Source organism: Suncus etruscus, chromosome 14, assembly GCF_024139225.1.
Source record: "Suncus etruscus isolate mSunEtr1 chromosome 14, mSunEtr1.pri.cur, whole genome shotgun sequence".
In the NCBI taxonomy this organism is placed as follows: Eukaryota; Metazoa; Chordata; class Mammalia; order Eulipotyphla; family Soricidae; genus Suncus; species Suncus etruscus.
In genome coordinates, this window is record NC_064861.1 from 61,665,947 (window position 1) to 61,729,366 (window position 63,420).

Here is a 63,420-nt window from a genome sequence, read left to right on the forward strand (position 1 = left end):
AGCCCTGAATACAGTGTGGTCCCTCACCCAAAATAATAATCAGAAATCCTTCAGTATTAGATGATTCTCAGCTACTACCCAAAATTTCCCAAAATGTTCCCCCAATTTCCTCTTTCCTTTCACCTAGCCCTTTGATATGTAAAAGTCTACCTGGATCTCACTCTACCCTCCCCACTTGATAGATTTGTACTGGGAGAATAAAGAAAGGTCAGTCTAGCTTGGCATGCAGAGAACACAAGGTAAGAAGCCACTGACTTCATGACTCTGCTGACTGGTTTGGTTTATTAATTCTTTGCGACCACCCTCCTTCAGACCTCTTCACCCAGGGTTGGAAATATGGTGCATGGGGTGATTTCACAACATAGGATTTATTTTAGACTGAAGTATTCAGTGCCAATTTCAGGGGCCTGAGTACTCATACTTAGTTTAGTAACTTAAAGTAATAGTTGACTTTGACCATCTGAAGCTTCTAAAAATCATTCTAAACATAGAATGTTTCATTCCTGCTTTGCACTGGGCCTTGCAGATTCTGTAGCAACTGCTGGGCCAGGTATTTCTGCCCCTGGCTTCTCCTGTTTCCATGTCAGTTTGGTCTTCTTGACCTCCTGACCATTTCTCTCTCTCTCTCTAGGCCCTTAGCTGCCAAGAGCACGGTGCCACTAATTGCTGCCTAGTCATGGCTGAGCCTGGAGAGCAGCTGCCTGAGGAGGTGCTGGCACTCATCTTTTGCTACCTGCCACTGCCTGACAGAGCTGCTGCTGCCAGGGTCTGCAGGGCGTGGGCTGCTGCTGCCACTTGCAGTGCCGTGTGGCATAACATAAGCATCAGGTGAGCCCCTTCTGCCCACCGTACTTTCTTCCTCTCTGTGATGTTAGGGATTATGGAAAGTTAGTGCTGTGCGTTGTGTGTATGTGTGTATTGTTGTTGCAGGGTGACACCAGGGTTAGTCCAGGCTGGGCTGGCAGTTGGTTACATTCTCCAAGAATAGAATCCATGATTTTACATATGCCAGCTATGTGCAACCCCACCCTGAACCACATCCTAGGCCTAGACTTTCCCCATATTAAAAATCCCTGACACGGGGCCGGGCGGTGGCGCTAAAGGTAAGGTGCCTGCCTTGCCTGCGCTAGCCTTGGACGGACCTCGGTTCGATCCCCGGTGTCCCATATGGTCCCCCAAGCCAGGAGCAACTTCTGAGGGCATAGCCAGGAGTAACCCCTGAGCGTTACTGGGTGTGGCCCAAAAACAAAAACAAAAACAAAAAAATCCCTGACACAACATGGTCCCCTAAATAATTCTAAGAATGACCCAGAGAGAGCACTGAACCAAGAGTAGCTCCTGAGCACCATAGGGTGTGGCCCCAAAACCAAAAATTAAAACCATTGCTAATGTATATTGACTAGTTTCATGTGCCAGCCATTGTTCTAAGTTCCTTACATACAGTAACATATTTAATGTTTAAACAAACCTGTGTGGATCTGAAGTGATAGTGGGTTAGGGACTTGTCTTGTATACAGTCAGTCCAGGTTAGATCCTGGTCATCCCATATGGTCCCTGAGTCCTGCAAAGAGTGATAGCTGACTATAAAGCTAGGAATAAGCCTGGAGCACTGTTGGGTGTGGCTCAAAAGCCAAAAAAAGGAAGAAGAAAAAGATCTGTGTGGTTCTGGAAAGCTTGTTCAACCAGCTGGAGCACATACTTTACATGGAGGAATCTCTGGTTCCACCCTCTGTGCAAGATGGTCCCCCTGTACCACTAGGAATGATGCTCAAGACAAAAGTCACCCCAAACACTGTGATCCAAAAAGAAAGAAGAGGGATGAAAAATAGTACAGCAGGTATGGCGCTCGCATATCCCTAAACCCACCAGGAGTGATCCCTGAGTTAAGAGCCCAGGGTAAGCCATGAGAACTGCTGGGGCTGACCGCCAAAACAAGAAAGAAATTATTTTGGGAAATGAAGCTGGTGAAGGAACATTGTATGACTGAAGCTCAACTATCAACAATGTTTTAACTCTGCATCTCATGGTGATTTAATTTAACAATTAAATTAAGAAAGATAGGGGCCGGAGAGATAGCATGGAGGTAAGGTGTTTGCCTTTCATGCAGAAGGACGGTGGTTCAAATCCCAGCGTCCCATATGGTCCCCTGTGCCTGCCAGGGGCGATTTCTGAGCATAGAGCCAGGAGTAACTCCTGAGCACTGCCGGGTGTGACCCAAAAACAAAAATGAAAACATGAATTAATTAATTAAGAAAGATAAAAAGAAAGGAAGAGCAAACCCACATGGTGGATAGGTAGTACCTACTATCATCTCCTCTCCTACCTGCAGAGAGGAAATTGAGGCAGAGGGCATCATTTATTGCAAGTGACTTTGCTAAAGAGAGGCTGAAGGTGATCTTCGCAGAGTTTGCTGGGATGAAGCTCCTCTAATATCAGCCATGGTTTCAAATTGCTTAGACCCAACTAACTGACTTGATCATTTTCTTTCAGTTTTAGGGTCACACCAAGCAGTTTACCCCTGGCTCTACCTACGCTCAGGGATCACTCCTGACGGGGCTCAAGGGATCATATGAGGTGCCAGGAAATGAACCTGGGTGGGCTGCATGCAGGGCAAGCATCCTATCTTCTGTGTTCTCTTTCAGCCTGATTTGATGTCTTCCAAAGAGTTGGGTTCCACTCTTTGGCAGAGGCGTGTGTGTGTGTGTGTGTGTGTGTGTGTGTGTGTGTGTGTGTGTGTGTGTGTGTGTGTGTGTAGTGGGTGGACATGGGAAGGAAACCCAGGCCTGAGTGCGGATAGAAACTCCATTCTGGTCACACGCATGAGACCCATCTCCCTGCCTTGGCGCCTCTACTCTACCCTCAAGTTGCGACTCGGAACGAAAAAGCCTGCTGTCACCGTATCTGTCCTCCGGCCTGGACCACGTCCGCAACCTAGGGCTGCAATTCGAGCCATCGAGGGAACCGAGCCGCCGGGAAGCTACGGAGTTGCTGAGGACGCTGGCGGGCAGGAGTCCAGGGCTGCGAGGCCTGCGCCTGGAGTGCCGCGGAGAGAAGCCGCTCTTCGACGCAGGCCGCGATGTCCTGGACGCGGTCCGTGCCCTCTGCCGGGACGCGCGTGCCCTGCGCCACCTCAACCTGCGGCGCCTGCCCTTCACCCTGGACGACGCGCTGGTGCTGCAGGTGTCGCGCGGCTGCCCCGAGCTCCGCAGCCTTTACCTGGACAACGATACGTTGGTGGGCAGCGTCGGGCCCTACTCGGTACTCGAGCTCCTGGAAGCCTGCCCGCACCTGCACTCCCTCGGTTTGCACCTGGCCAGCCTGTCGCGCCCGGCTCTGGAGACGCTGGCAGCGCCGGATCGGGCGCCTTTGGAGCTCCTGGCTCTTCGGGGTGCGTGCCCCGAGGATGCCCGCGCCCCGCCGCTGCCTGACGAAGCCTGGGCCGCGTTGCGCCGCCGTCACCCGGGCCTGGCCGTAGAGCTGGAACTGGAGCCCATCCTTTCGGGCGAGAGCGTGACGCGCGTCCTGCAGCCGGCTGTGCCCGTGGCCGTGCTGCGCTTCAGCCTGTCGGGGGACACGGTGGGGCCGCTTCGCTTCGCCTCGCGCCACTACGCCACAACTCTGCGCCTTCTCGAGGTGCGCGCCGCCGCCTCCCCGCAGCTGGACGCGGCGCTGGAGGAGCTGGCGGCGCGTTGCGCGGGACTGCAAGAAGTCCACTGCTTCTGCCTGGTGCGCCCGTCGGTGCTGCGGGCCTTCCTCGCCCACTGCCCGCGCCTACGCAGTTACACGCTCAAACTAACGCGGGCGCCGCATCCCTGGCGGCCCACGCTCGTGGCCTGAAGGGTCGAAGCGCCTCCTGCCCGGTGGTCCGTCCCATCGCCGTTGCTGGGTGCAGGCTCGGAGGAGAAGCCAGATGCGGGGCCCAGGAGCTCCAACTGATTTCAGAAGCCTGTTAACTTCTGTGCCTCTAAGGGGGAAGGCGGCCCGTGGGATGTCACGGGGACCAGCCTGAACCCACAACACAGCGAATTCTGTGCCAGAGCCGCTGGGCTCGAACATGAGGGTGGAAACGGGGAGGGAGGCCATAAGGGGCCTCGGAGGTGAATCTGAATAAACCGATTGACAATACTTCTGCCCCTCCTGGGAAACACGATGGGACCGGCTCTGAAGCTCTGATGGCAAATGACGGGCACATGCGGAGATCAGAGAGGCCTTCTGGGGTAGGAGAAAGGCGGAGACCCCAAGAGCACCTATCCACGGGGGAGGGGGACACTAAGCATGTTTAGAAGGATAGCGCCTCTGGATTCCGTCTTCCCAGGCTCCTGTCCACACCCCTCCCGCCCCGTCGCTGCCCTGTGCCCATAATCATCTCTTTTTCGGACTCTCCTAGCTCATCCAGGCCGCCACAGGGTGATTTCTCCCTGGGGCGAGTAAAGGAGGAAGCGGGAAGCCTACGACGGGTGTAATTCGAACCCGGTTCTTCCCTCCTGCGGTGCCCCATCGCGTGCAGGGACTGCCCGCTGCTTCTGGGTGACGGCAGCCGCGCGGCCGGAATCCCGCCCCGGGGTACGCACGCGGCCGCCGCCTGACCCAGAGCTCGGGGCGGAGCAGGGCGGGGTGGGCGGCAAAATCAGCACTTTTGGCCGCTTTGACTAGCCCGAGGCCACCCCGCAGCCTCGCAGAGCCAGGCCGAAGCTGCGCCATGCAAGAGCCGCCGCTGCCCGCGGAGCCAGGCCCCAGCCCCGTGCCTGCCTTCCTCGGCAAGCTGTGGGCACTGGTGGGAGACCCAGGCACCGACCACCTGATCCGCTGGAGCCCGGTGAGGGCCGGGGCCCCTCCACTCCCCGTGAAAGTGGACACCCACCCAGACCCTGCCTCGGGTGCGCCGGGGCTGTGGGTTCCTCTGCTCAGCCTCCCAGATGACCCTGCCAGGATTGTGTGAGATGGGGGTGGGACGGCCCACCCCATCAAGACTGGGTGGAGGGCAGGAAGGAGCCCTCTGGAGACCTAGGGGAGGGATCTTTGAAATCACTTTGTTCCCAACCAGCGAATCAAACTGGTGGGGAAAATAGAGGCCCCGAGCGTTGCATCTCACTGTGCAAGTCCGAACCCAGAGCCCTTGTCGCGCCTGACAAGGGCAGGACCTTAGATCTGGCATCTGCAACTTAGGGGAGCCAAGTAGGAACTCTGGGCCGAGTTGGAGTCAGTATTCGCTTAGGGTTAGGATTCCAGCCACTTCTGGTCTGGCGTCAAGCTGTGTCCGGCCGGTGCCGGTCTGGTGCAGGAAAGCGTGTTCTCTCCTGGCCCGGGGGTGGCCTGGCTCACGAGTTGGCGGGCCGCGATTGTGTTCTCTGCAGAATGGGACCAGTTTTCTGGTGGGCGACCAGAGCCGCTTTGCCAAGGAAGTGCTGCCCCACTACTTCAAGCACAGCAACATGGCGAGCTTTGTGCGGCAGCTCAACATGTGTGAGTGCCCAGGGCGGCGCCCAGGGAGGCCAGATGGTGCCACGTACCGCCCCCCCCCACACCGGGCCTGGGCTCCATAGGTCCCCCACACCCCATCGCCCTCTCCCTAGATGGCTTCCGCAAGGTGGTTAGCCTAGAACAGGGCGGCCTGCTCCAGCCCGAGCGCGACCACGTCGAGTTCCAGCATCCCAGTTTCTTGCGTGGCCGAGAGCAGCTCCTGGAACGCGTGCGGCGCAAGGTGAAGCGGCCTGCGGAAGCTGCACAGGGGCGCGGGGATGGCTGGCAAGGCTTGGCACGCTCACCCCACGGTGGTCCCCCTGCAGGTGCCTGCGTTGCGCACTGAGGATCGCTGGCGCCCAGGGGAACTGGGCCGGCTGCTGGAAGAGGTGCAGGCCCTGCGGGGTGTGCAGGAGAGCACCGAGGCACAGCTGCGGGAGCTCAGGCAGTGAGTGGCCGGCGGGGAGAGAGTCTGGGCAGCCCCTTTCTTCTCCTGCAAGGTGCCTCTCTTCTCAGTGGATCACCAGTTGGGGGCAAGGTGCGGTGGGGCTAAAACTGAGCGCAGTCCCGGCGTCCTCACCTCTCGCCTCCCCCAGGCAGAGCGAGGTCCTGTGGAAGGAGGTGCTGGCTCTGCGCCAGAGCCACGGGAGGCAGCGGAAAGCCACAGCTAAGGTAGATTTATGCCTACTGCCCCCCACTCCACGGAAAGTGGCTTTTTCAAGGGTCCAAGCTCAGAGTCTGATGAACGTCTGCTTCCTCTTCAGCTGATCCAGTGCTTCATTGGGCCCCTTCAGACGGGGTCCTCCAGCGGTGCAGGAGCAAAGAGGAAGCTGTGAGCACTCAGCACCCCACTGCCCAGCACTTGAGCAGTCCCCTCCGTGACTGTTTCCAGCACACCTCAACTCTGCCACCAAGAACCCATAATCCCAGATCCTGCGCCTAGATCTGATTAATAAAAGTTCTTCCCCCAGCACCTCACATCACTGAGCCCCAACAATCCAGCAGAAGAGCCAGGCACAGACCATGCTGCCCTCCTCTTCTCCCCACCCCCAGGACCTGTCTTTGGGGGGAGCCCCAGCCACCTCACATGTGACTGAAGCGCTGGCCACAGGCCTCAGCTCTGCTGACTGAGCAGCTGGAGCCCTGAGGGCCTGGGACTGAGCCTCTCCTGCCCCCACTTAGGTCCCTGATGCTGGAGGAGGGAGGATCCTGCCCAATACCCACCAAGTTCAATGCCTGCCCCCTATCAGGTGGTGCCCTGCAGGAGCCCCTCTCTCTCTATTCGGTAGGTTTGGCTTTTTCTTTCCCTAGAATAGTGTCGTCCCCCCCCCCAAAAAAAAAACACATCAGAGCCTGCTCCTCCTCAGACCTGCCCCTGAAGAGGACATATGGCACTGGCTGTTTTCTACCCTCTGTCCAGCCCTTCTCAGAGACACCATTGGGCCTCACAGCCAGTGGCCCCATCATGTCTGACATCCCCGGGGCCACACTGTCCCTGGAAAGGACCTGGCTTCCTGCTTCCAGTGATACGAGGAGGTAAAGGCAGAACTAGCCTGGGCAAGGGGAAGGTTAGAGCACTATGTGGGAGTCAGGGTGGGTTGGATGAGCCAGGGTCTGGCTGAAGCTTTTCTTGGTGCAGGAAGTCAGGCCTGACACTACTCAAAGAAGAACCAGCCAGCCCCAGGGGGCCTGATGAGGCTGGGCTAGCCAGGCTGGCTATGGCCACAGCAGACTTCAGCAGTGACTTCAGCAGGCCGGGCCTACCACGGCTGCCTGTAGCTGTGGTGCAGGCAATTCTGGAGGGGGGCTGCAGCCCTGAGGGGCCCAGCAGCACCCGACGGCCTGAGCCAAGGGGCCCCAGAGAGGTAGCTGGCAGGTGAGCAGCAAGCCCCTTCTTTTGGGGGTGAAGGAATGGGATTCAGAGCCTCACACATGGAATCTGAAAGCAGCTCCCTTAGAGAGGAGCACACCCCATAGAGAGGGGCACCCCAGCCCTAACTCAACAGCCCAAAATAGGAATAGAGGAATGTGGGCCCCTCTGTGGCCAGTCCCCCGGCACAGGCATTTTCCAGTTATGGTTAGATTGACACCTGTTGCACCCCAGCTCCTTGGGGACCTAATAAGGAGTAGAGGAAGACACTGGCCATTGGGCATCAGTTTTCTGTCACAGGGGTTCTCTGGACACGGAGATTCTGCTGCCTCCAATGCTGCTGCCAGCCTCCCATGAAAATGTGGTGCCTGCAGGCCCCCTTGAAGTGAGTATCTCTGCAGCACAACAGGGAGCCTGAGCCCAGTGGGGTCCAGCTGTGGGTGTGGCCTAGAAATGTGCCTGACCCAGAGACTCTCCACCAGGCGCTGGGCACCACCAGTCTGCTCGGGGGAGAATGGGGCCTGCAAAACTTGGAGCTGTCCCTGGTAAGAGAGGGGAGGGGCTGATCCAGGATCTTAGATCTGTGGTTGTTCTCTCTCAGCCTTCCTTCCCTTGGGGGGGGGGGTTTCTCCCAAACAGATACAGCCCTTGGTTCCAGAGGAGGGTGAGACTGAGTTTGCTGTCAAGGGGTTAAACTCTCCAAGCCAAGGTAAAGGTAAATAGTCTCAGGGTCTGAGCTAGGGGCTGGGTGTGGTTGTTTGGGGCTTGAAGGGGACTCCCCTAGGGGCGGGGTTCAGATGAGGAGCGGTGGGTTTCTGCTGCCCCACTCCTGCTGGGCTTTGGGAAGCCCAGTCTTCGGCCCGACTGGAGCTTCAGCCATGTGCCACCCTCCAGAAAACCAGGCCTCCTACTTGGGTTCCGGTGCCAACCCCTCCGGCTGAAAGACCAGCAGGAGCTCTATGGGGCAGTCCAGCTGCCACTGTCGTGTGTCTAGACCTCCTGGCACCCCCTGGCGGAAGCTGAGCAAAGTATCACCTATTTGGCATCTCCTACCTTATATAAACAGCATTTCCCACTCTGCTTTTCTGGTCTCTTTTCTTTTGGGGTAAGATGTGGGGAGGGGCGTTTGGGTCACAGCCAGTAGTGCTTAGGGGCTAGCCCTGCTTCTGTGCTCTCTGGCGATGCTGGGGTGCTTGGGATCTAATCGGAATTTACTCTTAAAAGGAAAGTGCCTTAACCACTAGAATTTCTTCCTTCTTTCTTGGAGGGTATGTAGTTTTGGGCAACACCGGCTCTGAACTCAGGAACTATTCCTGGCAGTCTCAGAGGACAACATAGATGCCCAGAAAATTGAACTGGGCCTGCTGCATGGAAAAGCAGCTGAAAGTTTTCCTCACTGTACTATCGCTCCAGCCCCATCCACTGGAATTTCTGGTCTCTTCTCTGCTCACCAGAGAGCATAGAAGCCATGAGGAGCTGGGGTTTGGGGGGTCATAAAAGTGTTGAACCCTAGAGTTTTAGCGGGAAAGCTTGCCCCAGGATGGAGGTGCCTGGGGAATCTATTCCTACAAGGTCACAACTAGCTCCACCAGGCATAGTCCGGCTCCCTAACTGACAGCCTGGGACAGAGTAGACAGTGTTAATGCTCCTGGGAAATGCCAGGGCCAAACGGGGCGTGGGGTATCGGGACCGCTGGCTGCGGGGTGGGTGGGGTGGAGGGTAGAGCGGGGGCCTCGGCTCAGCGTCCCGAATGGAATGACCCCGACCCCATCCCTGCACCCCCTCCGGGCTCCGGGTTCCCGGCAGCCCCGCCGCCCGCCCTTGCCGCCGCAGCTGCTGCCCGCACCCCCACCTCGCCCAACCCTTTCTGCTTTGTCATCGCCTGCCCGCTGGAGCTGGAGAGCGCAGCGGGGCAGCCTGGAGCGCACCGAACCCGGAGCCCCACCCCACCGCTGGGGGTGGGGGACGGAAACTTGAGTCCAGGCGCCCCGAACCCCGCCCCTCCGCAGTGCTTGGGTGGAGGGGAGAGACGCCCCGGAGAGGAGGTAAGAGCCGCCCGGAGGTCGCATCCGCACACCCCTCGTTCCCGGACTTTTTAAGAGCCCTCTTAAGGGGGAGGGGAGGCTAGGCTGAACCCCTTTTACCGTCCATCCGTTCATTCCCCCCCCCCCCGCTCCCGCCTCTTTCCGATTCGCACCTAGACCCTCCTGGCTCTGTCGGATGTGTCCTTGGCCCTTGAAGGGGCAGATATCACCTTGATATCCACTTTTTTGTTGTTTGCTTTTTGGCCACACCCAGGGGTGCCCAGCTGGGGCTTACTCCTGGTCCTGATTCCCGGCGGGGTTGGAGGTGCAAGGACCACATTAGGGTTCGGGGAATTGAATCGGCTACGTGCCAGGCAAAGGTCCTACCCGCTGTACAATGGCTCTGCCCACCTCCCACAGTCAGAAACCACTTCTAAGCCTGCAATCTGGAGGGTTCCAAGCACCTCTTACAGGAAGAAGGGCAGGGCCCGAAGTCATGGAAAGAAGCTAAAGTGGAGATTATGTGGGGAGGAAGAAGAGAGGGACAAAGTGGAAATTATGTGGGGAGGAAGAAGAGAGGGACCTAACCCCTTCTCTCTGCTCCTAGAAAATGTTGGGTTCTATTCCTTTCACCCTGCACCTCTGACCCCAGCTTGAGGGCAGAGGGTCCGTTACAGTTCGGTAATGTCAGACGGCTGAAGAGGGTTTGTGTTGTGCACTGGGGTAAAAGGAGAAGCCAGTCTGCCTTGTGGAACCCCTAAGCATTGCATAGATATGAAGATCGCTGAATCTGGAGGTGGTACAGAGGGAATGGGCATTCTAGGATTGGGGGACAACAGCTGTGAAAGCTCAGAAGCATCAAGGGTGTGGCAAAATCTGAGTGGTGTAGACAAGTGGGGGGAGCCTGGCTACTGGGGGACTTGGATATTGGAGCAGCCTGGGTAAGAGGGGTCAGACAGCTGGTGGTAGCAGACATTTATGGCAGGAGAAATAGTTGTTGAAGCTGGAGTAAGCTCCCTTACAAACCTTTTCTTTGAGCCCCACAGAGACAGTTACTCTTTCCTGAGGGGTGCAGAGCCGATGGGGGAGCAGGACATGGAGTGAGGTACCCAGACTACAATGGAGTGAGACAGACCTCTGCAGAGATGAGGGAGTGGCCCTTGGTACAGATAGGACATGAAGAGGGAAGAAGAGCAGGGGTCAGACCCTTCTTTATTGGGGTGGGGGGAGGCTGACCCCTCCATATGGCCAAAAGGTGTGAATTGGCAGAGCACAGGTGGCATAGGTGGCAGTGAGACAGACCTAGAGCTTATCAGAAGGTTGAGGGGTCCCAAAGGGAGGGTAGGAGCAGGAGGGTGCTGGGAGTCGAGGCCATGAACTGGCCTGACCTCTCTGCTCCCAATGTAGGGTACTTGCTGCCCAGTCAAGCCACTCCAAGGGGCCCTAGTCCTTCCATGGTAATAAACAAAAAGCAAAGACTGGAGTTTGCCTAAAACTTGCTGTTCTGGAGTTTCTCAAAATAAGAAGCTGAGAAAGTTTGGCATGTGCAGGCATGAGTCAGGCTACAGGTGTCTCCCAAGATGGCAAAGTCATTCCCAGGGAACAAGGCACAGATTGATGTCAGGAACCTGGAGAATCCCTCTGTCCCTGTTCAGGAACCAGTAATGGATCCAGATTCCCCACAAACAGTGAAACAATGGGGTGGCAAGATTATTTTCTGACATAGAAGAGGCTTGAGGGTCAACAGGGGTGAGGATGGAATTAAAAAGTGAGCATGCATACAGAGTCTAGCAGTTGTTGTTTTGCACGCAGCCAGACCCAGGTTCAATCCCTCGCATCCCTAAGCCTGCCAAGAGTGTTTCCTGAGTGCAGAGCCAGGAAGTAACCCCCTGAACACCATCTGGTATAGCCCCCAAACTTTTTTTTTTTAAAGAGCTGATCATGGGGTTTGAAAGCAATAGTACAGTGGATAGGATCCCTGCCTTGCACTGTAGACTTTGCAGACCACCTTTATTTGATCTAAGCCCACCAAGTGTCCTTGAGCACAGAGTCAGGAGTAATCCCTGAGCACAGCTAGATTTGATCCAAAAACAAACCAAAGAAAGATAAGAACAGAAACTTTCTTCAGACTAGAAAGGTCTCCTGACTTTCTTCTGACTGCCAGCTGGGGGGTAGCGGGGTGTTTCGGTGTTGCAAGTCAGCCCTCCATCCCTCCATCAGTCAACCTCTTCAGGGGCTGACTTGCAACATTTCGGGACCGATTAGGTCTTCCTATCTCTTAAAGTGGGAGAGATTGGGAACAGAAACGGGTAAAATTGGTCTGCTCCGTGGCATGAAGCAGCGTGATAGGGATCTGGAAGGCAGCTGGGTTGGGGAGGTGGAGTCTGATAGTAGAGGCGGGTGCTTGGGGCGCAGAGACAGGAGAGAAGAGCCATGGACAATATTTAGGGAAGAAGCCCGAGGAGACCCTCTAGAAGTGGCTGCGAGGTGCCACGAAGCTGTCCACTTGACTCCCTGGGAGAGATCAAAGGCAGTGGCGGGGTGGGGGGCTCTTCTCTTCTTCCAGCCTGCACCATGGGCAACGCACAGGAGCGACCTTCAGAGACCATAGACCGCGAGCGGAAGCGCCTGGTGGAGACGCTGCAGGCTGACTCAGGGCTCCTGCTCGACGCTCTGCTGGCCCGGGGCGTGCTCACAGGGGCCGAGTACGAGGCGCTGGACGCGCTGCCCGATGCGGAGCGCCGGGTGCGCCGCTTGCTACTCCTGGTGCAGAGCAAGGGCGAGGCCGCCTGCCAGGAGCTGCTGCGCTGTGCCCAGCGCACCGTGCGCGCTCCAGACCCCACTTGGGACTGGCAACACGTAGGCCCTGGTGAGCACGCGGGGCGGGGCGGGGCGGGGCGTGGGGGGGTTTGATAGCTGCGGGGGGCATCTCCCCGGAGGTGGGTGTGTTTAGGGGAAACTGCAGAAGGTAAACGAGGCCTCCCTTCTCCACCGCAGGCTACCGGGACCGTTACTATGACTCGCCCTGCCCAGGCCACTCAACTCCCGCATGCCCCGGGTTGCCCAGAGCTTCTGACAGTGACGAGGCTCGGGGACCTGAGGGCTCCGAGACAGGACAATCTGGAACCGGCTGGGAGCCCGAGGCGGAAGCCGAGGCCCCTGAAGGGACTCAGCCAGAACCGGAATTAGAACCCGAGCCAGAACAGGAGCCAGAACCTGAACCCGAACTGGAAACAGAACCAGAACCCGAGCCAGAACAGGAGCCAGAACCTGAACCCGAGCCCGAGCCCGAACCAGAACCGGAGCCGGAACCAGAACCGGAGCCAGAACCCGAACCCGAGCCCGACTTTGACGCTGGAGATGAATCAGAAGGTGTGAGACTGGGGGTGGGCGGAGAGATGGCATGGAGGTAAGGCGTTTGCCTTGCATGCAGAAGGATGGTGGTTTGAATCCCGGCATCCCATAGGGTCCCCCATGCCTGCCAGGGGCTATTTCTGAGCCAGGAGTAACTCCTGAGCGCTGCTGGGTGTGACCCAAATCCCCCCCCCCAAAAAAAAGGTGTGAGACTGCCTAAAACCCAAGCCAGCAAGAGGGAAGCCATGTTTTTTTGGGGGGGGCATCTATCTGATCATTCCCTCTCCCATTCTCTAGATTCCTGATTGCCTGGATCCCCACCTGGCACGGAGGGATGCTACAAAGGCCACCTCTGTCCAGTGCTGCCAGAAGGAAACTCACTCAAGGCCCAGTTGTCTTCCATTCTGGCTCGCCCAAGATCTCCTGTGGCTGGGGAAGTTCTGTTTCCTGACCCAATCCTCAGCCCCAATTTGTCCTCAACAGCCCAAGCCACACTCCTGGAGATCTGAGCTCCCTGTGGAACACAAACCTGCTCTTGCACTCTCTTCCGTGGCCCTTCCCACCTATTAGCCATTTAGGGGCCGGGCACCAGAGAGGAAATAGATCTCTCCCCATTTCAGGAGGACTGGAGCACATCTCCTTGAGAAGTGAGATTAGAAGGGAGGGCTCAGTGGTGAGGCACATGCCTTGCCTGTGTGAGATGCCCTGAGTTCGATCCCCTATACCAAAGGAGGGTGGGGAAAAGAGGAAGAGGAATGGATTTGGGGGGAGCAAAGCACACATTTCACTGTAACCTAGTTTAATTGGCTTCTCTTGGGACGGAAGCTTGGGGGTTCTGAGCAGTACATACACATCCTCTCAACCAATAAGGGCCTTCAGCCATGTTTCTGTTTCTGGCTTTGGGAGGGAGGGTGGGACTCAGGCTCAGGGTGGGAATGGGATTCAGTCAGCGGCACCACTGAGTCTGAGGTGACACAAATACATGACGCATCACCCATCTCTGTCCCACCTACTCCCCTGTGGGGGTTTGTCTATCTGGGAAAAACAAACCTGAGGCCTGGAACAAGGGGCCTGCCCCTTAGGCCGGACTGTGGCTACTGCTGCCCACTGGCCAGAGGGTGTGGGCCAAGGCAGGGACAGCAGAGTCCACTGGAGGAGGGTGAGGTGAGTTCTTGGGCGGGACTCGTGGGCACGTTTGTGAGCACGAGTGAGAGGAACAGAGGAGAGGGAGAGATGAGGAAAGGGGGAGCAGAGGGAGGGGAGATGAATGAGTGGGGCTGGGAACAGCCCAGCTTGGAGAGGAGTTGTGCATCCTCCAAGACTGCCCCAGAGGGACTGGGGCAGAAGCTGGGACAGATGCACTAGCAGTGGGAGGAGCGATTGCTGGGTCTCTGCCACCAGGAGCCTTGCTCATGCATCCTGTGACAACCAGTACCACCATCTCAGGAATTACCTCAGGAGAGAGAGCCCCCCGCCCCCCCCACCAGAGGTAGATAGTGTGGAAGCTGGAGAAGCACCGAGGGGCTGGGTGGGGGAGGAGAGGACACAGAATGAAGAGATGCCCAAGGCCATGTCATGCAGGGACAAGTTTCTACTCCCACCTCCCCACCTCCCGCTCCATGCAGTTTCCCCAGCTGCCTCCTTGCTTCTCCTCTGCTCCCCAGAGTACTGGCGGCAGGCAGACAGGGGGGCCAATGCTGCTGCGGGGAACATAGAGCAGCTAAGGTTGTTGCTCCTCCTTCCTCATTGTTTCTGTCCTTCCAGTTCCCCAAGAGACACTGAGGTGATGGGAGCATACAGCTGTCATGTTCTGGACCGGTGCTCATGCCCTTGGTCCAGGTCTCCACTGGCTTCAGTCAGGCAGCAGACGGCCCAGCTCTTCCTCGTCCAGCCGGTTAGTGGCCATGATGTATTCCAGCTGCTGCCGGTAGCGTGCCAAGTCATGCATGAAGTGGGGCACTCGGGTCTTTTCCAGCACCCCATGGGGTCGCAGAAGGTCTATGTCCTCATAGGACACCTGCAAGGAGAAACCCAGGCCTTCCACAGCTGCATCCAGGTGGCTTGTCCTCTCCTGCAGCCTCCTTTGTCTAAGACTACAACCCAGCCCACTCCTGTCAACTTCAATCTTGGGTTCTAGCTGCTTCTTTCTCCCTTCCCTGGGATATTTCTCAGACCCCTTGACCACCCCTCCCCACATATGCCAAGCCCCACAGTCCCCACCAATCAGCCTGTCAACCTCCTGTCAGGCTGGCTCTGAGTTGATGTGAATTTGTCCTGAAAGCTCTCGAAGACTCTGGACCACCATCAGCTGTGTAGGACTAACTACCAAGCCCTTTCCTGGTCCTTTCCTGGGCTCATTCCCCCTGCCCGCTGTTCCTGACTCCCATAAAGGGGCCAGTGATAGCAGAGCAGCAGGACATTTGCCTTGCATGTGGCCGACCCAGGACAGGCCCAGGTTCCATCCCCGGCTCCCATATGGTCCTCCGAGCCTGCCAGGAGCAATTACTGAGTACAGAGCTATGAGTAACCCCTGAGCACTACCGCTGGGTATGGCTCAAAAACAAAAGAAACAAAAAACGCTGACACCCATAGAGTTGCCTTCTTTGGGATTTGGTTTGGAGCTAGATCATGCAGTGCCAGAGATTAATTAAGCCTGGGGTGCTATGAATCATCTCCTGGGCCCAGGGAACTGTCTAATGTTTGCTTCACATGAACTTGGACTTCCCCAGTGTGGCACAAAGACTGCCCAGATGGCCATGTCTCCAGCTCTGTCCGTCCTAGGTTTTCCTGACTGCCCTTTAATGAGAAAAGTACCCCACTCTGGAGAATCACCTACATTCACACATACACACACAAACACCAAAAAATAAAATAAAATAAAAATGACCCTCTATTATGTGGGTTCAGGCTCCTGTTTCTTTCTGGCTTTATCTCTGGGCTGCACCTGATAGTGGTGGTTTACTCCTAGTTCTGTGCTCAGGGGTTATAGCTGGTGTGCTGGGAGACCATATGCGGTGCCGAGAATTCAACTGGAGTTTTTTCCCTCTGCTAAGTTACTTTATAGTTTTCCTAAACTGTGCCCTATCAGACACCTACATCTGACTGCCAGACTGTCATTTCCTCTCCTCTGCTCCACTCCCAGAGGGATTGTGAAGTTCAGGGACCAAAGGGTTACGTGTGTATATGTATTGGGCGGGGGTAGACCATGGCCCCTCACCTTGCCCAGGGAGGTCAGCATTGGAAAGTCGATGGTCTGGCGGTACCTCAGTATGCGCACGATGCCGTCCAGGTACACCTGATCCTTACTGAAGCAGCCTGTGGGCAGAGAGCACGGTGAATCAGACCAATTTCACGAGGTGTCCACCCTACCCTGCCCACCCCCCTGTGCTTGGGACCAGGCTGGACGCCCACCCGGCTGCGAGGTGTCGGTCTGGCCACGCTTGGCGCGCACGCAATACTCCCAGCGCACATTGGCGTCCTGCACGTAGCGAGCCAGGTCCTGGAAGAGTTGGCGGAAAGACATGGCAGCGGCACGGTGGATGGTGTAGTAGAGCAGCGCAGCGCGCCACAGGAAGGGGTGCTTGCGGAACAACACGCTGTGCAGGCTGGCTAGACCCTCCTCTGTGGGGTTAGCAGGTCGCAGCCCGTATTGCAGCCGGCCCTCAGCGTTGCGCCATGGCTGCCGCGCATTGTTCACGCCCCGCAGGTAGTGTGTTCCTGCAGGGGAGGCAATAAGCAGCAGCGCTGGGCAAGGGATCCAGGGCATTCCTGTTCTCCTTGAGTCCAGCCACCTATCTGGAGATTGACTGTTTCTTTGGCCCTGGACAAAAGCAAACTCTCCAGGGCCTGGCGGCATAGAGACACTTAGCTGAATAAGCACCCATGGACCTATAAAGGCTCACGTGCAAGAATTTCCCACCCAGGGCCAGAGCGACAGCACAGCAGTAGGGCGTTTGTCTTATAATTGCCAACTGGAACGGACACTGGTTCGATTCCTGGCATCCCATCTTATTCCCTGAGCCTGCCAGGAGCAATTTCTGAGCAGAACCAGGAGTAATAATCCCTGAGCGCCACGGGGTGTGACCCAAAAACCCAAAAAGAAAAAATAAATGAATTTCCCACCGACTCTGGGAACTGCCATCCACAAAACAAAACAAATAAACAACAGAAACAGGGGCCAGAGAGATAGCGTAGCGGTAGAGCGTTTGCCTTGCAAGCCGCCGACCTAGGGCCAATGGTGGTTCGAATCCCAGCATCGATTTCTGAGCACAGAGCCAGAAGTATCCCCTGAGCACTGCTAAGTGTAACCAAAACCAAACCCCCCCCCAAAAAAAACAAAAAACAAAAAAACAAAACAAAACAAAACAAAAAACAGAAACAACTCATACAGAACCTGGACTTGTCCAGAACTATATGCCCAGCCCACATCCAGTATGCTCATATTTGGTCAAATAAGTTTTACTTATTATCCTTTTGCCCTATGAGTTTTTTGTTGTTTTTTTTTTTTTTTTTGGTTTTGTTTTGGGGCCACACCCACTGTTGCTCAGGGGTTACTCTGGCTCTAGGCTCAGAAATCGCTCTGGGCAGGCTCGGGGAACCATATAGGATGCTGGGAATTGAACTGGGGTTGACTGTGTACAAGGCAAACGCCGCTACTGATGTGCTATCACTCCGGCCCCGCCACATGATTCTTGAGGAAAAAACAGAAAGGCAGGGTCATTAGTGCAAAATGCCCTTGACTTTTCCTTGCAAAAGTCAGCTCAATGCATACCCAGCCAATTCCAGTCTCAGTATCTGGCCTTCCAGACACCCCAAGGACTCATAGGTTGGTGGCTTTAGCTGGACCCCAGAAGCCTTGTTTCCACTATTAGGGGAAATTAGAGAAAGTGAGGGAGGAATAGCACATTCAGAAGGAGCAAGAGGTAGAAGGAGCAAAAGGCGAATGTGAGCCCTAAAAGGGCAGGAAGGGGGAACAGAGATGAGAATCCCACCTCACTGTTTCCATCCCTGGCTCTTCTGACCTATCAGCCCACCGCCCACCCACATGCTCCACATGCTGACCTATCTCATGCCGGAGCATGCCCTCCAGCCAGTACTGACGGGCTCCACTCAAGTTGATGGCCAGTGTGGGGCGGCTGTTCTCCACCATCATCACTGCCTGTGACAACAGGTCTTCACTCAGCTGCACCACAACCTGCAGGCAGAAGTACCCTGAGCTCTGGCCACAGCGCAGCCAGGCTAAGGTCCTGGCCAGGCCACCCCTGCTCTCAGTCAGGGCTGTGGCTAGCCTGGCACAGGCCTGATTCAACTCTCTGCATCCTCAAGTGGGTCACAAAGGGGAGAGGCAAGGCAAGCAGGGCAAGCTCACCTCTCCAGCGCAGCCTTCCTTCTGCATATATTTGCGGGCGATGGACCAGATCTGGCACTTGGTCAGCAGCTGGCCCCCGGTGACCGCCTCAAATTGTTCATAGGTGCCAAACTTCTCCAGGACAGCCTCAATGATGCCAACTGCCTGCACACAGGGCCGCAGTAGCTGGTGAGGATAGGCCTCTTGGGTGGTGAGAGCCAGGGCAAGGTGGGCAGGCTGGACTGACCTGATGGATGAACTGTCCAGAGGCCGCACAGTATTTCTCTAGCACAGCCGTGGGCAAGGGTTCCTGGTACTCAAACTGAGGGTTGTAGGTGTAATGGGACTGGAAGAACTTGACCCGCTCAATGTCCATGTTGGTTGGCCGTAAGGCCACCAACATGCAGGGGCTCTTGCTGGTACCACTCTTGCTGGCATCCTTTCGAGTCTTAGCAATGTGAGGCAAGGAGGATGCAGGCCTCAGGGTGCCTCCACCTAGATCCAGTCCCCGTCTAGATGGTGTCTGGCCGAGAAGGCCACGGCCCCCACGGCCGGTACTGTTTACAGTGTAGGTACTCTCGCTGCGATGCATGTGAGTGCGGTGGGCCAAGCGCAGCTCCCGGCAGGGCTGCAGCTCAGACTTGCGATGCAGGCCTGAGGGAACTGATAGGGCCAGAGGCAAGGCAAGGGATCGAGGCCAGGGATACAACGGAGTCCCATTTTGATCTGAGGGCTTCAGCCTAGGGCCCACAGATGTGGGACTGGTTGGCTGGCTAGGCGGTGGTTGCTCATACACCTGAGTCCCTGAGTCCAGCACCATTCTGTCCTGGGAATCACATCCGCTGGGTCAGGCCAACTCCTCACAGTGCTGACTTCTGGGGACATAGAAGGGTATATGCAGGGCACTGTGAGTGAGGTTGGAGGAACACTACCCTGGACACTGCCCCTGTGGTTGCTTCCTGGGTAAAGGGACTGCCACTAGGGAATGCAGACAACTGCTCCCACCCCACTCCATTTCCTCCAGCAAACTCACCCACGTAGGCAGGAAAAAAACAGGAAAAAGCCTTATCCACAACTTAGATGATAATTATGGGATTCCCTTAGCTCATGAGCTCCAGGGAGTCTGAGATGCTGAGACCCTCCTCAGGATGCCACACCTAAATTGGGAGCTGGTATGAGGTGCCTCAACTGCCTGCATGATAAGGAAACCTTACTACCTTCTTCTACCTGCCTTCAGATTTTCTGGTTAGTTTTGGGGCTACATACAGCCATGCTCAGGGATTACCTTAATTCTGCACTCAGTGATCATTCCTAAGAGGCTTGGGTGAACATAATATGGGGTTCCGGAGAGTGAACCCAGGTTAGCCGTGTGCAAGACAAGTGCCTTACTTGTTGTTCTATTGCTCCAGCCCCTTCTACCTGCCTCTCTCTATGGCATTTTGTCAGTTCCCCTCACTCCTGCCAGCTTATCTGGCCTCAGAAGTTTGTAGTAAAAAGTGAAAAACTAGAGCTGAAACAATAGTACAGTGAGGAAGGTGCTTGCCATGCATCTGGCAGACCCAGGTTTGATCCCTGGCACCTTATATGGTCCATTGAGCCCAGCCAGGAGTGATCATGAATGCAGAGCAAAGAATAAGCCCTTAGCACCCCTGAGAATGGTCTCAAAATAAATAAAATGAAGCTAGAAAGGTCGCTTATCCCTTTAAGGGCATTTGCTTGAATCCAAATCAAAACCAGCTTTCCAGGAGCAGAGGGAAACTTTAGCACATCCAAGCCAGTCCCTGGCCTGTTCCCTGGGGCATCTTACCAGGCATCATTCACTGCTGGTTTCAGCATTCTAGTGTCTGCCTCTGTACCAGGGCTCTGTCCAACCCAGTCTCTCCGCAGAGACTGACCCAGCTGGCTCCAGCTACCCAACTCCAGAAGTCCAGCATTTCTCCTCTCCTACCTCTCCTGCATCCTCAGCCTCTTCCTCTCTATTGGATTCTTTCCATCAGCAGAAACACAGGCTGCGTCTGTCTTGAAAACAAAACAAAACCTTCACTGAACTTCACATTCCTCCAGTTGCCTTACGTCTCCCTCCCTCTGCTTCTCATTACAAAACTTTAAGCTGGCTGTAGTCAGGCTCCACTAATTTGTTATTGTTTTGTCATGCTGGGAATCAAACCCAAGGACTCACACATGCAAAGTAAGTGCTCTTCTTCTGGGCACTTCTTCCCAGTCTCTCGTCCTCTCTTTTTGGGTTTTGGGCCATATCTGCACTGCTCAAATGTCCAAGGGTGTGTGTGTGTCAGGGATCAAAACAGGTCAGCAATGTGAAAGCAAGCACATCACCCATTACCCACTGTACTATCGCTCCAGCCCCTTCCATTTTCTTTTAAGTTGCACATTTGGAAAACGTGGAGCATCCTCCTTGGCACCTAAATTAACTAAGGTCTTCAGTGCTGTTCATATTGATCAGTAGCACACAGCAATCATCACTTTATCCTGGAGAATGTTCTTCATTTGGCTTCCTACAGTTCCTGGAACTTAACTCTACCTCACTGGCTGTCTGTCCCAAGTCTTCCTTGCTGTTTATCGCAACCTCCTCAAACTCAACACTGAAATACTTCACTCTGGAAACCTCTTTTCTCCAGTCACACTTACTTCCTGACTCTCATGGCTTTAAAATACATGATCCCAGATTGAGGGAATAGAAAGATATATTATCTTAACTAATGGTTAAGGTGCTTGCCTACCACATGGCTGCCCTGGGTGCAATCTCTGGCACCCCAAATGATAACCCAGAGTCCACCAGGAGTGGTCCTTTTCACAAAGTCAAAAGTAATCCCTGAGTACTGCTAAGTATGGCACCAAAAACAAAAATAAAATACATCGGGTCAGAGAGATAGCACAGCAGTAGGGCATTTGCCTTGCAAGCAGCTGACCCAGGACCAATGGTGGTTCGAATCCTGACATCCCATATGGTCCTCCTTGCCTGACAGGAGCAATTTCTGAGCAAAGAGCCAGGAGTAACCCCTGAGCACCGCTGGGTGTGGCCCCAAAAAATCATTCCAAACTTAATCCATAAACTTCAGGCCAGTGTTGCCATTTCTCAATTAGCATAATTACTTGAATTACCTTGGACTAAATAATGTCCTGTGTTCAAAATCCCCTGCCTATGTAACTGCTGGAGTTACTTGCATCCCTTAGGTCTCTGCATAAATATGGTAATAGAAAAGTTGTCCTAAGGGCCAGCGGTAGGGCTTTTGCCTTGCAAGCAGCTGACTCAGGACCAGCGGTGGTTCAAATCCCAGCATCCCATATGTGCTTGCCAGGAGCATTTTCTGAGCAGAGAGCCAGGAGTAACCCCTGAGCACTGCCGGGTGTGGCTAACCAAAAGAAAGAAAGAGAGGAGAGGAGAGAGAGAGAGAGAGAGAGGAGAGAGAGAGAGAGAGAGAGGAGATGAGAGAGGGAGATGAGGAGAGAGAGGATGAGAGAGAGAGAGAGAAGAGAGGGGGCGGGCGGTGGCGCTGGAGGTAAGGTGCCTGCCTTGCTGCGCTAGCCTAGGACGGACCGCGGTTCGATCCCCCGGCGTCCCATATGGTCCCCAAGAAGCCAGGAGCAACTTCTGAGCACATAGCCATGAGTAACCTCTGAGCGTCACAGGGTGTGGCCCAAAAACCAAAAGAAAGAAGAAAGAAAGAAAGAAGAAGAAAGAAGAAAGAAAGAAAGAAAGAAAGAAAGAAAGAAAGAGAAAGAAAGAAAGAAAGAAAGAAAAGAAAAGAAAAAGAAAGGAAAGAAAAGAAAAGAAAGAAAAGCTTCCTAGGGCAGAAGAATAGTACAGTAGGTAATGGTACTTTCCTTGCATGTTGCCCAGGCATTCCATATGGCCCCCAATCACCTTTCAGAAAGATCTTGAAAGACAGAGCAAGAGTAAAATCTGCATACCACCAGGTAGGTAGGTAGGTAGGTAGGTAGGTAGGTAGGTAGGTAGGTAGGTAGGTAGGTAGGAAGGAGAAAAGAAAGAAAGAAAGAAAGAAAGAAAGAAAGAAAGAAGAAGAAAAGAAGAAAGATAAAGGAAGAAAGAAAGAAGAAAAAGAGAAAGGAGGAAGGAAGAAGAAAGGAAGAAAGAAAGAAGAAAGAGAGAAAGAAAGAAAAAGAAAGAAAGAGTAAGAAAGAAGGAAGGAAGGAAAGAAGAAAAGAAAGAGGGCCCGGAGAGATAGCACAGCGGTGTTTGCCTTGCAAGCAGCCGATCCAGGACCAAAGGTGGTTGGTTCGAATCCCGGTGTCCCATATGGTCCCCCCGTGCCTGCCAGGAGCTATTTCTGAGCAGACAGCCAGGAGTAACCTCTGAGCATCGCCGGGTGTGGCCCCAAAAAAAAACAAAAAAAGAAAGAAAGAAAGAAAGAAAGAAAGAAAGAAAGAAAGAAAGAAAGAAAAGAAAGAAAGAAAGAAAGAAAGAAAGAAAGAAAAGAAAGAAAGAAAGAAAGAAAGGAGGCTGGAGAGATAGCATGGAGGTAAGGTGTTTGCCTTGCATGCAGAAGGTCGGTGGTTCGAATCCCGGCATCCCATATGGTTCCCTGAGCCTGCTAGGAGCGATTTCTGAGCATAGAGCCAGGAGTAACCCCTGAGCAGTGCTGGGTGTGACCCAAAAACCAAAAACAAAAAAAAAAAAAAAAAAAAAGAGGAAAGGAGAAAAAAGAAAAAAAGGGGAAAAAAGCAAAGCTGTCCCTACTCACTCCATAAAATAGAAAATCTCCTCTCCTTTGTCTTACCACAATCCCCCCGCGCTATTGTTCTCTGTTCACTTATCACCACCTGAAGTACAGTATATTTGATGATTATGTTTTCTTCTTTTAAGCACTCAGAGCTTTGACCCCAGAAGGTACCTGACCTAGAGCAGTTACTCAGCAAACAAGCAAATCCCAACCCTTCTCTTTCTCAGTTCCAGCACCATCCCTTCCCCGCAGTTTTCCCATAGAATCCCCACCCCCATCCCCACCATGCCCCTCTATATCCGGCCTGCTGAACAGCTGCTTGGAAAGATTTCAGGACTCAGGCTTCATTCCCTTCAATTAACGGAACCTTCTTCTAGACTCCCACCGATTTTTGGGTCCCCACCAATCCCAGTCTTTCAATTGGTCGGCTGCTTTGGAATGTCCAGGATATGCCAGTCTCTTTCAGGTTTCAGCTCCAACCAAGAACACCCTCCCAATATTTCCCTGGAGCAAATTTCTAAGCATTCTTAAGAGTTCATGTAGGCCTCACCTCCTCGGGGAAAGCCTTCCAGCCGTCTTTAGAGACTCCCAGAGTTTAGGCGACTTCTTTACCGCCTTGGATGTCCCTGGAGAGCCTGGGTTCGAGAACCCATAACTCCCTGAGGGGCTGGGAACAGGTTCAAATTCACCCCATACTTCAAACAGCCAGCAGCAGCTGCGTTGGCTGCAGAATGAATGAAAGAGGCTGGGGTGGGAGGAGCCCAGAGAGAGGGGCGGAGCCTAGCGACAAATGAGAGGGTGTGGCCCGCGCCAATCAGACACTTCAGACGAGGATAACGTGGAAGACGAGCCAATGGGAACGGAGAGCTGGAGGAGGGGCGTGATTGGGGACCAATCAGCATCGAGGAGTGAGGTGTGGGCGTGGCCAATGGAGGGCGGGGCCGCAGGACAATGGAGGTGGGGTTCCCAGGTTCAAGAGAAGAGATCTCCCATCACAATCTTTTCTTTCTGGGTCTCTCGGGGATTTGGGGGTTCTCTCCGCGTTCCGCGACCCCACCTTTTTTATTTTTCGCCTCCGCTCTGCTCTTCTCGCTCCACAACGCAGCTCTCTCTCTGGCAGCCCCGGGGCGCACGCTCTCGGGCGCGCGCACGCTCACCCGGGGCCGCGCTCTGAAGCATCCAGCCTGGCGGGAGCGCGCGCCGAAATCTAGAGCCTCGTGGGTGGGGCCCAGCAAGGGAGGCTGCGACGGACGCCGCCACTGGGGCCCGCCTCTGGGAGGGGCCTAGCCTGACTCCGCCTCTGGGAGGGGCCTAGCCTGACTCCGCCTCCTCCGCCCAGGCCAGGCGAATTTCTAGATTTGAAGCGGGGCGGAGCGGTGGCACAAGCGGTAAGGCTTCTGCCTTGCACACGCTAGCCTAGGACAGACCGCGGTTCGATCCCCGGCGGCATCCCATATGGTCCCCCAAGCCAAGAGCGATTTCTGAGCGCATAGCCAGGAGTAACCCCTGAGCATCACCAGGTGTGGCCCAAAAACCAGAAAAAAAGATTTAAAAACTATGGAGGCACCAACCCACCATCTCGGTGCAGCTTAGAAGATGTAGTTCGGGTACTACAGCAAAGCAGTCCAGCGTGAAGATGTTGGGATAAATGAGGGGCAATCCGTTGGGATAAGTGAGGGGCAATCCATATGTCACGACCAGTGCCAGCATATCTTAGACATACGTGTTGGACACCTTTTATTTCCGGGGGGGGGGGGGAAATTGGGTCACACTCAGCGATGTTCAGGGCCTATTCCTAGTTTTGTATGTAAGGAATCAAACCTGGTGGTACTTGGAGGACCATATGGGATGCCAAGGATGGAGCCCAGGTTGGCCGGGAAAGGCCAATGCTCTCCTTATTCACTGTGCTATTGCTCAGGCCTTGCCATTCCCCCAACACTCACACATACATACACATATTAAATATGGGGGGCAAAAATTTATTATGTAGGCAGCAGGGAGTCAGGTACAGGGCCCTGCTGCGAGGCAAGAGGACATCCCTGGGGTAGGTGCTGGCACCAGGCTAAAGAGTACACGGCGACTGGCACGGGGCGAGGGTTGTGGGCCTGCCTGCAGGGAGCTGAGTGCAGCCAGGCGCTGATCTCGAGACACATCTCCGCGCAGGTCCAAGAGGGCAGAGACGTGGTCCTCACTATGGGTCCATAAAGAAGGGGAGAGTCATACCTTCCACCCCCTGCCCAGACCCTTCTTTCTTTCCATCTTCCGTGTGCTCACCTTACATCTGGAAATTGTTGCCGCAGGCCTGCTACCTCGAGGCCAAGCAGTGTGAGATCTCGGAGGTTCAGTAGCTCTCGCAAGGCCAGCAGCACAGGCACGCATTGAACGCTGCCCTCCAAACCCTGTGCATGTCCGGGTAGTTGTCACGTCGTCCATCCCACCCACCCATCCTGAGACTCCCACCCATCTCCACTTATCCTACGAGCTCTCACCAAACCCTGGAAAAGGTCCCGAAGCTGAGCAGCGTCGTGCTGCAGGCGCTCAGCTGCCTGGGTCCTCTCTTCTGCACCCTTGCACACCAGTCGGCCCTGCATGAGCGATCGGAGGTACTGCAGCACCACAGTCCTCTCCACCTCTGCCAGCAGCAGCTGCAAGAAAGGCGAGCAATGGGCTGGAGCGGTGGCACAAGCGGTAGGGTATCTGCCTTGCATGCGCTAACCTAGGATGGTTTCATCCTAGGATGGACCTAGGATGGTTCGATCCCCTGGCATTTCATACGATCCCCTAAACCAGGGGCAATTTATGAGCACATAGCCAGGAGTAACACCTGAGCGTCACCGGGTATGGCCCAAAAAACAAAACAAACAAACAAAAAAAGGCAAGAGGGTCCAGAAGCTTGCCCCAGAGTAGGAGAGATAGCACAGCGGTAGGGCATTTGCCTTGCACGTGACCAAAGCGGGACAGCCCGGGTTCGATTCCTCACATCCCATATGGTCCCTCAAGCCTGCCAGGAGCGATTCTGAGTGCAGAGCCAGAATAACCCTTGAGTACCGCCGGGTGTGCCCCCCCACATAAAGAAGCCTTGCCTCTTTAGGTGCTATCTGCTTCCCTCCCTTGACCGCCAACTGCACCTGGACAGCAGGGTTCCGCACTCGCCAGAAGTCCCTGCAGAAGCGCTTGGTTCGTTCACAAACTTCCTCTAGAAGTTCCGAGCTGGACAACCATCGGCGGGAAGGCAGAGCAGCGAACAGGGGCTGGGGAAGGGAGTTAGAGACGGACCTGAAGGGACAAGCCAGGCTCATGCACCTCCCAGAAAGCCTGCTTTAGACTAATTCCTCCCCTCATGATTCCCCCGAGCCTCACCTTAAGTTCTGCCAGCAACGCTTCCAACACGAGGCGGCAGATTCTTCTGTGCAGCTCGTCCAGCGCTGCCTCTGCCGGAATCAAGACGCCTGAAGCCAAGCCATCCAGTTGCAGGACGGAGACGGAGGAGCTGGACCAAACACAAGGATGGCTTCAGGACCAAGGCCAAGGCCCGCACAGACCTCGGTTGGTTGGCCTCTATGGCGCCACCTAGCGGTGCAAGAGGCTGGTAGGAATGGGCTGCAGAGGCTCCCTCCAGGTAGACTGGATGGAGCAGGTCTGGGTGGGGAATGGAGCCCAGGCCTGAGTGATAAGATAAGCAGTTCAGCCCCACCATCCTCTACTTTGAAGTGTGACCTTGACAAAAAGGATGCCGTTAGGTTTCTGTTTCCTCATTAATAAGGGGAGAGAGTTAATCCTGATCAGGTGGGAATAAAAACCATCCCTTTTGCCTGACTTCTCTGTTCTTCAAAACTAAAACCCTGGAGGGCCAGAGACATAGCATGGAGGTAAGGCGTTTGCCTTACATGCAGAAGGGCATTGGTTCAAATCCTGGCATCCCATATGTTCCCCGAGCCTGCCAGGAGCAATTTCTGAGCATAGAGCCAGGAGTAACCCCTGAGCGCTGCTGGGTGTGACCCAAAAAACAAAAACAAACAAATATAAAAACAAAAAAAATCTAAAATCCTGAGTCTGGAGCAGTGGCACAATCTGCAATCGGTAGAGGGTTTGCCTTGCATGCACTAAACTAGGACGGACCACGGTTCGATACTCCAGCGTCCCATATGGTACCCAAGCTAGGAGCAATTTCTGAGTGTATAGCCAGGAGTAACCTGAGTGTCACCCAGTGTGGCAAAAAACAAACAAACAAACAAACAAACAAACCCCCTCCCCAAATAAAACCCACTAAATCCCTGGGGCCAGAGTGATAGCACAGTTGTAGGACGTGTGCCTTGCATGTGGAAAATCAGGGACGGACCCAGGTTCAATCCCCAGCATTCCATATGGTGGCATTCCATATCCTGTGCCTGCCAGGAGCAACTTCTGAATTTGCCATTCTCAGAACCACATAGTGCCCTGAGCACCTCTGGGAGTAACCCAGAGCTCTACTAAGTATGAATTCAAAACAAGAAACAAAAAGAAATAGACCCATAGGGCAGAGATGTAGTACAGCGGGTAGGGTATTTGCCTTACACACAACCAACCATAGTTTTATTCCAACATTCCATGTTTTCCTGAGCATCACCAGGAATGATTCCTGACATAGAGCCAGGAATAATCACTGAGCACTGCAGGGTGTGGCCAAAAAATAAGAATAAAACAAAAAAAATAGATGTATAGGGCCAGGGAGACTGGACTGAATCCTTTTCCTGGGGAAGGTTTGATGGCTTAGTTTTGGTTTGGTTTGGGGGCAATACCCTATGGTGCTCAGGGCTTACTTCTGGCTCTATGCTCAGCAATCACTCTTGGCGGAGCTTAGGAGACCAAGTGGGGTATGGGGACCAAACCTGGGTCAGTGGCATTCAAGGCAAGTGCTTTACCTGCTATACTCTCTCTCCACACCTGGAAGGCTGGGTTTTATTGTTAGTACCATATAACCCAGCACCCCAAGTCCCCTAGGCACTCCTGGATGTGGCCTTCAAACAAAAAATAAAACAAAATCCATTGACCTTTTTGGGTTTTTGTTTGTTTGTTTGTTTGGTTGGTTTTTGGATCACACCCGGTGGCACTCAGGGATTACTCCTGGCTCTACACTCAGAAATTGCCCCTGGCAGGCTCAGGGGACCATATGGGATGCCAGGATTTGAACCACCATCTTTTTGCATGCAAGGCAAACACCCTACTGCTGTGCTATACCTCCTGCCCGAACTTCAGAGAGATTAGGTAGCTCAAGGTCACAAGTGTTTTTGTCCCATGTGAGGCAGGAAAAATCCCAGGATGGTGACTACAAATTTCCTACTGGCTCAATGAGGATAGTGATGTGATGCGTCTCTTGGCCTCTCAGTACCTGAGTGCTGAATGGTGGTTGAGGGCAGCCAGTAGGTAGGCCACATAATGAGGCGCCACTGTGTCCCCCCTGAGGTGGTCTCTGGAGTATCGGATCAATGCATCACTGAAGCTGAAGAGGACAGAGGTGGTTCTGGTATTTGCTGTTGTCTTCCATACTCCACTCCCTGCTATTCCTGCCCCACCTCCAGACCACCCATGGCACTCTCTGAAGGGGAGAGAAAGGGAATCAGGGCCTTGACCGACCTCCTGAGGAATGTGGCCAACTCTGACAGTGCCATGGCATGCACACGCCGCTGCAATGAATCACTGACCAGGCTAGTCACGCGAATGTTCTCTTCTAGGATCTGTAGGCAGGAATGGGCAGCCAGCAGCAGAGTCCCAGCCTTGCCCTCCTCCCCTTTCCCAAAGTTCTGCCTCAGGCCTCCTATTTCTCACCCACCTGCAGCACGATGGCCGGCATTGGGGAGTGGTAGAAGCCTGATGGATCTGTGTCGGGCACCTGTTCACGGCCCCACTCAGCTACCTCCCCATCCAGTGCTTTTTGTAGCCACTGGGACACGCTGGCCTGAGAAAGAGGCATGAGGCAGAGACACAACAGGGAGACTCTGTAAAGAGCCTCACAGCTGCTAGACAGAGCTACTGGAACCTAAACCTTAGCTACTCACCTGAACTTTGGTCACAAATGTCATCTCCAGCTGTTCAATGTTTTCCAGGCTCAAGAGGGGCTCTAGCTGAGACATATCGGCCTCAGGTCCCAACTCCAGGCTCCCCATCATTTCTGGTCTGGAGATAGGTAACTCATTGCAACTCTGAGCCCTCATTCCGAACCCTGCACTTCCCCTGGTCCCAAGGACACTGACCCCAGGTAGATACGCAGGGCCCAGTGCAGCAAGGCGAAGGCATCAGGGGCTCCCAGTTCAGGCCCTTCCAGGAGCTTCTGTAGGCTGCGCCTCAGGCCTCCATGCAGGGTACGGGCCCATAGTTGCACTACCTTGTAGTGTGGGGGACAGCAGGGTGCTATCAATGCCTCTGCTGTTGCCAACTCAGCGGGCAGGGCCACCTGAAGGCGTTCCAGCCACCCTGCCAGGGCCCCTGGCTCAGGCAGCATCGATGGTCCAAAGTGGGCCAGCTCTAGGCCCTCCTGGAGGGCCCGCAAACAGCGCAACCTCCAGTTCCGAGGGCCCTGACCCAAGGAGGTGCTGCGTCCGGCCTCTATCTCTGCTATACGCACAGCAGCCACCAGCAGGGCTGGGTCCTTCCGGGCCAGCTGTCCTGCTGCCCTGGCTACTGCCTCCACAGCCTGGCTTAGTGCCTCTGCCAAGGGGCCCAGACCTTTGAACATTGGCAACTCCAGGCCCTCCAAAAGAGTCCAAGTCTCCTCCTGAAGCTGCTCTAGCTCCCGAAGGTTCACATAAGCTTCTAGGAGGCGCTGAGCATCAATCAGGGTCTGTGTGTGGGCTACAGTAGCCGGCACTAGGGAGGGAGAAAGAAGATAGATAGACCTGAGTCTCAGTCTTTCCATCTGTGCAATGAGAACACCAGTGGGTGCTAAGGACCTGGACCTGCGGAGCTGGGATGACCTGTGAAATATTTCCTAAACCATAGAGGTGATAGAGCATTGGTGAACCTGAAGCACCTGGTAAACCAGGTGTGAACCTCAAAGCTAAAGGGAATCAGGGGTCCTGGGGGCTGGCAGGGTGAAATAAGGAAGGAAAGATAAATCATTTATCCTGTGAAGCACATTTTACTATAGTAACCACTAGGGAGGCCAGAGTCACTTTACAGGATGCCCCAGACATTCTGTGCTCTAAATGCCCAGTATGAACTGGTTTGTACCCCCACTCCATTGGAAACATGTTACTGTCTGGGCATGTCCCTGGTGAGTCCCTCCATGCAATATTTTTAGAGTGGGCCCCTTGATCAGTGACTTGAGTTTGGTGACATTGCAGAATAAGGGGGAAGGGGCTGAAGTCCAGCCCACCTGCACTCACCAGTCCGCAGCCGAGGCAGCAGCTGACACAGAGTTTGTAGCTGTTTGTGCTGAGTAACACGCTCCCTCAGGGGCTCTAGGCTCTGGGCAGCATCCACTGTGCCTTGGAGTAACTCATGTGCCTGGCCCAGAGCCTCTCGGGCTCCCTGCACGGTCTCAAGTGCCTTGTCCAATTGCCACAGCCCTGTCTTTACGCCCTCCAGGTATGACTGTACCACTGACTGTGGGGAAGAACAAGCCAGTGAGGCAAGGCCATAGCACGCTTATCCCAACATGCCTGCCCTTGCCCAGGCCCACCTTGATCCGTGCTTGCAGGGAACAGGTACGCTGCATCTCGCGGCTGCGGTATTGGCCTAGCCTGGCCAGCTGTTCTGGCCTGTAGAAAATGCCTGAGGCCCACTTGAGCGCAGCACCTCGGGCCAGCTGTTCTGCCCTCTCCTGTTCTGGCCACTCGGGCACTGGGCAGGAAGAGCCTGTGCAGTCACATCAGTGGGGACAGGGCCTCCAGGAAGCACCTGCAGGACCTGATCTCCTTCCTGCTCCCCAGACATCCCCAGGGACATTCACTTCTCTGAGCTGTGGAGAGCCCCAGCTGGAGTGGGCAGGGGACACCCAACCTCACCATTCCCGTTGTTTCTTGCCTCTCACCCATTTCCCGACCCAGGAGGTCTCCTACCAGGAGAAAGAATTGGCTGCGTGATGTCCTTGGCTGCGGCGTCCATGGCAAGTTCTCTAGACACACAGGAGCTGACGGGACCAACTGGGCTGATGCTTCTCAGAGCACAGCCTCTGGCCAGGACCCTCTGAGGAGGAAGAAAGTGTTGCTAGGTGATCTCAGAAGACAGAGAAACACATCTGAGAATTCCTGTTTGTGGGGTGCCTTGGCTTTGTCCCTGTAGATACTAAGTGAGGCAGGCTGTCATTGAGACAGTTTGCTACAACTCACCAGGCTCCACCAGGCGCCTGCTTCTCCCTCCTCCACACACAGCCTTGGCCTTGAGGTTGGCGCTCTCCACCAGCCTTCACACCAGAGCTGGGCACTCCCATTCCTCTGTGAGCAGCAGCAGAATTCCTGGCCCCAAGGAAGCTTCTGTCCCAACTGGGCCCAGAGCCCCCTCCTCCCACCCAGGCCCCTCCCTCCCCAAGGCCACTGGCAGAAAGGAAGGAAGCCGAGTCTAAGCACATTATTCCCAACAGGAAAGGAGGCCTGTGACTGGGGTGGGATGAAACAGAGAAGAAGGCAATGTGTCCTGAGGGGGAGGGTGTGCCACCTGTGATCCCAGAGTTTGGCCTGCCATCCTGGGGCCTCTAAGTGGCAGGAAGAAGATGGCCTGAGCTGGGTGGAGAGTGAGGTTACAAACAGAGACGCAAATAGCACTCTGGTATGAAATCTTCCCACAGGCCTCTCAGAGGAGGGGAGGCTGCTTTCTTCCTTAGCTGCTGTGTGAACCAGCCTAGTGGTGACAAAAAGAAGCCTTCAAGGGCAAGGAAAGCTGTGTTTGTTTTGACCATTCAAGAAGGCAGGTTCTGGAACAAGGCTCACCATACTGTAGTATATTGTTTTGTGTGCAGCAGTCCCTATTCATGGTTCTCTGAGGACCATTGGATTAGGCCACAAGGGATTAGGCCTCCGGCATTGCTAGATAAGCCCCCAAACCAACAACTCAAACAACTGAAAAACCTAGATGCAGTTAGTGGTTGCTGTTTAGGAGGAAGGGAAGGAATAAGAATTAGGGTGGATTGAGGCTTGAGAGCTAGTACAGAGTGTAGTAGGGTGTTTTCCTGGCATGTAGCTGATCCGAGTTCAATCCCTAGCATAGTCCCGAGTTCACCAGAAATGATCCCTGAGCTCATAGTCAAGAACAATCCCTGAGCACAGCCAGGTGTGTCCCTCAATAAAAAAAAATAAGGTGAATGAGAGGGCTAGAGAGTACAGTGGATAGAGCACACAGTTCACCTGAGTTCAATCTAATATATGGTCCCTGAGATCACTAGGAGTGATCCCTGAGTACTGTTGAGTGTGGTCCCCCCAAACAAATAAGAAAAAAAAAAAAAAAAGAATACAGCGGGCAGAAAGTAGATAGAGGAAGGCCCTTAGGATCAGGAATGGGAAACACATTGAGTCTTTTTTTTTTCTTTTTTCTTTTTTAATTTATTTTCTTTAGGTACTGTGATTTCCAACACTTAGTAACACCGTTTTGGGTATTCACTGTTTCAAGTCTGAATCCACCATGCAGTGCCAGTGTCTATTTTTTTTTTTTTTTTTGGTTTTTGGGCCACACCCGTTTGACGCTCAGGGGTTACTCCTGGCTATGTGCTCAGAAATCGCCCCTGGCTTGGGGGGACCATATGGGACGCCGGGGGATCGAACCGCGGTCTGTTCCTTGGCTAGCGCTTGCAAGGCAGACACCTTACCTCCAGCGCCACCTACCCGGCCCGCCAGTGTCTTTCTATCAGTGACTCAAGATTCTCTCTTTAGGCAGAGAGACCATTTATTATGAGTCTTCTCCTGAGTTGGAGCAGGGAGATCACCGGGTAAGTGCCTGCCGGTCCCCTATCAGCTCTACAGCCCGGACTGCCACCAACTTTCTCTATGTCACTCCCTCCTCTACTACAGAAACCCTCTCTTGCTCCTGTCCTCTGCGACGAATAGATAGCTATTGGCTGACGGTCCCTGGCGGCTATGCGGCTAGGCCCGAGGAGCGCAATTGTGAACCGTTCCCTAGCCTAACCTAAGCGGAAGCGGAAGCGCAAGGCTGGCGCCGGCGGCCGGGTGGCCGGGAGCGGAAGCGGAAGTGGCGGCGGCGCCGGCCTGGCCTGGCCTGGCGAAGGGGAGGTGGTGGCGGGCGGGCGCGATGGCAGAGGCCGGGCCACAGGCGCCGCCGCCCCCGGGGACCCCGAGCAGGCACGAGAAGAGCTTGGGGCTGCTCACCACCAAGTTCGTGTCGCTCCTGCAGGAGGCCAAGGACGGCGTGCTTGACCTCAAGCTGGTGCGGCCCAGGCCGAAGGGGTGGAAGGGAGGCCGGGCTGGTTGGTGGACCAGGCCCGGGCCCGGAGAGGGAACCAACTCCCGGGGTGGCGCCGCTGCAACCTCGCCGGGATGGGCGATCGCCATCCGTGTGCTTCCGTGCAGGACGGGAGCCGAGCGCCCTTTCATTCATTCCGCCTTGGAGTCTTGCAGGCCCTGCTCCTCGTGGTCCTCTCTTCGGGTTGGGGGATCGGGGTATTCCTCGGTGCATCAGGCCATTGTAGCTCCACTGGTTGTTGCTCTGGAGCCCAGGCACCCCCCACCCCCTTCCCCGATTAAATCTCTGGGTGCACGGGGATGTGGGGGAGTTGTGACACTGGAGAGAGGAGCTGAAGCATCCCTCTGCCTGCTCCTTTCTGTCTGCCAGGCAGCTGACACGCTAGCCGTGCGCCAGAAGCGGAGGATTTATGACATTACCAACGTGCTGGAGGGGATCGGGCTGATCGAGAAAAAATCCAAAAACAGCATCCAGTGGAAGTAAGTGTGTGTGTGTGTGTGAGTCGGGGGGGGGGGGGGCCGGGATGATTCCTGGAAGTGTGAGGACCGGCTGCATCTAGGGTGCAGGACGTGTGTGTGTGTGTGTGTGTGTGTGTGTGTGTGTGTGTGTGTGCACATCTGGAGCTTAATGCCCCTTTCAATCCTTGTCCCCGCTCAGGGGTGTAGGGCCTGGCTGCAATACCCGGGAAATCGCCGACAAGCTGATTGAGTTGAAGGAAGAGATCAAGGAGCTGCAGCAGCGGGAACGCGAGCTGGATCAGCACAAGGTGTGGGTGCAGCAGAGCATCCGGAATGTGACAGAGGACGTGCAGAACAGCTGATATCCTCCCGGTGGTCCCCTCCTGGGCAGTGGGTGCCCATGCCTCTCTTGTCACTGGGTTTGTGCTCTGGTGTTTGGGATCCTCTCCTTTCTAGAATGAGGCTGCTCCAGGCAGCTAGCTCCCAGCCTTGCCTTCCCTCCCCGGAACTTCTTCCCTGCCAGTCTAGTCTAATGGCTGGTCTCTGAGTCCCCCAGTTCCAGGACATTTCTCTGAAAGTAGCTCAGGTCTTTGCTAAGCAGCTGAGTCTCCTCTGTGGTGCGCCATCTGTCATAGGCAGGCTTTCCGCCATTCTCCTTAACCCCTACACCTTGGCCTATGTCACCCACGAGGACATCTGCAGATGCTTTGCTGGTAAGCAGAGCCTGGGGAGGGGGTAAATGGTGGGAGTGGTTCCCAGGACTGGGTTTAGGCACAAAGCAGTGGACTTAGTACTCCATTGCATAAGAGGGTTCCTGGGCCTATTCAAAGAGGAAGCAGGCAGGGTAAGTCCTGGATTTCAGATCACAGGGACCTTGTGAAGGCCAGCTCCTGTCTGCACCATCCTATGGACTTCTGGGGGGTATTGGAGGTAGAGGTGGTTTGTAGGGTTCCTTTTACTATCTCTCAGACTGACATTGGTTTAGTTGTATGATGCATTGAGGAACTCCTTTTCCATCCCTGGGAATAGCACCAACCTTCCAGAATGTCTGCACCTGAGGCAGGGCAAGCCTGTAACCAGCAGTTGTTTGCTCCCATATTTAAACCTGATTTTCTGGTTCTTGGGAAAAGGAACTTCTCTGTCCCAGCCATTGTTGGGAAGGAGGGTAGATATGACCTAATGACAAGCCCCTTAGAGCCCACTGTCTCCATTCTTGCTTTAAGGGATAGACAGTCCCATTCCCAGCTCAGATTGAACCCCTGGGCCCTGACTTTTTCTTGTCATTCTAGGAGACACCCTCCTGGCCATCCGGGCCCCAATGGGCACCAGCCTGGAGGTGCCCATCCCAGAGGTGGGTGCTTAGCCCAGGCCATCGGGGCTGATTGAGGGCGGGTGCTGGCTGTGGGGCCTGATAAGTCCCGGGTGGGGCAGGTATTGGGGAGCCCTGGGTTTGGGGTTATCTGGGAGAACGGACAGCCTGGGGTGGGAGAGGATACTGGGGCCCTGACTCGGCATCAGGCAGAAGTCAGGCCCACTTCCAGTCCCACCTGTACTTCTTACTCAGGGCCTAAATGGGCAGAAGAAGTACCAGATCCACCTGAAGAGCATGAGTGGCCCCATTGAGGTGTTACTGGTGAACAAGGAGGCGTGGAGCTCACCGCCTGTGGCCGTGCCTGTGCCACCCCCCGAAGATCTGCTCCAGAGCCCGCCTGCTGTGTCCACTCCTCCGCCTTTGCCTAAGCCTGTCCTGGCCCACCCCCAGGACACCTCGCCCCCAAGCAGCCCCCAGGCAATCACTTCTACGCCTGTCCTTGGGAGTACTGCAGCTCAGGGGGTGACTGGTGCAGCAGCTGAGGTTGCAGGTGAGGCCCAGCAGGCAGCTGGAGGGACACTGTTATTTCATGTGGAGGCCAGACTACCTTGTCATTTCCCCAACCCTTCTAACCTGCCCTCACTATGCTAGTGAGTGAGCCCTTTGTGTCACATGCAGCAGTGCTCAGGGACTCCCCCACCTCCATTTCAGTGCTTGGATTAGCAGTGGTTTAGTGCTGAGCATTAAACCTGGCCCTACTGCATGGGAGGCCAGCTCTCATGCCTTTGAACCATCTCTGCCCAAGTGCTCCTTTTGGTAGTTGGACACTACTGCTATGTGCCAGGGTGTCCATGAGGGCAGTCCCCCCTGATCCACCTGTAGCTCATTTACCTGGCAGCCCCTTATCAGATATTGTGCATGTGTCCACTACCCTAACTGGGTCTCCTTTGAGGATGCCTGGGAGGGCCTGCTCTCCTTGGATATGGGGACCAGGGCTCTAGTTCCCATTCCTATCCCTGAGTGCAGGGTTTGTGATTTTGATTGCAGTGAGTGGTGACCCTGGAACTGAAAACAAGGACAGTGGCGAGCTCAGCTCCGTCCCACTGGGTCCGACAGCGCTAGACACACGGCCACTGCAGTCATCTGCCCTGCTGGATAGTAGTGGCAGTAGCAGTAGCAGCAGTAGCAGCTCCTCTGCACCCCACCCTTCTACCTCCTTTGAGCCCATCAAGGCGGATCCTACAGGCGGTGAGTGTTACCCTTGCAGGCAGAGAATACCTGGCCTCAGAGAATTGGGGTTGGGCCCCAACACTCCTTTGTGCTCCCTGGAGCTGACCAGCTGTGGCACCAATCATGCCTGGCCTTGACACTAGAGCTCTGTCAACAGATGGAGGTACTTGCCCTCCTGCTAGGAGCTCTTCACCTCTTTGGGGGTTTAGAACTAACTCTATGGCCTTTTTTCAAGCCCTACCTGTGCTCCTTGGACTTGGGTCTCAGGAAAGCCTGAGAAAGGGCTGTGGAATAGCCATCAGGTTCCAAATGCCCTCTGGAAAGCTGATGTTGCTGATTGGGGGCACCTCTCCAGCCCCCCCCCACACACTTGAGTTTTCCTTCCAGGACTCCTTTGGACCTACCTGCACTGCTTACTTACTGACACTTCCCCTGTATCCCCTCTCTCATCTTCCCTTTCTCCTTTCTCTCCACTCTTCCCTTCATCTTGGGCTCCTCATCACTCTCGGGTTGTGGCGGTCAGTCCCTTGCTCCTCCTCTCTGCTGCTCTGTACCAGCTCAAAATGGAGTCCTCCATTGACGTCCTGTGCCTCTAATGTTAAGGACACCAGCTCTTTAAGGACACTTGTCTCCTTTGACTCCTAGCAGGCCCCTCAGACATTGGCACTTGCACGTTTGACCCATTCTGTGCTACATTCTAGGAGGACTCAGTGACTGCTCTCTTGTGGAGTCTCTTGCCTGCACTTGATTGTTCTGAGTTCATGTGATTCCTCTGCGCACCCTCTGCTCTTCCTTCCTATAGTTCTCACCCACTTCCTCCTTCCCGAAGCTTGTTTACCCCGTCTGCACCTTGCCTGAGTCACTCACGTCAGGAGCTGAGGATCGAATCCAGGCTTTCAGCATGCAAAGCCCAAACTCATTACATGGACTGTCTGGTCTACAAAAGTACTTTCTTTTTTTTTTTTTTTTTTTTTTTAATTTTTTTTTTAATTTTTTTTTTTTTTTTGGTTTTTGGGTCACACCCGGCAGTGCTCAGGGGTTATTTCTGGCTCCAGGCTCAGAAATTGCTCCTGGCAGGCACAGGGGACCATATGGGGCGCCGGGATTCGAACTGATGACCTCCTGCATGAAAGGCAAACGCCTTACCTCCATGCTATCTCTCCGGCCCTACAAAAGTACTTTCAACAGGGGCCGGAGAGATAGCACAGCAGTAGGCGTTTGCCTTAGATGCAGAAGGGTGGTGGTTCGAATCCTGGCATCCCATATGGTCCCCTGAGCCTGCCAGGAGTGATTTCTGAGTGCAGAGCCAGGAGTAACCCCTGAGCGCTGCCGGGTGTGACCCAAAAACCAAGGGGAAAAAATAAAAAGTATTTTCAACAGATACAGGGGGAGTAGTGCAGAGGGTTGCTGCAGTATATGCCTTCTATGGAAAGGTGCTGAGTTTGATTCCCCAATATTTCACAGTCCCTTGAGCACCACCAGGTGAGGCCCTGGTGACTCAGCACTGCAGTGCCCGAGCATTGACCTTAAAGCCTGTATTGCCCTTAAAGCCTGTATTGCTTAGGACTTCTTCCTTTGCACACAAGAAAAGGACTTTTAATGCTCCACGAACCCCAGATAAGGCAAGAACTCGTAATTTAAACAGTGGAATAAATTCTTGGTGACTCAGCAAAGCCCCCCCCCCCCCCCCCGCAGCTTCAGTTTCCTTTACTCTGCACTGTCTGCTTGGACAATCACGAATCCCACCTGTATTGTGGACTCAATTCTTGGGGGTTGGTGGTGACAGTGCATTTTCCATCAGATAGGAACACTTGCTGAGCTTAGGAAGGGGGCAACTCTGCAGTGCCTCCCATCCCTGCAGTTGGCCTTGGTATTTCGGCTCAGCACAGAGAGCCACAGACAGACAGTGCCTCTTGGCCTGCTGGTTGCTGCTTCTGGGGAACTGGAGTGTGGGAACAGGATCTGAGGTAGGGAGCGAAGGCCTAAAGTTGGCTAGAGTGGGGCCTGGAGAGATAGCTCAGGAGAGATCCAGGACCAAAGGTGGTTGGTTCGAATCCCGGTGTCCCATATGGTCCCCTGTGCCTGCCAGGAGCTATTTCTGAGCAGACAGCCAGGACAGCCCGGAGTAACCCTGAGCAACGCCGGGTGTGGCCCAAAAACCAAAAAAAAAAAAAAAAAAAAAAAAAGTTGGCTAGAGTGGACCTTTGTGTTTTGAGCCTCGAGTTTCTCCTCCTCTCCTTATAAGACCTGTGGTGCTTCAGGTTCCCTGCAGTGCTAAGGACAGACCCTAGAGTATATGCCCTGCTGCTTAAACCACATCTGTGGTGCAACTTGGTTTTCTTCTCTTTCAGTTCTAGAGCTCCCCAAAGAGCTGTCAGAAATCTTCGATCCCACCCGAGGTAGGGCTGTTTTCCTCCCTGTGGCTGGGCTGGGGGCACACCTCCTTGGGTTATTCCTCACCCCACAGGACCTGCTGCTTGTGCTTGGCACTTTAGTAGGAAGGAAAGTCCCTGATGGGTGGGTCTCATTCTCTCTCCTGGGTGTTGGAAGGTCCAGAGGTGGGGGGAACCAGCCTGTAACCAAGCTCTTTTTTCTTCCTCAGAGTGCATGAGCTCGGAGCTGCTGGAGGAGCTGATGTCCTCAGAAGGTGGGTGACCCAAGATGGTGGGAGTGGGTATGGGTGTGCAGAGGGTTGGGTGGGTGTCGTGTGGGCCTCAGACCAACTTTCTCTGCAGTGTTTGCCCCTCTCCTCCGCCTTTCTCCACCCCCGGGAGACCACGATTACATCTACAACCTGGACGAGAGTGAAGGACTTTGTGACCTCTTTGATGTGCCTGTTCTCAACCTCTGACTGGCAGGGACATGCCCTGTGTGGCTGGGACTGACTGATGAAGCTGCCCTCATCGCACCCCACACAGCTCCAGAGCCACGGGCTCCCTCTGGTGCTGCAGTTGGGGCTCCTCACCTATGCCAGCAGGTGGGGACCCAGGCCGCAGCCCCTCCCATCTTGGAGCTAGTGTTCACCCCTTCTGTCCGGGCCCTTGTCCATTATGTGCCCTTGTGAGGCCTCCCAGAACCCGACTCAGCTGCCACCCAATGGCACAGACCCCAGAACCTGCAGTCATCCACCTCCACTTGTCCACTTCCTTCCCTACACCCACTGCCCTTCCTGCTCTCGCAACCCTTTGGCTCTCAGCATCCCTTTGGCTGGCCTTTAGCCCTAGAACCTGTTGGGGTGTTGAGGTGCTGACAGGAGAACATAGGTCTCTACATAAGAATCTGGGCAGGTGGGTGTCGAGCATTGGCCAAGCCTCCCACTCTCCCATAGCCCCTTTTTGTTTATTCTTTTTTCCCTCATTAGAGACATTTACAGAGATTTAGAAAGATTTGCAGTTAATGAATGAATTCCTATATAAAGATTATTTTTATACTTTTTGCAGCAAAAGGAAATTGTAATATTTGTACAGTGCCCAAATAAATAAAGACCATGTCTAAGGCTATCTCTGATCTGGTTCTTCTGGGGCCCCGTGCTGGGTTGGCGGCGGAACTGGGTGGGTCACACTGTGTGGAATGGGGATTAGAGGCTGCAGGCACCGGGCCGCCTGCTCCGCCTCCACCTGCTGCACCTTGGCACGGGGTGGGGCCTCGGCGGGGCGAGGCGGGGCCAGCGCTTTCCCAGCTCCCACCCCGGACTGGCTCCAACCCGGAACTGGCCTGGCCTCCTTCGGGAAGGCCGGCACAGCACGCCGGCGGGCGGGCTGGTGGGAGTGGGAGCCTGGGAGCGGAGCGGTGAGTGCTGTCCCCGGGGAAGCTGGTGGCCCAGTGGTGGATCCGGGCTGGCCCAGGTGGGCCCTCTGCGAGGCTCCCCAAGACTCCCGGCGCCCACGTCCACGTCCCGGCCCGACCATGGCGCCCCCGCGGAACGTGGTGAAGATCGCCGTCCAGATGAGGGACGCCATCCCGCAACTCATCAAGCTGGACCAGGTCATTGGGCCTGGCCGGACCACCCTCCACCCCGCCGCCCACCTCGGGGACGCCCCGCTTTCGCTCACGACAGCCCACAGCACCCCTCCCCCAACTCCTTCCCACCCACCCTGGTTCCAAGAGTGACCCCTCCACTTGCAGGCTAAGCCCTTGGCCACAGTGCTGAAGGAGCTGTGTGACGCGTGAGTGCCCAGAGGTGCAGAGTGGCGTCTGGAGGGAGTGGTGTGCCCCCCTACGAGGCGCCACTCTGAGCTTGCATGCCCCGCAGGTGGAGCCTTGATCATCCAGAGTGCTATGCCCTGCAGTTTGCGGATGGGCACGGGAGATACATCACTGAAAACGTGAGTCTCTAAACTTGGTCCTCACCTTCCCTGCTGGGCCCCCAGCAGCCCACAAACCCCCCTGCCGGGCTCTCCAAATTCCTCCTACATTCTGGAACTTGGTCTTTGCTTTAACTCCCCACTGGCCCTGCTTTAACTCCCCACTGACCCCGCGTTGACAACTGGGGATTCCTTAAGCTTCAGAGGTCCTTCCTGACTTCCTTTTTTCCCTCTTTCAGAATCGCTGGGAGATCAAGAATGGCAGCATCTTGTGCCTCAGCACTGCCCCAGTAATGCGCCTCCTGACCCTCCCCCTTCTTCCCTGCACCTCTGTTCCAGCATAGCCTTCCCCCACCCCCAGTGGAGCCCGGTTCCTACACTTCCCACCCCACCCCCGCTCCTTTCCTGTACTGACCTCCTCACCCTGTCCCCACCCTGGCCTTTTCAGGACCTGGAGGCTGAGCAGCTGCTGGGTGCCCTGCAAGGCGGGAGCCCTGAGAGGCGCCTGCATGCCCTGCAACACCTCGCCTCGCTGGCCTCAGACATGACCTTTGCCCAGGAGGTTATCAGCCGTGATGGGCTTCAGAGACTCGGCAGCATCATCGAGGATGGGGTGGAGTGAGCAGGGGGCTGTGGTGGGGTGGTGGGGATTGGGGGGCCACTGATTTGCCTGCTCAGTCCCATCTGTGCCCCCAGCCGTGGGCAGGTGTTGGCCCTGGCACTGCAGGCCTTCTTGGAGCTCATGGAGCATGGGATGGTGTCCTGGGAGATACTCAGCACCCGCATTGTGAAGAAGGTGGGTGGAATTTCCCAGACAGCTGTGTGTATGTGTGTGTGGGACCTTTGGGATCAAGCCTTCAACAGTGGGGTGCTGACCTCCCCTGTGCCTCTTCTAGGTGGTGAACTATGTGAACTTGAACCTGATGAATGCATCTGTGCAGCCACTGGCTCTCAGGATGCTGGAGAGTGTGACCTTGAGCAGCCCTGCCCTGGGCCAACTGGTCAAGAGTGAAGTGCCACTGGAGAGGCTGCTGGTGCACCTCCAGGTGTAAGGAAGGCTTTGGGGTAGGGCCCAGAGGAGGGACACAGAGCCAGATTTTGAGGGAACCAGCTAAATCCTCCTCTTCCCCCAGGATGAACCAGCAACTGCAAACAAAAGCCATGGCTTTGCTGACAGCCTTGCTGCAGGGGGCCAGCCCTGCTGAGCGGAAGGTAGGCACTGCCCCAGGCTAAGGGTAGGGATAATCTTTTTTTTTTTTTTGGATTTTGGGCCGCTCCCCTTTAACACTCAGGAGTTGCTCCTGGCTATGCGCTCAGAAATTGCGCTCAGAAATTGCGCCTGGCTTGGGGGAACCAAATGGGACTCTGGGGGACTTGGGGGGATCAAACCATTGTCTGTCCTAGGCTAGTGCTTGCAAGGCAGGCGCCTTACCTCTAGCGCCACCACTCCAGCCCCAGGGTGGGGATAATCTTATTGGGGTTAAGTCATCTCAGTCCTGTCCCCACACCACCCCCCAGCACATGCTTGACTTCCTGTGGGAGAGAAACCTTCGACAGTTCATTTATAAGGTAGGTAGGCAGGTGGGGCTGGGTGCCTGCTCCCCTCTGTCCACTCCCAGTGACCCCACATTCACTCTGGGATTGACCGGCTTCTAGAACATCATCCACAGTGCCACTCCGCTGGGCGATGAAATGGCTCACCACCTGTACGTGCTGCAGGCCCTCACACTGGGCCTGCTGGAGCCACGTATGCGGACACCATTGGATCCCTATAACCAGGTGGGAAGGCAGTCCCCCAGGGACTACTCCTGACTTGTGGGGAGTGGTTGATTTGATTTTGACCTTGAATCTATTAGCCCATTTACACATTTACACAATGTCCTCAGGAGCAACGGGAGCAGCTGCAGGCTCTGCGCCAGGCTGCCTTTGAAAGTGATGGGGAATCCCTGGTTAGTGGGCTGAGTGTCGACCGTCGCCGATCCCTCTGTGCTCGGGAGTTCCGCAAACTGGGCTTCACCGTGAGTGCTATCCCCCAGCTTTTTACCCCCACGTCCAGTCCTGGGCTACTCTTCTGAGCCACCTGTCTCTTGCCCTCAGAATAGCAACCCCGCGCAGGACCTAGAACGTGTGCCGCCCGGACTGCTGGCCCTGGACAACATGCTGTACTTCTCCAAGCAAGCACCCAGTGCCTATAGCCGGGTCAGTGTTGGAGCATTTGAGTGGGGAGCAGTGATGTCTGCCTCAGTGTCCCTGTGAGCTTAGTTGTGACTCTCTGTGCCCCCCCCCCTTCTTGGCCCCACTTCCCAGTTTGTGTTAGAGAACAGTAGCCGGGAGGACAAGCACGAGTGTCCGTTTGCCCGGAGCAGCATCCAGCTGACCGTGCTTCTGTGCGAGCTGCTCCATGTTGGGGAGCCCTGTGAGTGAGGTTCAGCTCGGCATTTCTAGAGACTGGGGTGTGGGAAGAAGTTTACAGAGGGTCAGGGGCTGCGCACACATTTCCTTGAGCCCCTCCTGCATCCCCACTCCAGGTTCCGAAACGGCTCAGGACTTCTCGCCCATGTTCTTTGGCCAAGATCACAGTTTCCATGAGCTTTTCTGTGTGAGCATCCAGCTGCTGAATAAGACCTGGAAGGAGATGAGGGCCACACAGGAGGACTTCAGCAAGGTGGGTGGCAAGTGGGAGATGGGTGCGGCGCTCTCCATGGCCAGGGCCCTGATCTGAGAGCTGTTGGTCGTCACAGGTCATGCAAGTAGTACGGGAACAACTGGCCCGCACACTAGCCCTGAAGCCCAGCTCCCTGGAGCTTTTCCGAACTAAGGTGAACGCGCTGACCTACAGCGAGGTGCTGCGGCTGCGGCAGACAGAGCGGCTCCATCAGGAAGGCACACTGGCCCCGCCTATCCTGTGAGTCAAAGGGGATTGCCCAGCCTAGCCTGCACCAGCTCAGGACCTCCCCTCTCTTCAGCCCTCCAATGCACCCTCCAAACACCCCTAGGGAGCTGCGGGAGAAGCTGAAACCAGAGCTCCTGGGCCTGATCCGACAGCAGCGTCTGCTCCGCCTTTGCGAGGGGACCCTCTTCCGCAAGATCAGCAGCCGACGGCGTCAGGGTTGTTCAGTGGGCATGAGCAAGGGGGTTGCCAGGAGGAGCCAGTTCCCTGCTCATTTCCCTGGCCCTCTTCTACTTTCTACCCATAGATAAACTGTGGTTCTGCTGCCTGGCCCCAAACCACAAGGTGTTGCAGTACGGGGACGTGGAGGACGGTGCTGGCCCGCCGGCCCCTGAGAACCTGCCCGAGCAGCGTAAGGAGGGCACAGCCAGGGCCCCAACACCCTTGCTATTCTTACCCCAGGACCACCTGCTCCAGGGTCAGCCTTATTTGCTTCCTGCAGTCCCAGTGGCCGAACTCAGGGCACTTCTGATGGGCAAGGACTGCCCCCACGTTCGGGAGAAGGGCTCAATGAAGCAGAACAAGGTGTGTGCAGCGAGGTGGGCGATCTTCCCCATCTGCCCCTGTTCCTCTACTGCCACCTGTTCAGTGCTCACTGCTTTCCTCCTTCCACAGGACCTCTGTGAACTGGCGTTCTCAGTTAGCTATGACCATGGGGAGGAGGAAGCGTACCTCAACTTCATTGCTCCGACCAAACGAGAGGTGAGCAGGCAGGTTGAGCCTAAGGGAGGTGGCAGGTCAGGACGGGCACCCCATCACAGCTCTGATCCTGCCCTAGTTCCACCTGTGGACAGATGGACTGAGTGCCCTGCTGGGCTGTCCCATGAGCAGTGAGCAGACCCGGCAGGACCTGGAGCAGCTGCTTGCCATGGAGACCAAGCTGCGACTGCTGGAGCTGGAGAACGTGCCCATCCCTGATCAGCCACCCCCTGTGCCCCCTCCACCCACCAATTTCAACTTCTGCTATGACTGTAGTGTTGCTGAACCTTGACAGTATACTGGCCCGTGTTCTGGTGTTTCACCCCCACTGTGTGTAGGAGGGGGTTGGCAGGGGTGAGGCATGGACCTGTTCAACAGAAATAAAGGGCACTGTCTTAAGATTTGTGGACTCAGGCAGGCTTCCTCCTTAGCTGGTGAATGAGTGAGGTATTAGGGGGCTGCAAACTGTCATTGAGAGGCTGGCGTTCTCTCAAAGTGGAACTAATCCAAGGTAGGTCCTCAGCTTCTCACAGTGCTGCTGGCTTGTAGTCTAGAGCTCCCCAGATGGGGAAGAAAGGGCTGGACAGAGGTATGGTCCCTCAATGAGCAATCTCACTGCCAGAATGCTAGACCTCAAGCCTGGTTTTGTGTGTGGCCGTGGCAGGCCAGGGAGGTATGAAGGGAGCCCTGGAGAGCTAGGCAAGCTCAGGGTTCCAGACTTATCGCTGACTAAGAGTGACCAGAGTATATTCAGCACAGGAAGTACTGCATTCCAGTGGAGACTCTGGAGGTCAAAGGGATGGGGAGGGCACAGAGGCTCTGAGATTGAGGCAACTGTGGCATGAAAGGCTTCAAGCCTCCTGAGAATCTGGCCTTGTGGGAAAGAAACTGCTGGGGTTTCTAAATAGGGGATTTAGGATGGCCCAAGGAAGGTCTCTAGAGGGGACTCTAGGATAGTACCCCTCTTACTCCTGTACTAGGTGGGTTCAACAGAGATGGGGAGGGGATGGCTGTTAGAGACATCAGACGAGGAGGTCAGATATGAAGTTTTTATCTTTTTAGGTTCACAGCAAACACCAGGCTTGACTACTAAGGTCAATTGCTAGGAATGGGTGGGAAACATACCTGTGGGGGAGAAGGTGGGGTCCAGGCAGCCCCTCTGTGAACCTTAAGAGCAAGAGTGTGCCTTTCCGGGGGCTGGAAAGGGTTCCCCTGTAGGTTGAGTGCTTATTGGATAGGAAATACCCTGGCACCCTGGAGGAGTCCCAGCCCCAATCCTAGGAAAGGGGGGGAAAACTTGTGGCAGGGATGCTGGAGGGTGGAGCAGAGGGAGGCCAGAGGCTTGGCATCCAAGTGCAGGTCAGGCACAGGCTTTGGGGCACTCTCAGAGTGTCAGAATCAGGTCTGCACCTCCCACGAAGCGGGAGTGGATGCAGATCACCTGGGGCAGCTGCTCTTCAAAGTGCTTGACCGCAGACATGCTGATGCGGGGACACATGGATACATCTAGCTTTCGAAGCTGCTTGCAGGCCTGTGCAATGGTAGCCAGTGTCCTGTGGGGAGGTGCTTGGCTGAGCGTGTGGGTGAGGGTGTGGGTGGCCTCCTTCCCTCAATGTGGCAGCCTTGTGCACACTTACTGCTCTGTGAGCTGACTGCAGCTGGACAAGTTGAGGTGGTGTAGTCGCGGCCAGAAACCAACTGCTTGGGCCCAGCCCTCATCACTTAGATGGTTGCAATGACTCAGGGACAAGTGCTCCAGTCTAGGGCAGCCTAGGGCCACAGCCACCAAGCCCTTGTCTGTGAGTGCAGGCAACAGGCTTAGGGACAGCTGCCTTAGTTGTGGAAATTGGAGCACCTGCAAAGATGGAATGTGTGTAGGGGAGGATGTCAATGGCTAGAACTTAGCATCTCCCATCTCCTCACTCCCTCCCTGCCTAAGGAGTGGCAACAGGCAACAGAAACTGATGAGAAAATACCCTGAGGAATGTTCACCCAGCACCTTGCAGTGGTCTGGGGCTCCAGCCCCAAGTTCTCAGCCTCCCCATGCCCTTTGCCCCATACCTTGGCCAAACTGGCATCTGTCAACTTGCTGCAGGCGGTGAGGTCTAGTTGCTGCAGGGCCTGCAGTGCAAGCAGGGAGGGGCCCTGTGATGGAGAAGGGGCCCAGGAGTCCACAGCCGGATGGTCCAGTTCCTCAGCTTCTTCGGTGACTCCTAGAAAAAGACTCGGGAATGGGGAAAGGGCAACTGAACCAGAACTGAGCATTTGGACCCGAAGGTCCCACACCCTAACCCTGTCCCTGCACAAGCGCCTCACTTGGTTCTTCAAGCCCCAAAAGGCCCCAGTCCTGGAGTTCCTTGCACCAAGCCAGACGCAGGACTGAGAGGTGCTGGAGGTGGGTGCAGATGGCTTGCACAGTCCGACTGGTGAGGGCCACGCAGGAGGTTAAGTCCAGCTCCCTAAGTCTTGGATTCAACTTGGAGATCAAGGAGATCATGAAGGCATCCTAAGAGGAAAGTGTGGTGACAGTGCCCTGGAGAAGGGGCTCAAACCAGGGTCCTAGACTGGTCCTGGCCAAGGTTCCAGCCCCACAAGCAACAGGGAAACCTGAAAAGACCCTGTACAGGTAGGTATGGGAGTGGGACACCATGAGTTTACTAGAGGACAAAGTTTTGGCCTGGCAGGGGTAGGAAGGATTTAGGTGAAAATTTTATAAGGCACCCCAAGCCCTGGCTGAAAGACTGTAGCACTCTTTTGGACCAACTTATTGGCCAGTGGTGGACATGTGATCCTAGCTGAGCCAATCAGACATGCTCCCTCTAGAATTTGAAGCAGAATTGGGGTCAGGGTAGGGCTGCCACCTGGTGGCCGCAGTCGAAATGAAGGGGCAGCAGAGAGGAAGTTGATTTAGAGATCTAGAGTGGCTCAGAGGCGTGGGTGGGATGATGACCTTGTGGGGACCAGACTGAGACAGATGTCAGATTGAGGATGCGCTGGTCACATTGATGGGCTGAAGGAGTGCTTCTCTAAGAGTCTCACTACCACAGGGACAGGGCTGAGTCACACTGAAAGGACTGTCTTTAGTAGAGAAGCCACATCTGCACTCCTCCCTCAGGACTGCCCTCCCACACTCTGACCTGCAGGCCTTGTTTCAGTCACCTTTCACCACCCTTTCTGCTGTCCCCAGACTGCAGGGCTCCCTAAAAAAGGGCACATGCTTGAGGAAGGGCTACACCTTTTCCTGGGGCCCTGTAGGGCAGCTGGGGGCAATACTGTTGGGAAGTACTGTTGGCAAGGCACATTTCCTGCCACACTGTCCTGAGTGCTTGGTTACACACAGGATCTCCCTCCCTGAGGTCACCTGCCCTGGGAGGAAGGAACAGACACTCACCTTGAATGAGGTGCAGTAGGCCAGGCTGAGGGAGACCAGGGGTGGTGGAGCTCTTTGTGCTGGATCAAGAGCTTGCACCAATTCCCGCCCGCTCACCTGGCAGCACTCAGCCATGTTGAGGCTCTGCAGCTCCTGTAGGGCCCCCAGCTCAGTGTATCCTGCATCCGTCAGCCCTTGCAGCTTCCTCAGGTTCAGGTGCCGTAGGTGCCGCAGGCCCCGACTCACAGCCAGCAGGGCCCTGTCACCCAGCTCTGGGCAGCTACTGAGGTTTAAGGAGGTGAGACCTGGTTGCTGGCGGCAGAGCGTGGCCACGGACTCATTGGAGAGCTGCCAGCAGTTGTGCAGGCTCAGCTCCTGGAGCTTCAGACCTGCCACCTGCGACAGAGCCTGCAGGGCCTCTGGGAGCAAGCCCGTGCAACCCAGGTCCAGAGCCTGCAACCTGCCGGCCCGCTCTCGCACAAACTGCAGCAGGTTTCGGAAGGAGAGTTGGGCAGGGTAGGAGATCTGGGAGCTTCTGGAGCCTGACTCGAAGCTGAGGTGGCAGTAGGCCAAGGAGAGGCGCTCCAGGCAGGGAGCACAGCTGCTGAGCCGGTTAAAGCTCAGGTCGGTCAGTTCCTGCAGACCTGCAAGGTAGAGCTCCTGGAGACTGCTCAGCGCCTGGCGGACCTGCTGGGCCATCTCGGGCTGAGCCAGCAGCATGCCTGAGGCAAAGAGGCTGTTGCAGCCACTGAGGTCAAGAACACGCAGCTTTGGGCAGGCCCGGATCAGGGTCACGAATGAGGCTTCAGTGAGGCTGACCCCGCTCAGGCACAGATTCTGCAGGTGTGGGCCCAGGTGGAAGGCAATAGACTGCAGCATCTGGTGCGTTATGGGTGAACTGTTCAGGTGAATGAAGCTGACGCAGGAGACGCCCCTGCTGCCCAGATTCTTGATGGCCGGAAGGGAATCAGAGGCCAAGGGGATGGTGTACCGCACCTTAGTCTAAGGGGAAGAGCAAGAGGCCTGGAGTGAGCCTTCTGGCTCCAGGAGGCTGACCATTGCCTTCACTATCAGGTAAAGACCTTGAGCCAGTGGGTACCCATTGTCAGGTAGGATGCCAGATGTGGGGGGAAAGGGTGTCAGTGGGAAGGGGAGCCAGGAGGAGTAGCAGCGGTATTGGGGCTCCCAGGAATGAGCATGGGAGGTAGTAGGTCAGTGATAGGTGCCAATGGGGTATGACAGAGTGGGTGGTTGTTATGCTGAACATTGGAAGGTCTTCTGGAAGAGACAAATTGAAATCCCCAGAGGGTAGGAGGGCAGAATATGATGAACCCTAACTTTGGGACTTTCAGAAGGTAGCCTCAAGATCCCTGAATATAGCATTAGCTGAGCAGCAACTGCCCTCATGCTTCTTAGAGCATTTGAGCCCTGCTAAAAGCTAAAGGGGAGAAGGAGGCTTGAGCCCAGTGCCAGTGGCCTCTGGCAGGTGCAGCCCACTGAAGTGGCCCATGTCTCAGCTACAGCGATATCTACAAAAATGGTTTCAGTGTGCATGTGAATGTCTCCTAACATCTTGGGGCTCCCAAGTGAAGGGGGTGCTGTGATCCTGCTGCTCATTTCTCTCTGGAGGGTCATGCCTACAGGAAAGAGAAATCTTGCACTTCTGGAGCTAAGAAAGAATCTCAGAGGAGGATCTGAAGTGATAGCACAATGGTAAGGCGTTTGCCTCTCATGTGGCCAATCCAGGATCGACAGTAGTTTGATTTCCAGCATCCCATATGGTCCCCGAGCTTGCCAGGAGCAATTTCTGAGCACAGAGCCAGAAGCCAGGAGTAATCCCTGAGTGCCACCACCAGTTATGGCCCCAAAACAAAACAAAAGAATCTCTGAGGCACCAAGGAGTCAAGTTGGCGCTGCTGTAGAGGGAGGCACCAGAGAGTGTGAGGAGGCCACAGAAGTAAGCTCAGGGCTTAGTTGTGAGAAGAGAAACTTGGGATTCTGTGGGAAGAGAGAAAAGTGTGCCTGTCAACTCACATCCTAGCCTGTCTCAGCCTCTGGTTGCACAGTCTGCTGGCAACTGGCCCAGGAAGACAGGACCCATTCTTGTTCAGCATCATCCTGAGGTGGGGAGGTCAACCCAGAGAATCTGCCTATCCCCACACAGGAGCTAGTAGCTGTGCCCTGTGCATTCCCTAAAAGGAAGGGAAAAGGGGAGCACAGGGCAGATGGGGCTGCCCAGAATTACTCCAAGGCAGAGAAACCAGCCTGCAGCCTGCCACCAGAGAAGCAGCTACAGTGTCCTGTAGTGAGGAGGGGGGGGGGGGAAGCTCCCCTTCCAGACTCCACTCCCTGAATGTTCATTGTGAATGCAAGGGTTCTCTCCCTGGCTCCCCTATCAGACATGGGATTGGGGGGAGGCAATTCCCTAGGGCCTGGGCCTTGGCAGGAGGAAGGGCAGGAGGGAGGAAAAAGGGAGGGGAGGTAGGTACCATTCTTACAGGCCGGGTGGCAGATGTGATGATACAAATAGCTTGAACTGGCTGTGGGGGTGCAGGGGTGCTGGTTGCCCAGGTAGCACCGCCCCCGCCAGCTCCTTGCCAGCTGCCAGCACAGCCCCAGGAACCTTAGGCTTCCTCCTCTGCCTTCCCTCTTGACCTTGAAAATGTCCTTCCCTCCCACTTCCACTGTGGCTGCTGGGGCAGGCAGCACCTCAGAGCATCCTAACCACTAAATTTGGGGTTCATGTCCCTTTCTAACAGCTGAACCTTTTTGCAAATGCTGGCTCCCTGAAGTACCCCAACTCCTTCTTTTCAACTCTTTAGCACCCTCCATCATCCATGTCAGACACCTGATAGTCACCCATGATCCTGTGCTCATTCTTTCTCACTGACTACCATTCCTTCCACTCCTAGTCCATGTTCCCTGGACTCCACCACTTGCTCAGACTTTGATCAGAAATCCTCATCGTGTGGGCACCATCAGTCTCTCCTGGGGTTTTTCCCTGTGAACCTGACTGTGCCCCAGGCCCTTTGAAGGTTCCTCACTGTCCAGGATGAGGCCAAGCATCGAACCTTGAGTCTATGTAAGACCCTGCCTACTCCCCTGATCCCCCGCCCTCCTATGCCCACACTCTGTTCCAGAAGCCCTGGCTCTGGGAATGCCAGCTTCTCCCTTCTCTCATGGCTCACTCTGCCGTGCCTCTGCTAAGTGCAATTTTGGTTGGTGCTGCAGGGATGGCTGGTGTCTTATCCTGTTTGTCTATTGAGCAAATGTTTTATCCCCCTTATCCTCTCTCCAGTTGGTACCATGTCTGAAGCTTCTGTCCCAGTACCCCCACCTTTGATGAACCCCTTCACATACACAGACCCATGTCTGTAGCTGTAGAGCTCCACTGTCTACGTGGCTCTCAGGCCCCTCTGCATGTGCTATCTCACTCATTACCAACTTGAGGGTTATGTGTTCTCAGACCTGCACTCCCAAATCTGGGCTGTCTATCCATGGACATCAACACTGGAGTGAGTGAGATCTCTGTGTGTGTTTCTTTAACTTCTTTGCTTTCTTTTCCTATGGCCAATCTAGGCTGCCCTGCCCAGAACCTGACTTTACCTCTTGCCTCACTCCCCTGGCCTTGGAGAAACTTCCCTCAGTGAAGGACTCCACAGTGCTGCCTGGCCTCTGCCTTCTGAGAACAGGTGACATCCTCTTCATCCTCTCTGGGACCGAGTCTCCCATGGTGAAGCCTGTTTCTGCTGTCCTTAGGAGTACCTGCTGACCTCATTCCCTCTCACATTCATCCTAGTGGTGACTGCTCAGTAATAAAGCCTTCCTTTCTTCCTTCTTTCCTTCCGTCCTTCCTTCCTCCTACCTTCCCTTCTTCCTTCCCTCCCTTCTTTCCATATTTCCCTCTATGTCTTCCTTCCTTCCTTCCTTCCTTCCTTCCTTCCTTCCTTCCTTCCTTCCTTCCTTCCTTTCTTTCATTCATTCATTCATGATCAGGGCTCCTGGTTTTGAACTCAGTAATCACTCCTGGTAGAACTTAAAGGACCATATGGGAAGCCAGGGATTGAAATCAGTAGCCTGCAGGAAAGACTAGCATCTTAGCTGCTATACTATTGCTTAGGTCCCTTCAGAGGTAAATTTCTTTCTTCTTCTTTTTTTTTTTGGGGGGGGGTGGGGATGCTTTGGGCCACACCAGCAATTCTCAGGGATTACTTCTGGTTCTGCACTTAGGAATCACTCCTAGTGGTGCTCAGGGAATCATATGGGATGCTGGGGATTGGACTGGGGTCAGCCACATGCAAGGCAAGCACCATCCCTGATGTTTTCTGAGCCACACCATCAATGCTCAGGGGTTACTCTTGGCTCTGTGCTCAGAAATTACTCCTGGTAGGCTTGGGGGACCATATGGAATACCAACTTTGGAGTCACGGACAGGAGTTTGCAAGGCAAACGCCTACCTGCTGTACTATCACTCTAATACCACAAGAGGGAGACAAATTTCCTGAAGTCAACTCTATTCTTTCTTTTTTTATTTCCCACTCAAACCCACCTGTCTTATTTTCCCTGATACCAAAGGGTACTGAAGCCACCAGTAGTCTACATGGATACCAAGCGTCGCAGACTTTGTCTTCATGACCCCGCATGCAGACAGAGCTAGTGAGAAGGCTGGGTCCTCTCCCTACTCTCCTCAGCTCTATGTAGACAGTCCACCATCCTTCCCAGATCCAGATTCTAGATCTACCCCAGAATACTCTCCAGGGGAAAGTTATTTAGACCCAGGCTTTCTTTCTTTTCTTTTTTCTTTTTCTTTTTTTTTTGGCCACACCCGTTCGATGCTCAGGGGTTACTCCTGGCTATGCACTCAGAAGTTGCTCCTGGCTTGGGGGACCATATGGGACGCCGGGGGATCGAACTGCGGTCTGTCCAAGGCTAGTGCAGGCAAGGCAGGCACCTTACCTCTAGCGCCACCGCCCAGCCCCAACTTCACCCATTCTTGATGAACACCCAAATCTCTATTTCCATCCACACTCTGATCTTGCATGCCTCACCCAGACTGGATCATACCATTTGGATGTTGCATTTTTATCAAGTCCATACTGAATTCCACAGTTAGCTTAATGAGACTGCTGGAGGTAGCTCAAGTCCCCACTTACACACACAGGCAAACTCTATGTCAGGGGCAGTTTCAGATCCAGCAGGGAAGAACAAATTATACAAAACAGTACTTTGTTTTGTATAATGAACCACTGAAAACTAAACTCTTTTTTTTTGTTTGTTTGTTTGTTTTTTTTTGGGCCACACCCAGCGTTGCTCAGGGTTACTCCTGGCTGTCTGCTCAGAAATAGCTCCTGGCAGGCACGGGGGACCATATGGGACACTGGGATTCGAACCAACCACCTTTGGTCCTGGATCGGCTGCTTGCAAGGCAAACACCGCTGTGCTATCTCTCCGGGCCCTGAAAACTAAACTCTTTAAGCACAAATCAAACTACATTTCAAACCAATGACTCAAACCATACAGAAAAAGCTATTTTTGCTGTGAACTTAGATAGTGCTCTGGGATCAGATCGGAAAGACAGTATAGAAAGTATAGTGGATGGCGTATGGCATAAGTCTGGCAGAAAGCTGACCCCAAATCTTCCCGGCATCATCTGTAGTGATTGTGCTCATCACCTGAGCACAGAGTAGGGAGTACCAGGGGCAGCAACAGGGATGCACCAAGATCAAAACAAGTAGAAAAGTGCTCTAAAACTGGTCTAATAAGGAAGAGGGAAATAAAAAAAAAAAAAAGTGAGGGGCTGTGTAAGTAGAGCTGGTGAAGTCAGATTTCTGGCGAGTAGATATTTTACAGGTTCAAAAACCATCCAGAAGCCACTTCTGGGGAATTACTCCAACAACACTTTTTATTTTAGGTGGGGAAGGGATATGTATGATGTAGATCAGCTAATCAGGTTAGGAGGAAAATAGGATAAGTAGAAAAAAAGGATCCAAGCTAAGGAAAAAAACAAGTGCTCCGTTTAAAAGAAAAACAAGATATATACTTTGTATAAAGGAAAAATAGGACATGGACTCTATGTGGTGGTGGGGGGAGATGTTTTGCTGTTAGGCTGAGAGTTTAGCTACAAAGCTGAAGTGATAGAACAATGGGCAGGGTATTTGTCTTGCACAAGGCCAACCTGTTTCAATCCCTGACATCCCACCTGGTCCCCTGAGCCTGCCAGGGGTAATTTCTGAGTGTAGAGCCAAGAGTAATCCCTGAGCACCGCCTGGTATGCCCCTTCCCATAGTTAGTGTACATTTATCAGATCTCTGAGGAGATGAGGGATTCCTCCATTTATAAAGCAATGGAGAAGGGGCTGGAGAGATAGGACAATTATGAAGATTCTTGCCTGGCATGTGGCTGGATTTGATCCTTGGCATCTCATATGGTTCCCCAGGCACCACCAGAAGCAATACTTGAGTGTAGAGCCAGGAATAAACTAAGCATTGCAGGTGTGACCCCAAAACAAAACAAAAAACAAATCGAGAAATCTACAAAAGGCAGCACAGCAGGCAGGAGCATATGTCTGGTATGGGAAGTTCTAGGTTTGGGACTGTGTGCCCCATCAAGCATCACTTGAGGTATCCCCAAAACAAAAGATAAAAACAATGTCAACAAGCAAAATAATTTTCAGAATCAACAGAGACTTGTCCTTGAGAGGACACACATACATACAAATCAAATTAAGAGGCAAACACAAACACACTAAGGAATATATTCAATAAATACGTAAACAAGTAATTGTTTTGTATTTGGGTCACACTTGGTAGTTCTCAGGGGTTACTCCTGGCATACTCAGAAATTACTCATGGCGGGTTCGGGGAACCATATAGGATGTGGGGGACTGATCTAGGTTGGTCACTGCAAAACAAGTGCCCTACCTGCTGTATTATCACTCCAACTCCACGAGCAATCTTTTTTGTTTTTGTTTTTTTTTTGGGGGGAGGGTCACACCTGGCAGTGCTCAGGGGTTGCTCCTGGCCCCATGCTCAGAAATCGCTCCTGGCAGGCTCAGGGGACCATATGGGATGCCAGAATTCGAACCACCGACCTTCTGCATGCAAGGCAAATGCCTTACCTCCATACTATCTCTTCAGCCCTGAGCAATCTTTTTAATGTATAAAATGTTCAAATGTGTCAAGAATACTAAGATGTTTCCTCAAAGTGAAACTGACAAAGAACATGAACAAACAAGAGAGAAATGGGGATGGTCTGTTGAAGAGTAAAGCCATAATGCAAAGTTTTATTTTGGGGCCACACCCTGTGTGGTTAAGGGCGGTTAAGGCTTATTCCTGGTCTATGCTCAGGAAATCACTTCTGGTGGGACTTGGGGACCATATATGGTGTTGGGGATCAAACCCAGGTGGACTGCATACAAGGCAAACATCCTGATCACTATAGTATCTCAGCGGTTGGCTTCACCTCTTGGCTGGGATGAACCCCCCACTCTGCGCCTCTCCATCCTTCCTCTATACTGCCGAGTTCTAAAGCACATAGGAGCCTGTCACTCACTTGTCCTCCTGCTCCTGGAAGGCTCCAGGACAACAGGCACAGCCTCTCTCCTCACAGAGTCAGAAGGAAGCAGTAGGGTCCATTCTTGCCCTGCTGTCCCTGGGGAGCCTCACCTGTGCTGTGAGCAGTGCTGCAGACCACGCTAGCCCTTCCAGCAGGCAACCTTTCCTACACTGGACACTCTGTTGAATGTTCACAACATTCCCAATAGCCCTAAGCACACTCGTCATGCACTTGGCTTCCTCCCTCACTGGACTCTGCTCCATGGGGGGAGGGATTGAGCCTTGTTCCCCTGAAGGGTCCCAACATTGCATCTGCAGTTGAGTTAGGAGGAGAGCAAGGGGTGGAGGACTGTGATTGCATGAACAGGGGATGGACAATACCTAAACAGGACTGAATGAGCTGAAGTGAGACAGTGGAATGGGCCAGAGACGGGCTCCTTACCTCCTTTCGAGCTTTCTGGGCAGCAGAGCACCAAGTCCGGCTCACCAGGGAGGCCTCTTTCTGATCTGACAGAGACAGGAAGCTCAGAATATATGCGATCATCTGAGGGAAAAAGACAGGGCATCAGGGCCATTAGAAAGCTGGGGAGATGGGGCCGGGAAGGTGGCGCTAGAGGTAAGGTGTCTGCCTTGCAAGCGCTAGCGTCGGACAGACCACGGTTCGATCCCCTGGCATGGCATCCCATATGGTCCCCCCAAGCCAGGGGCGATTTCTGAGCGCATAGCCAGGAGTAACTCCTGAGCATCAAAGGGGTGTGGTCCAAAAACCAAAAAAAAAAAAAAAAAAAAAAAAGAAAGCTGGGGGATGGTCTTTGGAAATTTCTGCTGCTAACAACAGTAGATCAGGGCACTGACTAGAAGCAGGTTATACTGGCTGATATAAGTCAAACTTCCTAGGGGGTTGGAGCAATAGTACAGCAGGTAGGGCATTTGACTTGCTTATGGCCAACAAGGGTTTGATTCCTGATACCCCATATAGTTTCCCTGAACACCAATTCCTGAGTGCAGAGTAAATCTTGAGCACCACTGGGTATGGCTTTAAAACTAAAAATAACAACAAAATCAAACTTCCTGGGGGCCAGAGCAATGGAGCTAGCAGTAAAGCGTCTGCCTCACAACTTAGGACGAACCGCAGTTCAATCCTTTGACATCCATATGGTTCCCTATGCCAGGAGTGATTTCTGAGCACATAGCCAGGAGTAACCCACTAAGCATCACCAGGTGTGGCCCAAAAACAAAACAAAATAAAAATCAAACTTCCTACTCTGTTTGATAAAAAAAAAAAACCCTGAATTTCAGAAGCAGATAAAGTCAGTTCAAATTTCTTACTTTGCCCTTACCTGCCAAATGGCAATTGTGGAAAGAGTTATATGGGTTACTGTGGGAATTAAGTCACGTAGCAAAGGGTCTTGCTTGGACTGGTTCTCTCAGAACTTCATGAAATTCTACACAACAGCCTGGGCGCCTGTCCTAGGTCAGGCTCTGTAACCCTACTCTTCCCACCTTCTCCCTTCACCTCCAGCTCACTTGCTCAACTGGCTGTTAAATCTGATCCAAGCAAGATCCAGCCTGCTGGGTACAAAGGCCTGTGCTCTTTGCTCATAGATATTTAGTCCTATGTTGAGGCTCAGGATGCTGAGGTTGTAGGGCATCTGGGGCACTGTGAGGGAAGTAATCTGTAAGGCCAGTGGTGGGCTATTAACTAGTCTTCTGGAATCTTCCCTCCTTAACTCCTGTGACACTGGGTTTTCTAGGGCTTGACCCAGCAATCCAACTGGACTCTGTAGTGGCTCCCAGGCTTAGAACTATTTATTTCCTATGTAATATATTGCTCTGTGTGTTACCTCTCTGGGTGCAACTAACAGGTCAACATTCTCATGCTGTTCTACCATCCAACTGACCACAGGGAAATTTAACACAAATGTTTTGGTTGTATATTTTGGGACAAACCAGCAGAAATTACTCCTGACTCTGTTCAGGGATCACAGCTTGCAGGGCTCAGGCAATCATATGAGATGCCAAGGATCACACCTGGGTACAGAGGACAATGCAAAGCAAGTGCATTATCTCTCTAGCCCCCTCAGAAAAAGGTTTTATTTTGTTTTTTTAGAAAAACGTTTTACTGGGGCTGGAGTGATGGCGCAAGCAGTAAGGCATCTGCTTTGCATGCGCTAGCCTAGGATGGACTGCAGTTTGATCCCCCGGCAACCCATATGGTCCCCAAAGCCAGGAGCAATTTTTTTTTTTTTTTTTTGGTTTTTGGGTCACACCCAGCAGCACTCAGGAGTTACTCCTGGCTTCATGCTCAGAAATCATTCCTGGCGGGCTCAGGGGACCATATGAGACGCCGGGATTCAAACCACCGACCTTCTGCATGAAAGGCAAATGCCAAAAAAAAAAAACAAAAAAAAAAAAAACAAAAACGGAGGTAGGGCGTTTGCCTTTCATGCAGGAGGTCATCGGTTCGAATCCCGGCGCCCCATATGGTCCCCTGTGCCTGCCAGGAGCAATTTCTGAGCCTGGAGCCAGGAATAACCCCTGAGCACTGCCAGGTGTGACCCAAAAACCAAAAAAAAAAAAAAAAAAAAAAAAAAAGAAAGGCAAATGCCTTGCCTCCATGCTCTCTCTCCGGCCCCCAGGAGCGATTTTTGAGTGCATAGCCAGGAGTAACCCTGAGCATCAACGGATGTGGCCCAAAAACCAAAAAAAAAAAAAAGAAAGAAAAGAAAAATGTTTTACTATCACTTAAATCTCAGCCAAAATTCCTATTCTGCCGAATTCAAAGCAGTTTTTCTTAGCTTTGTAACACCTCTGCTTCAATGTCAACAACAGTGCATCTTGCCTAATATGTTGGTAGGACTTAATATGTCGGTAAGACTTAATACTCCTGCTCTTCTATCCCTTGTCCTTTGTTGCAGATGGAAAGCAAAGGCTTTAGGCCAGGCTAACTCAAACTCCTTCTAAACCAAGCTCTGCCACTTCCAGCTGTGTACCACATGCTCTCAGGAAAGATACTTGACCAAAGACCTGATTGATTTCCATATCCGTAAAGTGGAAATACATATTTTAAAAACTAAAAACTAGGGCTGTAGCTAAAGTGGGTGGGGCATTTGCCTTGCATGTGGCCGACCAGGGTTGCATCCCTGGTACCCTATATGGTCCCCTGAGCTTGCCAAGAGTAATCCCTGTATACAGAGCAGGAGTAAGCCCTGAGTACTTCAGGGTGTGGCCAACAACAACAAAACATCTGGGGCCTGAGTGATAGAACAATGGGTAGGATGACCTGTGGCCCAAAAATCAAAAAACAGGGCTGGAGATATAGCACAGCAGTGGGGTGTTTGCCTTGCACATAGCCAATCCAGGACGATGGTGGCTCGAATCCCAGCATCTCATATGGTCACCTGTGCCTGCCAGGAGCGATTTCTGAGTGCAGAACCAGGAGTAATGTGACCCAAAAACAAACGAACAAACAAAAAATCAAAAACAAATCAGGGCTGGCAAGGTAAGGTGTCTGCCTTGCAAGCGCTAGCCAAGGAAGAACCGTGGTTCCCCCAAGCCAGGGGCAATTTCTGAGCGCTTAGTCAGGAGTAACCCCTGAGCATCATCCAACGGGTGTGGCCCGAAAAACCAAAAAAAAAAGGGGGGGGGCCCAGGAAGGTGGCGCTAGAGGTAAGGTGTCTGCCTTGCAAGCACTAGCATAGAACTGACCCGATTCGATCCCCTGGTGTCCCATATGGTCCCCCCAAGCCAGGGGCAATTTCTAAGCGCATAGCCAGGAGTAACCCCTGGACATCAAATGGATGTGGCCCCAAAACAAAAACAAAAAAACAAACAAACAAACCTCTCCACCCAAACATCTAGAATATAATCTTACAGGGATGGGATTAAATACATATATCAGAAACTTATTAATACTTTTCTATTATCTTTTTTTCTAGATCTACATATCATGTATAGAAATTTAATATATGATGATATGATGTTTGACACTTGAGAGACATTCTGAAAATCGCTGCTGGAGTGCTATGATATGTGACTGCATCTGATGGTAGCCCAGATCTTCACCTCAGTTCTGGATTCCTTCCAAATATCTCCCACCTGTCCTCTGCCTTTTGATTTCCCCAGCCACTCTGCATTGTCACAAGGCCAAGTTTCCTGAAAGATAGCTTTCAGTCTCAGCACACCCATGATGTTAACCTTTGGGGTTCCCCACTATCCCCCCTCCTGAGTCAGCATTGCCAGGCTTGTGAATCTGAGGGACCCACAAATTGCAAAGCTTCTAGTCTCACTCCCAGTCTGGCACATGGTGTGCCTTATTGCTGCTATCTGTGTGAGCCTCTTCCCTGGATGTCAGGACTGACCTCTGTAGCTCATTATGGTCTTTTCCTTACATCTCCAAACTCCAACACACAGTACTGACAGTACTTAGTACTGTATTTTTTTTTTTGTTTTTGTTTTTGGGTCACACCCGGCAATGCTTAGGTGTTATTCCTGGCTCTACGCTCAGAAATCGCCCCCAGCAGGCTTGGGGGACCATATGGGATGTCGGGATTCGAACTAGAGACCTTCTGCATGCAAGGCAAACACCTTACCGCTGTGCTATCTCCCCGGCCCCCTTAGTACTGTATTGAATTAGTGGTAGATAGTTCTCTACCTCTCTCTCTCTCTCTCTCTCTCTCTCTCTCTCTCTCTCTCTCTCTCTCTCTCTCTCTCTCTCTCTCTATATATATATATATATATATATATATATATATATATATATATATTATTGTTTTTTTTGTTTTTGGGTCACACCCAGCAGCGCTCAGGGGTTACTCCTGGCTCCATGCTCAGAAATCGCTCCTGGCAGGCTTGGGGGACCATATGGGATGCCGGGATTCGAACCACCATCCTTTTGCTTGAAAGGCAAACGTCTTACCTCCATGCTATCTCTCCGGCTCTATTTCTTTTTTTTGTTTTGTTTTGTTTATTTTTTTTTGGGTCATACATGGCAATGCTTGGGGTTACTCCTGGCTCTGTGCTCAGAAGTCTCCCCTGGCAGGCTCAGGGGACCATATGGGATGCCGAGATTGGAACCGGGATTGGCTGCGTGCAAGGCAAATGCCTTACTGCTGTGCTATTGCTCCACCTCCTCTACCTTTATTTCTTTTTTTTTTTTTGGTTTTTGGGTCACACCCGGCAGCACTCAGGGGCTACTCCTGGCTGTATGCTCAGAAATCGCCCCCAGCAGGCTCGGGGGACCATATGGGATGCCAGGATTTGATCCACCATCCGTCAGCATGCAAGGCAAATGCCCTGCCGCTATGCTATCTCTCTGGCCCCTCTACCTTTATTTCAATCATTTTGGGAAGGGATGAGAGAGCAGCTCCTTACTGAAAGAATGAGTGAGAACAGCATTCTGGGCTGGACACAGGGATGAGTTTATAGTGAGGTCCTGAGACAGACTAGTCCCCATCCCCAGGGTTGGTAAGACAACTTTATTAGAGCCAAGGAAAGATAGGGATCCTGTCTTCTAAGGCTTGGCAGGCAATCCATGGAACTAGTCCTTATAGGATTGTTTTTGGTGACCCAGTGGTGCTTGGAGAACATGTGGTTCAGCCACTGATTGAACCCAGGACTTGGGGTCTAGTCCTTTGCATCCCTGCTTAGTAACCTCCCTGCTCCCAAACTTGGTTTTATTGAAGGGAAGGAGTTGGGTTCTTTAAGATGAGAAGAGTGGGGGCTTCTCACAGAGAAAGTTAATAGAGAGTCGAGGGTAGAGGGCCCATTCCATGAAGCTTAACCAAGAAGTTCCCAGAGACTCTATGGGTCTGCCTGCTATCTAAGAGGATGGAGTGGATAAGGAAGGGGTGAGGAGGAGAGAAGGAATGCCATCATAGAGCATTCAAAAGGTGAAAGCAGTACTAATCTTTTTTTCATTCCAGGGTCCAAGGAGAAAAGACAGCTTGTGTCCCGCACAGGAGGGAGCTGCCAATTCTAGAGGCGGATGGGCTGGCATCACAAGAGGCGACATGGGGGCAAAACCCGCCATTTCTCACCAGCCAGGGGCGGCACGGGTGGTCTTACTCCAGACAAGGAGCAACGTCTCATGGGGTGAAGAAATAGGGGGCGACCATTACCAGGTGGAGGAACCCTGCAACTGTGATCGAGGTCGTTGCCTCAAAGGGGGCCATCTCTGGGGAAAATGTTGCAACCATCCTAACGGGTCAAAGGGTTGGCCTTCGGGAGGATGTAATGGAGTGGACATCTTCCAGTACTGACAAAGGGGGGCAGGGGGCGGTGACTATTGAATCGCCAAAGCAGCATCTCCTGGAAGCGACGGAGTAGGAGAAGATGGTCCTCTAAGAAAAAGAGCCATGTGGCTCAAAGGGAAGCCATTACTCAAAACTGTAGGCCCTGACATCATCTGGGGGGAGGGGGGGCTTGTCGGTTCCGCTTGGCGAACGAGTTCAGCTAAACCGTCAAGACAATCCCTTTCTGCAACTTGAGATCTGGGAGCGAGGCCTTCACAGAGCTAGGCTCAAAAGAAGTCTACTCTCACCTCTAGGGGAAGCGAATCCGCCATGGCAGCCCGATAGCCACCGCTCTCGCGCAGGCCCTTCTGGGATGTGTAGTCCCCGCCTGCTTGTGGGGCGGGGCTTGCGCCGGAAGTGATGGGTCACTTCCGTCCCCGTGCTGACGATTTGGCTCTGCACCGGAAGTGGCTGTGCTGCAGATGTTGGACTTAACTGAGCGTGCTTTCGTTCTTTCTCCCTTATTTCCCGGGCTGGGTATTTGCTTCGCACCATGGCGGTAAGGAGAGCGGGTAGGCTGGGGCCTATGTCGGTAAAATGCTCACTGGACTGGGGGGGATTGAAAGCAAAAGAAGAACATGACCGGAGGGGGGCGCCATGCAGTGGTTAGAACACATTAAAGCTATGTGGGAAGTGCCAGGCTGCAGGACCGAACCAGAACTTCACCCTAGATTTTTTTTTTTTAATTTTAATTTTGACCAAAGTGAATTACAAATCTTTCACAGTTAATTTTTAGGTACATAATGACATTGAATCAGGGGCATTCTTCCCACCAGCAATGTTGTCCTCCCTTGTTCCCAGCATGCATCCCATATCCCCCTTTTTTACCCCTAGGGTTGCTAGCATAAGTGGTCCCCTCTGTGTCTAGCATGTTGTAGATTGTTCACCCCAAATCTTGATCACTCTAGCAGAGGCGGGAGAAGAGAACCATTCAACTCCAGTGTGGAGTTAATCTCTTGGATGAGTTATAAGCCTAAAGCTACTCTTTAGCTGGAAAGCTCAGGGATTATAGCTGGGAGTGCTGGAAAGATGGGGTCAGCCCAAAATAGGAAGAACCGGAGCAGGACTGGACATAACGAGGATGATCGGGGTTTGAGCACTCTTGGGGACCTGGTTTATATGCTCTCTGTATCCAGCTAGACTGGTGGGGGAGGGTTGAGGAGGTTGACCCTGGCTGAGGCGGGTTCTGACGCATCTCACCATTCCTCTGCAGCCCAAGGGCAAAGTGGGCACAAGAGGGAAGAAGCAGATATTTGAAGAGAACAGAGAAACCCTGAAGTTCTACTTGCGAATCATTCTGGGGGCTAATGTAAGTTTTTCTCTCGCCTATCCATGGGTCCAAAGACCTCATCTGCTTGGTGAGTGGGTGGAATGGCATACAAATACTTGGAAGAATCCAGATGAAAAAGAAATGGTGAAAGGGAACTCTGAGATAGCTTACTGTGAGGTATGGATCTGTGGGCTCTATCCTTGGCATCCCACATGCCCAAGTGCAATCTTGGTGGCACTGCCCACATGTGTAGTTTGGCTCATCATAGTTAAAGTGTGACCCTGACCCCCAACTAGCTTTGCAGCCAAGTTTATGACACCTACTGAGTACTGCACCTTAGTTTGTGCAACCCTCTGGAAATAACAACAACAAAGGGAATGGGAATGGGGGAGAAGGATAAAGGATTCAGGCATAGAGAAAATGGTATAGTCAAAACTAAGACCTGGGGCCCGGAGAGATAGCACAGCGGTGTTTGCCTTGCAAGCAGCCCATCCAGGACCAAAGGTAGTTGGTTCGAATCCCGGTGTCCCATATGGTCCCCCATGCCTGCCAGGAGCTATTTCTGAGCAGACAGCCAGGAGTAACTCCTGAGCACAGCCGGGTGTGACCCAAAAACCAAAAAAAAAAAAAAAAAAAAAAAAAACTAAGACCTGAACTGGAGTCATAATACAGCAAGTAAGGCTTTTCCCTAACACGTGACCATTGGATTAAGTTTCTGGTGCCTCATATGGTTCTCTGAGCCCACAGGAGTGAATCCTGCGTTCAGAACCAGGAATAACCTGAGCACCACCGAGTGTGGCCCAAAAACGAAATGTGAAAAAGCAAGCAAGCCAGACTAAA

General features: G+C 53.6%; 9 protein-coding genes across 13 annotated transcripts in view; 6 read left to right on the forward strand and 3 right to left on the reverse strand.

The window, feature by feature from the left end:
* The first annotated feature begins 676 nt into the window (after positions 1-676).
* On the forward strand, positions 677-3,837 carry FBXL8 (F-box and leucine rich repeat protein 8). 2 transcript variants are annotated; one of them, XM_049786430.1, is made up of 2 exons: positions 677-828; positions 2,865-3,837. In XM_049786430.1, the coding sequence occupies exons 1-2, from the start codon at positions 677-679 to the stop codon at positions 3,835-3,837; spliced, it is 1,125 nt and encodes a 374-aa protein (XP_049642387.1). The 2 variants fall into 2 exon arrangements, 1 of the variants encoding a protein (XP_049642387.1); XR_007502261.1 differs by having other exon boundaries at positions 713-828; positions 2,825-2,996.
* An 862-nt stretch (positions 3,838-4,699) lies between these two features.
* On the forward strand, positions 4,700-10,801 carry HSF4 (heat shock transcription factor 4). The gene is made up of 15 exons (XM_049787418.1): positions 4,700-4,816; positions 5,355-5,463; positions 5,574-5,701; positions 5,787-5,908; positions 6,057-6,132; positions 6,225-6,292; positions 6,643-6,745; positions 6,881-6,996; positions 7,100-7,336; positions 7,631-7,715; positions 7,813-7,875; positions 7,970-8,039; positions 9,137-9,375; positions 10,007-10,035; positions 10,762-10,801. Exons 1-15 carry the CDS (start codon positions 4,700-4,702, stop codon positions 10,799-10,801), a joined length of 1,602 nt encoding a protein of 533 aa, XP_049643375.1.
* Positions 9,169-13,577, forward strand: NOL3 (nucleolar protein 3). 2 transcript variants are annotated; one of them, XM_049786455.1, is made up of 5 exons: positions 9,169-9,375; positions 11,921-12,223; positions 12,352-12,570; positions 12,613-12,726; positions 13,006-13,577. In XM_049786455.1, exons 2-5 carry the CDS (start codon positions 11,929-11,931, stop codon positions 13,011-13,013), a joined length of 636 nt encoding a protein of 211 aa, XP_049642412.1. In that variant the 5' UTR covers positions 9,169-9,375; positions 11,921-11,928; the 3' UTR covers positions 13,014-13,577. The 2 variants fall into 2 exon arrangements, with proteins under 2 accessions (XP_049642412.1, XP_049642411.1); XM_049786454.1 differs by having other exon boundaries at positions 9,181-9,375; positions 12,352-12,726.
* MATCAP1 (microtubule associated tyrosine carboxypeptidase 1) lies at positions 13,491-20,076 on the reverse strand. 2 transcript variants are annotated; one of them, XM_049786407.1, is made up of 7 exons: positions 20,004-20,076; positions 18,303-18,930; positions 18,077-18,220; positions 17,770-17,902; positions 16,120-16,425; positions 15,926-16,023; positions 13,491-14,725 (listed from the first exon to the last, which is right to left on the reverse strand). In XM_049786407.1, the coding sequence occupies exons 2-7, from the start codon at positions 18,873-18,875 to the stop codon at positions 14,561-14,563; spliced, it is 1,419 nt and encodes a 472-aa protein (XP_049642364.1). In that variant the 5' UTR covers positions 18,876-18,930; positions 20,004-20,076; the 3' UTR covers positions 13,491-14,560. The 2 variants fall into 2 exon arrangements, with proteins under 2 accessions (XP_049642364.1, XP_049642365.1); XM_049786408.1 differs by having other exon boundaries at positions 18,303-18,927; positions 20,004-20,075.
* Positions 20,077-24,756: 4,680 nt separating this feature from the next.
* Positions 24,757-30,837, reverse strand: EXOC3L1 (exocyst complex component 3 like 1). The gene is made up of 13 exons (XM_049786379.1): positions 30,792-30,837; positions 30,413-30,588; positions 30,117-30,336; positions 28,986-29,598; positions 28,791-28,908; positions 28,565-28,690; positions 28,369-28,469; positions 28,124-28,234; positions 26,116-26,245; positions 25,884-26,006; positions 25,245-25,400; positions 25,030-25,154; positions 24,757-24,946 (listed from the first exon to the last, which is right to left on the reverse strand). The coding sequence occupies exons 1-13, from the start codon at positions 30,835-30,837 to the stop codon at positions 24,757-24,759; spliced, it is 2,235 nt and encodes a 744-aa protein (XP_049642336.1).
* Positions 30,838-32,970: 2,133 nt separating this feature from the next.
* E2F4 (E2F transcription factor 4) lies at positions 32,971-39,641 on the forward strand. The gene is made up of 10 exons (XM_049786421.1): positions 32,971-33,105; positions 33,511-33,620; positions 33,799-33,960; positions 34,269-34,312; positions 34,889-34,950; positions 35,164-35,461; positions 35,959-36,159; positions 38,493-38,540; positions 38,744-38,788; positions 38,877-39,641. The coding sequence occupies exons 1-10, from the start codon at positions 32,971-32,973 to the stop codon at positions 38,990-38,992; spliced, it is 1,221 nt and encodes a 406-aa protein (XP_049642378.1). The 3' UTR covers positions 38,993-39,641.
* Positions 39,642-40,009: 368 nt separating this feature from the next.
* On the forward strand, positions 40,010-44,492 carry ELMO3 (engulfment and cell motility 3). Its single transcript, XM_049786491.1, has 20 exons — positions 40,010-40,125; positions 40,267-40,307; positions 40,394-40,466; positions 40,685-40,735; positions 40,894-41,063; positions 41,142-41,241; positions 41,342-41,493; positions 41,579-41,657; positions 41,964-42,014; positions 42,102-42,224; positions 42,332-42,463; positions 42,543-42,644; positions 42,753-42,861; positions 42,974-43,110; positions 43,187-43,350; positions 43,442-43,554; positions 43,643-43,747; positions 43,838-43,920; positions 44,011-44,097; positions 44,174-44,492. Exons 1-20 carry the CDS (start codon positions 40,048-40,050, stop codon positions 44,384-44,386), a joined length of 2,163 nt encoding a protein of 720 aa, XP_049642448.1. The 5' UTR covers positions 40,010-40,047; the 3' UTR covers positions 44,387-44,492.
* A 986-nt stretch (positions 44,493-45,478) lies between these two features.
* On the reverse strand, positions 45,479-47,612 carry LOC126027456 (leucine-rich repeat-containing protein 29-like). The gene is made up of 3 exons (XM_049786477.1): positions 47,486-47,612; positions 45,732-45,949; positions 45,479-45,647 (listed from the first exon to the last, which is right to left on the reverse strand). The coding sequence occupies exons 1-3, from the start codon at positions 47,597-47,599 to the stop codon at positions 45,479-45,481; spliced, it is 501 nt and encodes a 166-aa protein (XP_049642434.1). The 5' UTR covers positions 47,600-47,612.
* A 14,063-nt stretch (positions 47,613-61,675) lies between these two features.
* Positions 61,676-63,420, forward strand: part of TMEM208 (transmembrane protein 208) — a 3,045-nt gene continuing 1,300 nt past the window's right edge. The window contains exons 1-2 of one of the 2 annotated variants that reach the window (XM_049786470.1): positions 61,676-61,809; positions 62,524-62,619. In XM_049786470.1, the coding sequence (XP_049642427.1) occupies positions 61,804-61,809; positions 62,524-62,619 (102 nt within the window). In that variant the 5' untranslated portion in view covers positions 61,676-61,803. Of the gene's footprint in view, positions 61,823-62,523; positions 62,620-63,420 lie in introns of both variants that reach the window. The other variant, XM_049786471.1, reaches the window with a different exon arrangement.

Excerpts from the sequence above, each read along its gene's own strand:
- FBXL8 (XM_049786430.1), top strand. The coding sequence starts at position 677 with ATGGCTGAGCCTGGAGAGCAGCTGCCTGAGGAGGTGCTGGCACTCATC. Across the intron at positions 829-2,864 it reads TGGCATAACATAAGCATCAG|TTGCGACTCGGAACGAAAAA; the intron begins GTGAGCCCCTTC and ends TCTACCCTCAAG.
- HSF4 (XM_049787418.1), top strand. The coding sequence starts at position 4,700 with ATGCAAGAGCCGCCGCTGCCCGCGGAGCCAGGCCCCAGCCCCGTGCCT. Across the intron at positions 6,746-6,880 it reads AGCCCCTCTCTCTCTATTCG|CCCTTCTCAGAGACACCATT; the intron begins GTAGGTTTGGCT and ends CCCTCTGTCCAG. Across the intron at positions 7,337-7,630 it reads CCCAGAGAGGTAGCTGGCAG|GGGTTCTCTGGACACGGAGA; the intron begins GTGAGCAGCAAG and ends TTTCTGTCACAG.
- NOL3 (XM_049786454.1), top strand. The coding sequence starts at position 11,929 with ATGGGCAACGCACAGGAGCGACCTTCAGAGACCATAGACCGCGAGCGG. Across the intron at positions 12,224-12,351 it reads CTGGCAACACGTAGGCCCTG|GCTACCGGGACCGTTACTAT; the intron begins GTGAGCACGCGG and ends TCTCCACCGCAG.
- MATCAP1 (XM_049786407.1), bottom strand. The coding sequence starts at position 18,875 with ATGGTGCTGGACTCAGGGACTCAGGTGTATGAGCAACCACCGCCTAGC. Across the intron at positions 17,903-18,076 it reads AGGAAGGCTGCGCTGGAGAG|GTTGTGGTGCAGCTGAGTGA; the intron begins GTGAGCTTGCCC and ends TTCTGCCTGCAG. Across the intron at positions 14,726-15,925 it reads TGCTGACCTCCCTGGGCAAG|GTGTCCTATGAGGACATAGA; the intron begins GTGAGGGGCCAT and ends TTCTCCTTGCAG.
- EXOC3L1 (XM_049786379.1), bottom strand. The coding sequence starts at position 30,837 with ATGGACGCCGCAGCCAAGGACATCACGCAGCCAATTCTTTCTCCTG. Across the intron at positions 29,599-30,116 it reads GCTGCCTCGGCTGCGGACTG|TGCCGGCTACTGTAGCCCAC; the intron begins GTGAGTGCAGGT and ends CTCCCTCCCTAG. Across the intron at positions 25,155-25,244 it reads GGGACCTTTTCCAGGGTTTG|GGTTTGGAGGGCAGCGTTCA; the intron begins GTGAGAGCTCGT and ends GGACATGCACAG.
- E2F4 (XM_049786421.1), top strand. The coding sequence starts at position 32,971 with ATGGCAGAGGCCGGGCCACAGGCGCCGCCGCCCCCGGGGACCCCGAGC. Across the intron at positions 36,160-38,492 it reads CAAGGCGGATCCTACAGGCG|TTCTAGAGCTCCCCAAAGAG; the intron begins GTGAGTGTTACC and ends CTTCTCTTTCAG. Across the intron at positions 38,541-38,743 it reads AATCTTCGATCCCACCCGAG|AGTGCATGAGCTCGGAGCTG; the intron begins GTAGGGCTGTTT and ends TTTCTTCCTCAG.
- ELMO3 (XM_049786491.1), top strand. The coding sequence starts at position 40,048 with ATGGCGCCCCCGCGGAACGTGGTGAAGATCGCCGTCCAGATGAGGGAC. Across the intron at positions 40,467-40,684 it reads GGAGATACATCACTGAAAAC|AATCGCTGGGAGATCAAGAA; the intron begins GTGAGTCTCTAA and ends TCCCTCTTTCAG. Across the intron at positions 44,098-44,173 it reads TTGCTCCGACCAAACGAGAG|TTCCACCTGTGGACAGATGG; the intron begins GTGAGCAGGCAG and ends ATCCTGCCCTAG.
- LOC126027456 (XM_049786477.1), bottom strand. The coding sequence starts at position 47,599 with ATGGCTGAGTGCTGCCAGGTGAGCGGGCGGGAATTGGTGCAAGCTCTT. Across the intron at positions 45,950-47,485 it reads CCTACTGCACCTCATTCAAG|GTGCTCCAATTTCCACAACT; the intron begins GTGAGTGTCTGT and ends CCATCTTTGCAG. Across the intron at positions 45,648-45,731 it reads TGCAGTCAGCTCACAGAGCA|GACACTGGCTACCATTGCAC; the intron begins GTAAGTGTGCAC and ends ACCTCCCCACAG.